The following is a 72,089-nucleotide window of genomic DNA, read 5'->3' as shown; positions in this document are numbered from 1 at the left end:
CACATAGATAAAATGAGTTCAAAATAACACTTTTTACATTAAAATTTATTAAAGCATACTAAAAACGTGCAAACCTTGTATACAGCAATATCAACTAGATGAATAAGGTGCTTCAGTATCACATATCATACATGTTACATGCCTGCAAACCAATACTAAATAATGCCTGCCATGTTGTATGTGGCATGCTGCCATGTACCTTTAATATCCTCCCAAAACATCTCCTGGCCTTGTTACCATAATGCCACAATTAGGTCATACAGAACACGTAAGTAACATTATCCTTACCCATTTCTATGTAGGATGTGTTGCTGCCGTACCCCTAGGTACGTTTCTTTTCCATTTTCTCAAGGGGCGGGACTAGCACTCCCCTGTGCTCATTTCTGTCCTATCAGATTGCAGCATGGAAACAGAGAGGAGGGGGTTACAGAGCAGACTGCATTGATAGGATGAAGAGACCCAGCACTGCACAGCAGACTCAGGGAGGAAGATGAGTCATGCGGAGTGAGGACACGCCTCTTCCAGAGCACAGGATGACAAACCAAGTGAGCAAAAGAAAGAAGGTATTTGTGAGAGAAATAAAGGTGCTAGACTTGTCCCAAAGGAACAATAATAACTACTGTCTCTACAGAGGAAGGTTAAGCTCCCTGGTGGGCTAAGTAATTACATACCGTAATACAGCCATATGTAAGAGGTCTAAATCTGCATTATTAAACTGATTTTTTCCATAAATATATTTAGTAGAACCTTTTTGGTTGTGAAATAACAAAACTGTCAGTTTGCATTTTTTTCCAACAAAAATAAGTTATTTATTTCACTGAATCCACCCACTGGAACAAGTGTCATCACCTATAGGCAAAAGAACAGAGCAGTGACATTTCATGAAGTCACATTCTCAGACATCCTGCCGTATGTTAATGACCCGCCACCAGGTTGTGGTTTATATGAACTTGTGTTCTAGAAAAATTGAAATAACAACAATGTCCCACTTTCACCCCACTTGACTTGGCATGTGACTCACTCTAGTTATTGTTCAATGTCTTTTGTGGCTGGTGTCCTCCATACATGGTGTCTGCTTGTGGTGGGTGCAGAAAAATCTGATTAATACTGCAGAATTGGCATACATCAAAGAGCACGCTGAGAAAGTAGGGCAGCACAGGCCTTCAGAGAACATGAATAAAATGATATGCAGAACCTGAAAAGAAATAAGAAATGTTCTATAGGAATTCCTAAGACATCTGTGGTGGCCCAGTACAGGAGTTGCACCCCTGTACCCTAGATGCCCTGTCCGGCAGACTCCATCCTGTGACCCCTGGGCCCCCCTTCACCTGTCTCCCATGTACATTCCCTTAAGTGCCTATGTTATATAATGTATTGTACATATAATGTGTTATGCCTTTAAGCATTGTTGTCATGTGATTGTGACCAGGGAAGGTACCAGTGACATGTGACCTACAAGGTGACCTATGGGACCCCTCCTAGTCTCCCCCATATAAGCCCTGGGTGCAGCTAGTTCAGTCTCTTGGAGCTCTTCTCTTGTTTGCTTTGCTGACTGCAGTAAGGTCAAGTCCTAGGTGAGTGTCTGAAGTCCAGAGGAGGCATAAAGTCTACCACGCAGCCACGGATCCACAAGTCCACTACCCCCCAGGTCCAAGTCAAAGCCTGGAAAGCTACAAATGGGGTAAAGTCTGTCATAGTCAAGTCAGTCCAAGTCAAGTCTATCTCAAGTCTGCATGGCCATGCTTCAAATTGTCCAAGTCCACTATAAGTATCAGCAAGCTCTGTGGTCTCTGAAGTCACTGGTCACCTCCTTGGGTTTAGCCAAGCTGTATAGGCTGTTACACCTGTCTGACTCAGTAAAGCTGCCGTTGTTCGGTAACTTGGCGTCGGAGTCCTTATTTGCCCCCGTGCCTAGCCCAGGATCCAGCGGCCTACCTTCGGGTGGTGAAGCGGCTAAACCCATAGCCCATTCTTTCCTTCTCATCAACCTATTTAATTGTCTAAATATCATTCATTAGTTATATAGAGCAGTTCCTCCTCTTTGATTGTCACTTACATGCATGAAGTGAGGGAATTACATCATTCAGCCATCCACTAAATCCCTCTCTGAAAGCAGCCCCCCCCCCTCCTGAGAGACACTGACCATGTGGTTTCTGCTTTGCACTGATAAGTCATGCTCTCTTTAGTGCTGAGAACTGGGAGGTGTGTGCAGGCTTAGCCAATCAGATACTGAACCCCTCTCTGCTGCTCAGAGCAGGAGGGTGGGGGGTGCTCTCAGAGAGTGAGCTGGCTGGTAGAGCTGCAATGATTGCTTGGAGATGTAGGCAAGGGGAGGGAGCATGGCAAAAAAAATGGTTTGGCCTAGGTCCCCTAGTTCCAGTGAAGAGAAATTTTAGTGCTTCAACATACCAAGACATTTTGTACAATTGCTACTTTCAGGTTTGTGGGAACAGTTTGGGTTTGACCCTTTTTAGTTCCAGCATGACTGTCCCCAAGTGCCCAAAGCAAGGTCCATAGACATTTAGGAGGATCTTGTGTGGAAGACCTTGACTGGCTGTGTAGAGTCCTAACCTCAACCCCATCCAAACCCTTTGGGATGAATTAGAAAGGAAATTGCGAGCCATGTCCTTTCATCCCACATCAGTGTCTGACAATTGCCTCACAAATGTTCTTCTGGATAATTTGGTCCAAGTTACCATGGACACCTCCAAAATCTTGTAGAAAGCCTTCCCAGAAGGGTGTAGGCTTTTATACCTGCAAATAGTGGAGCAACTCCATAATAATGGGGGAGATTTATCACATTAGAAACAAGAAAAATGTGTAGTTCAGCTCACCACCCAATACGAACAATGGATACCAGGACTGCGGCTATGGTGCGGCACCGCAGGAGTATTTGGAGCGCGGACAATGCGGGCCGTATCCTGTATAGACTGGATAGAACAAAAATGGTGGGGTCCAGCTCACAAAAATTAGAAATTAAGACATAGCTTTTACTGGGTGACATTAAAACATGAACAAAAGCAACAAAAACCTAAAAGTGCATTAAAAACAAAACTCTGACGCATTTCGAACTTCCAAAGAGTTCTTAATCATGGCCAACTCTTTGGAAGTTCGAAACACGTCAGAGTTCTTTTTTTTTTATGTACTTTTAGGTTTTTGTCGAGCTTTATCAAAATCTTCCAGAGGAAAAGTTGCTCATAGCAACCAATCAGATCGCTGCTTTCAATTTTTAAAGACTTTTGAAAAATGAAAGAAGCGATCTGATTGGTTGCTATGGGCAACTCAGCAACTTTTCCTCTGGACAGGTTTTGATAAATCTCCCCCAATGTCTATGGACTTATAACGCGATGTCTCTAAAAGCTCCAGTACAAGTAATGTGCAGGTTTCACCATGCTTTTGCCCATACATTGTAAGTGTGAACAGAACCTAAGGCTGGAAAAAACTTCTACTGCAATGGCAAATCAACAAGAACCCAGCCATGTCAGATTTGTGGCAACCATAGCAAGGCTGTAGACACTCTATTTTAGGGTGCGTTCCCACCTGGCGTATAGGCAGCGTATTTCACGCTGCGCAAAATTTGCGGCAGCAGTGGGAAATACGCTGCGTATTCCTTGCTCACTATATACACAGGGCTTTCCGGCAGCAGTCCTATGCGTGTAGTGAGTTTTGGAGGCGGGGCCGTGTGCCGACGTGACTGTGACGAGCGGCTCCGCCTCCAAAACTCGCTGCCCACATAGGGCTGCCGCGAGAAAACCCTGTGTGTATAGTGAGCAAGGGATATGCAGCGTATTTCCCACTGCTGCCGCAAATTTTGCGCTGTGTGAAATATTGCCTATACTATATACTACTATATAGTCCAACATGCTGGGAGTTGTAGTTTTTGTTTGGGGCAGCTGCTGAGCCACAGGCTGTATCAGGGCATGCTGGGAGGTGTAGTTAGTAACTAACTGCAATTCCCGAATTCAATAATAAAAAAAAAGCGATCAAAAAGTCACATCAAAACAAAAATGGTGCTGTTTAAAACTACAGATCGGGGCACAAAAAATGATCCCTCAAACAGGCCCATATAAGGAGAAATAAAAAAAGTTATAGGGGTCAGAATAGGACAACATTTCCCCCCGCATGTGTGTATCCTGTGATGATACGCATATATAATTAATTATGCAAATTAGCATGGCCGGTATTTTTTTGGCAAGAAAGGTGGCAACCCTAGTCGCACATCGGCCTGCCTACATAACTGGGCAGATTTGCCTGGAGCTGGGTGACAATACTTGTGGGAGTAGTAGTGGCGGCCATATTGGTTGTCACTCATGTTTCCTAAGAACAGATGTCAATAACAAATGGAAACCGTGACTCAGGGACTTATATTTTTGTTATATCTGTATTACTAATGTTAAAGTTTTCTGAGACCTCAGTATTAAAGGGGTAAAAAAAATATTTTTTATCAATTGGTGCCAGAAAGTTAAACAGATTTGTAAATTACCTCTATTAAAAAAATCTTAATCCTTCCAGTACTTTTTAGCAGCTGTATGCTACAGAGGAAATTCTTTTCTTTTTGAATTTATTTTTTTTGTCTTGTCCACAGTGCTTTCTTTAAAGGGGTACTCCACCCATAGACATCTTATCCCCTATGCAAAGGATAGGGGATAAGATGTCTGATTGCGGGGGATAAGATGTCTAGGGGTGGAGTACCCCTTTAATTGCATATCTGTCAAGGGTTCTGAGGATAGTACTATTTTTTTCACTTATTGTCGCCCAGAAAAAATGGACCTGCTCCTTGTCCGTCTTTCACGTCAAAACAGATTTTTACCTTTCACTGAAAAATCTTTCCTCCAGCATGTTTTGCGTTGCTGTACAGGGTGTCACCGCACCGGCGCGCACAGTAACAGCTCTTCTCCCCCTGGTGGACAAAATAATAAATATGAAACTGTGTTCCACAAAGTCACAGTTAGGCTCCAGACACAAATTTCGTTTGGTCTGAGAGAAAAAAAAAAAAAAAAAAAAAAAAAAAAACTGCCACTTTTCTACTCCTCCATGATGCAGTTTTTGTGGCATTTTTCCCCCAAAAAATTGTGCGCGATCTCTCTTTTTTTTTTTCTCATGACAAGTCACCTGATTCTTATATCATGTGACCCAAGGATTACCAATTGATGAATTGGGGGGAATAAACACCTGGAAAAAAAAAACTGACTGTCCGTAGTGTGGATGAGGCCTTAGGGCGCTATTCACACAATGTATTTTCAGAGCAGAATTCCTCTGCTGCGGAAAAATATGACACAGCAGCCTCCCATTTTTTTTTCAAGGGGATTCTACTGCACTATTCACACTACATGTGTATTCTTCTTTGGAGACAGGCCATTTCCAAGCGGTCCTAGTGCCGACTTGTTCTACCGGCGCCCACTACATCTCTGCCCAAGATGGAATACTCAGGCCTGCTGGAAGTTGTAGTTTTGCTACGGCTGAAGGGCCTCCGGCTGGGCACCTGAGGGGGATTTATCAAAACCTGCGCATGGGAAAAGTTGATCAGTTGCCCATAGCAACCAATCAGATCGCTTCTTTCATCTTTAAAAAGGCCTTTGAAAAATGAAAGTAGCAATCTGATTGGTTGCTATGGGCAACTGAACAACTTTTCCTCTGCGCAGGTTTTGATAAATTCGCCGCCCCCTTCCCCCCACAGACCCTAATCATTTCTAGCATTTTTTTGTTAAAAAAAAAAAACACACACACACACACACACAAAAAAAAAAAAAAACACAATGCAATTATTTTCTTGCCTTTTTTTTTTATTTTTTTTTTTTTTTAAAGCATAAATTATAAATGTCTGATAGATGCGGATCAGGGTCCCTCAACCACCTCGTCCGCTTGCATAGCAGTGAATATAGAGCGCCGCGCCCGAGTGCAGACTTTATTTCTTTTCTGGTCATGTGATTCTTTGATCATGTGATTCTTTGATCGTGTGATTCGAGGATTTCTACTGAGGAATGCGGAGAGTCACCAAATAGAAAAAAAATAAAAAATAAAAAAAATTAAATAAACGCCCTATAAACACCACAAAGAAAATGCAGAAAATGCAAAAATGCATTGTGGGTAAAGAGATTTATGTTTCCTTGTTGCCAAGGTGCCCAACCGACGACCCTTCAGCAGTTGCAAAACTACAACTCCCAGCAGGCCCGGACAGCCGTTGGCTGTCCGGGCCTGCTGGGAGTTGTAGTTTTGCAACAGCCAGAAGGCCGCAGGTTGGACACCTAGGCCCGTAGACTTGTACGGTGAGAGTGAAGACGTACAGTCCAGGACTGTATAAACAAGGATGTACAGTACACGGAAGGCACGCTGCCAGTGATGTTTCCAGTGTCTTGTAACACGTTGGCCCTGGGGGTACAGACTTATTATGTGTGTGTGTGTGTTGTTTTTGTTTTGTTTTATTCTTGAAGGAACAAACTATTTAGCAACTTGCCTCTTCCTTCCCTCACATGGCGGTTTTGTACTAGGAACTGAGTGTTCTAGGACTGAATCACTGCAGCTGGAACAGAGAAGTGTAAAAAGAGACAAATCTGCGAAGCGTGGAAAATCCCCGGGCCGCGTTCCATGAGGAGAAGTAGAGTGTCAGGGGTGACATTACAGACAATGGCGGGGCCATTATACAAGGTTACATAAGAAGGGCCCCCTTTTATCATTCGTGTGGGCAGCAAGGACACATTGCATACTGTCCGCTGATCGACAAGATGGCATTTTTTTTTTTTTTTTTTTTTTTAATATCAACTGGCTCCAGAAAGTTAAACAGATTTGTAAATTACTTCTCATTAAAAAAAATCTTAATCCTTCCAGTAGTTATCAGCTGCTGTAGTTGAGTTGTTGTTTTCTGTCTGACAACAGTGCTCTCTGCTGACACCTCTGCTTGTCTCGGGAACTGTCCAGAGTAGGAGCAAATCACCATAGCGAACCTTGTGCTTTCTGTTGTCAGAAAGTAGAGATGAGTGAAACAGTAAATTCGATTCGTCACGAACTTCTCGGCTCGGCAGTTGATGTCTTTTCCTGCATAAATTAGTTCAGCTTTCTGGTTCTCCGGTGGGCTGGAAAAGGTGAATACAGCCCTAGGAGACTCTTTGCTAGGACTGTATCCACCTTTTCCATCCCACCGGAACACCGGAAAGCTGAACTAATTTATGCAGGAAAAGTCAGCAACCGCCAAGCCGGGAAGTTCGTGACGAATCGAATTTACTGTAAGTTCGCTCATCTCTATCAGAAAGAAAAGAACAACTCAACGTCAGCAGCTGATAACTACTGGAAGGATAAAGATTTTTTAATAGAAGCCATTTATAAATCTGTTTAACGTTTTGGAGCCAGTTGATATAATTTATAGGGGTATTCCATGCTTTTCTTTCTTCAGCCTTTTGAGCCCATGATGCCAAGTTATCATTATTTATAATACGCTTCTATTACTACCGTGCGTCGCTTTATCCCGTTTTCATGCGCAGGCCTCAAACCAATAGGTGTTGTAGTGCAAGTCTTTTTATTTTACTGTTGTCTGACCTTTCCCAGCATTCCATGAGGCCAGATGTGTCATAAGTCACCAAGGGGGTGTGGCCAGGGGCGTAGCTATAGCGGTAACAGAGGTTGCCCCGGGGCCCTGGTGCCTAAGGGGCCCCCAAAGCACATCTGTTCCATTAGAGACCAGTAATACAATTGGCATATGGGGCCCTGTTGCAGATTTTGCATCGGGGCCCAGAAGTTACGGGCTGCGCCTCTGGGTGTGGCTATGCTGTAAGAGTGGATAGATAGTATTACTTCAGTAAATTCCTTCCACCCTGCTATCCACCCCCCCCCCCCCCCCTCAAGACCATGTGACTTATCATAACAGTTTCTGGCTGCATGGAATGCTGGGAAAGGTCAGAGACAACAGTAAAATAAAAAGTCTTGCACTATAGCACTTCTAGGTGTCGGTCCTGTGCATGAAAACGGGACAAATTGGCGCACGGAGGTATCACTTGAATTGAAGCGAGTGGGAGCTGAGCTGCAGTAACCTGGCCCGGCCACTGCTAGAGCGCCATGGCTTTGCCAAACAGCTGATTGGTGGAGATGCTAGTTGTTGGCACCCCACCAATCGGATATTGGTGGCATGTCCTGGTATTCCCCCCCCCAAAAAAAAAAAAACTATAAAGCTAGGTTTCCACACAGGTTTTTTTCTGGAATTTTTTGGAAAACCGTTTTTGAGCCAAAACCAGAATGATATTGAAAAGGAACGGTGAATATTATGAAAAGACTTACACTTCTCCGTCCAGCTGGATCCACTTCTGACTTTGGCTCAAAAACTGCAGTGGCAGTTTTAAAAAAAAAAAAACACCAAAAAAAAACCTGTGTGGAAACCTAGCCTAAACCCCTCACTGATCTTACCATTTTTATTTTTTATTTTTTGCTTTTGTTCCAGTGAATCTGTAATGAAAAACAAATTAACTTTTAAAAGTTTCAATAAAAAAAACAAAAACAAAAGACCTCTCCCATTTTGTGTATACAGCTCCAATGTGTCTCCATGGTAACAGACAGCAAACTCTCATCCTGTAGTCATAATGTCATCCACTGTTCCCTGTCTGTCTGTTTGTAACCGATACCTATAAGCCAGCGTTTTCCAACATTGGTGCCACCAAAAAAACTACAATTCCCAGCATGCCTGAACAGCCTTTGGCTTGATATCCTCTTTAGGGCAGTGTTTCCCAACCAGGGTGCCTCCAGCTGTTGTAAAACTACAACTCCCAGAATGCCCAAAAAGCCAAAAGCTTAGGCAACACTGCTATACGCTTTAGTCAAACGTCGACAACTTTGGCGACCCAGCCGACTGACTAATGTGTATGGTGGCATCCTGATCCCCCCCCCCCCCCCCAGACAGATGATGTAGATAAGGACGAGGATATGTCTTGTAGGATTAGGAACACTTTGTTCTACTCCTCTCTCATTGAGAAAAACCGAATGTTTAGCCAAGCTAAGTGTTCATATGTATGTAGGTAACCGGAGAGGCAGCAGTCGGCCAATACGTTGCGCATACGCTACCTCTACGCGACCCTTAGGCTAGGTTCAGACTAGGGAATCTCCGGGCAGAAAATTTCCGCCCGGAGAGTCGGAGTGCGGCCAGCGCTGAGTGAATAAGTCGGCGCTAGGACCGCGCGGACACAGCAGTCTCCAATAGACTGTAATGTGTTCCGCGAGTATTTCCGCCTGAAGAAAGAGCCACTCCTCAGGCGGAAATTTCCAAGCGGATTTTCCATTCACAAATTCCGAAGTGTGAACGGAAACCCTTTCACTACACTATACATTTTAGCAAGCGGAATTTTTGCCTGCAATTTCAAAGAGGAATTGCAGGCGGATATTCCGTAGTCTGAACCTAGCCTTAGAGGAAAGGACAGATGGAAAGAAATGTGACTGCACAGTTTGTTTGTAGTCTGTTACCATGGTAACACACAGGCCTGTAAAAGATCTGGAGGCACAAAACAATAGGACAATTTAAATCCAAACTATCTGCAACATTTATTCAAAAATTTTATTTTAGAGGCTTTTGAATAAATGAAAAAAAAAATGACCATTAGGATCGGGTTCACAGAAAATATTCAGAAATTTGGTGGTAAAGAAACTTGTGGTAAAATTAACAAAGATTTTTTTGACAACTGTACTAAAATTTACAGTACAAAACATGTAGATTTTTCCAGTAGATTTGCAATGTGTTGTGTATAACCTGTATCACAGTCACAAGCTTTTTATGGCATATTCTGGCCTTATCTTTTTTGAATCAATAGGATTTGTAATGTTTTTTTCCCCTTCACAGCAGAAAATCATTATCAGACATGACTGGCGCTGTCGTCTGCCTACGTGTCACTCGGCCTAACGTGTTTGGTTACAGTAAATAAACTTCTGTTGTTGGGCGGGAATCCAATGGTCAAAAGATTTAGACACCGCGCAGCATGAGGTTGTTTCCTAATATATCTACTATGGGGGAGATTTACCAAAACCTGTCCAAAGGCAAAGTTGCTGAGTTGCCCCTAGCAACCAATCAGATCGCGTCTTTCATTTTTGAAAAGGCCTCTGCAAAATGAAAGAAGCGATCTGATTGGTTGCTATGGGCAACCCAGCAACTTTTCCTCTGGACAGGTTTTGATAAATCTCCCCCTATGTGTTTTAAAGGAGATCTAGAGCCATAGACACTTATTCCCTATCCGTCCGAACACTGGGACCCCCCGTGATCTCCTGTAGAAGGGGCTCCAGCTCTCCCGTGTAGGAGGCGTGTCGGACGCAGCATGACGCCGCGGCCGACACCCCCCCTCTCCATGTATCTCTATGGGAGAGTCGAAGATGCAATATTCCTGCCTCCTCACCTGTCCCATAGAGCTGTATGACAGGGGGTGTGTTGTCAACCTCAGTGAGGTCAACGAGGAATTATGCCTCAGTAAGAAAAAAAAATTCCTCTTATTTTATTTCGTTATTTTTTTACCCCCGGGATCTCCCGTACGAGGACCCGGCATTACGGCGGCTCTGCGCAGCTAATGCGCGTGTCGCGCATTAGCTGCGCAGAGCCGCCGTAATGCCGGGTCCCCGTACGGGAGATCCCGGGGGTAAAAAAAAATAACTAAATAAAATAAGAGGAATTTTTTTTCTTGAGGTATAATTCCTCGTGCAATACCACTTTTCACCACCTAGTGAAAGGCCATTCACACCAATGCAACAGCGCCCCCCGGCCAAAAATCACACCCCATCAGAACACGAGAACGTTGGTGTTGAATAACACTAGAAATGGATTTATGCTGAAAATAAATATTACATATTTATTTTTTGTTATTTGCATCATAATTCTGGGGATTTTTTCATATTTCGCACAATTTCTCTTTTAAGGGCTCCCAGTTCTCCTTTTTCAGTTAACAGCGTTATACTTGTTCCTTCCTTTTTCACAAATACGAACATTATAGACAAATTAGGAAATATTTATTTATTTTTTTAATTTTTTTTGAGGGGAAGGAACCTATCTCGTCTCTACATGATAATAATACAAATATGTAGAAAAATATCATCTTCTCTAAGGCCGTGTTCACATCACAATACAGATACGATTTCTAAAGATCAATATCCAAGTCTATCCAGCCTAAAAATTGTGGCAGACATGGATCGTCCTGGTTCACAAAAATCCCACAATATTAGAAGACTAACTCCGAATGACGAGTTTTGGACCAGTAGTGATAAATTTCGGATTAGTGGGGTTCCGACCACTGGGACCCCCAAAGATAACAAATGTAGCGCCAGTAGGTCATATGCGCATTTATCTATTTTATGGGGCAGATGAAGATAGCCAGATGCTGTACTCCACTATTAAAGGGGTACTTTTATTTATTTTATTTTTTTTAAATCAAGTTGGTGCCAGAAAGTTAAACAGATTTGTAATCTTAATCCTTCCATTACTTATTAGCTGCTGGATACTACAGAGAAAATTATGTCCAGTGCTCTCTGCTGGTACCTCTGTCCATGTCAGGAACTGTCCAGAGCAGGAGTAAAATCCCCATAGCAAACCTATCCAGCTCTGGACAGTTCCTAAAATGGACAGTGGTGTCAGCAAAGAGCACCGTGAACAGACAGACAAAAAAATCCAAAAAGAAAAGAATTTCCTCTGTAGTATTCAGCAGCTAATAAGTAATGGAAGGATTAAGATTTTTTTTTTTTTTTTAAATAAGTCATTTACAAATCTGTTTAACTTTTTTGTACCAGTTGAAGGGACCGGAGTACCCCTTTAGGTGGCCCATATACTTGTACTGGGGGGGCACACAGTGCGCAGAACTCCGCCGATCACTAACAAGTGTTTTTGATGGAAAAACTCTATTACACTTTTTGGAGTCGTTTAGGAGATTCCCGAAGAGCAGGCATGGGTAGGTGTAGTGTTTTTGTGTCTTTTATATATTTCTATCATTTATTATAATCGCTTGCCACTTAGAGTGATCCGGCCCATACATGCATGACACTGGCTGCTGTCAGAAATAGGGTAAAATTGGACCGTCAGACGTGTCTTCCCTTGACAATAGTCTGGGTATTGGGGTGATTTGGGGAATTTATGGGATGACAGTGGGACATTTCTCAACTGTAAAACTGACATATGGACCAAATTATCTGCTTCGCAATTATCTAACCCAGTCTTTCCCAACCAGTGTGCCTCCAGCTGTTGCAAAACTACAATTCCCAGCATGCCCGGACAGCCAAAGGCTGTCCGGGCATGCTGGGAGTTGTAGTTTTGCAACAGCTGGAGGCACACTGGTTGGGAAAGACTGATCTAACCTATTACTCTGGATCAGCTTATCATGACTGCTCATGTCCCTGACTGGCTAGCTTCTCTTTACATATCCCAGGCTTTTGCAGTATGGTGTGGATTATAGCCTATGCTCTATGCATTTATTTTCAGGATTACTTGTGTGTTTTGTAGTGACTTGTTCTAGTCTAGTTTGCTCCTAGTTTTTTGGCAATTTCTCGTCTTTGTGTTTATATTTTAAAGTTGTTTAGTCCCTTGATTCAATTTCTATTCAGTCTTATCTCTTGGTCTTCGTGGTTACTTGTTTCTCTGTTAGGGCCAGTTTGCAGATCAGGAAGGCCATAGGGTCATTTGTAAGGACAGTGACGCTCGGTGGTGTTTGGAGTTAGATTTCATGTTCAGGGATAGATTAGGGATAGCAATTAATATCAGTTTTTCTAGTCACTCCCATTCATCATTTTCGGTTTCATTCCTGACATATCATTACTGTGTACCACCATCATCATCCTGTGGTCGACTAGCGAGTTGCTATTCTAGTCATTTGTACATGCCACCATTGACATGTTTTCATGCGATTCCTTAGTTTACTATCTGGCTCTCCTGTAAGTCCTGGGGACATCTGAGTAACATGATTCACAGTTAATAGAGATCTCTAGTCTTGAAAAAATTATCCCCTATACCGGGCATAGGCAACCTTCGGCACTGCAGATGTTTTGGACTACATCTCCCATGATTCTCTTACAGACAAAATGCTGACAAAGCATCATGGGAAATGTAGTCCAAAACATCTGCAGTGTTGCCTATGCCTGCCCTATACTAAGGATAGGGGATAAGTATCAGATGGCAGGGGGTTCCGACCACTGGGGCCCCCACGCAATCTCCCGTGCAGGGCCCCGGCAGCCCGCGGAAAGGGGGTGTGTCGACCACCGCACGAAGCAGTGGCTGTTATGCCCCCTCAATACAATTCTATGGCATAAATGGAGTGCTGCCTTCGGCAATCTCTGGCTCTACCATAGCGCTGTATTGGATGGGGTGTCGGCCACTGCTTCGCGCCATGGTCAACATGCGCTCTCAGGCCAGCAAGCCGGAGCCCTATACAGGACATCGCGGGGGGGGGGGGGGGGGGGGGGCAGCAGTCTGAAACTTAGGATAGGGGATACGTTTTTCAGGACTGGACTACTCCTTCAAGGCACAGGAAAGACCACTACTGTTGATAAAGTCTGGTTCTGCTGTTTTGTGAGCAGCCGGTGTAGCTACATTCCCCCACCCCCCTTCCCTATACATATTAGGAAGATCTCACCAAAATTGGCCAATTTTCATATAATGGAAGGAACAAGATCAGTAAGGAGAAAACATGTAATGGCAGCCCATTCAGCAGCTGAGGAGGAGGTTATGACCATTCACATTGAATCACTAAAAATATTAACATTTCACACAAAAAAGGGACTGGCCTATTTTAATGAAAACACTGATTTAATTTCATTGTCAGGGACCTGTTTCCAGCACAGAAGTGCAATACAACGTAACATTTCGCAAGAGCAAAAACAGAAAACTGAGCGGTGAAATCCCAGATTACAAAACTGTAACAAAATTTCATTTAACATAATTTATAATTTTCTATGACGCATCAGTGATACGGCATATGAGATACAGCGGCTCCAAGCCATTCATTTAGGTGGAAAAGATAACCCCCCCCCCCTATATGTATTCTCTACAACTGGACACATAGGTCCAACTGGAAGGCTGTGGGTCCTATGTGTTGACCCACTCGCTCTTACAAGGAGTTTGTATGTTCTCCCTGTTTGTGAGTTTAATTCGGTTTCCTCCCACATCCCAAAACATACTGATAGGTGAACATAGATTATGAGCCCCAATGGGGACGGGGACCAATTTGAGTGTACAATGCTGTAGAATGTGTGTATAAATAAGGAATTATTATTACAAATGCAGTCCCGGCCGAGCCGGCTGCCGGGTCCTGCCCCGAGTGCTTGTTTCGGAAGAAGAGAGAAGATCAGGTGACCAGGTGTAGGTAAAGCAGAGCTGCGGGGGGGACCTAGGCTAGGTAAGTACATATTTTTTATTTTTTTTTGTTTTTTAAGGGGTACAATTTTTTTTTCAAATCAACTGGTGCCAGAAAGTTAAAAAAAACATATTTGTAAATTACTTCTGTTTAAAAATCTTAATCCTTCCAGTACTTAGCTGCTGTACGCTCCACAGGAAGTTATTTTCTTGTTTAAAGGGGTATTCCAGGCAAAAACTGGCTCCGGAAAGTTGAACAGTTAAAGTTAAACAGATTTGTAAATTACTTCTATTAAAAAAATCTTAATCCTTCCAATAGTTATTAGCTTCTGAAGTTGAGTTGCTGTTTTCTGTCTAACTGCTTTCTGATGACTCACGTCCCGGGAGCTGTCCAGCTCCTATGGGGATATTCTCCCAGCATGCACAGCTCCCGGGACGTGACATCATCATTGAGCAATTAGACAGAAAACTTCAGAAGCTAATAACTATTGGAAGGATTAAGATTTTTTTTTTAAAGAAGTAATTTACAAATCTGTTTAACTTTCTGGAGCCAGTTGATATATAAGAAAAAGTTTTTGCTTGGAATACCCCTTTAAATGGGCACTGTCACCAACTTTATTTTTTGATATGTTGCAGTACTTATGTACTACAACATATCTCTAATATACTTTTATTATTATTTTTTTCATTAAAAAGGTTTAATTTACATTTAAAAACCGGCTACTGAAAAAGGACTGATTTTGGAGTGACAATCAGTCCTTTTTCAGTTAGGCTGCACTCGCTCCCTGCCTGTCAATCAGACAGGCGGGAGCGAGCGCATTGGCTCCCCCGCCACTGGCTGGGAGGCCACTCCTCCCGCACATCGCCGCCGCCGCTGTCCCTGCATGCCCGCTGCCGGACTCTGCAGTAACTGCAAGTGTAATGAGGAAACTGGGTATGCTGGGCGGGGTGGGGGTGGGTTTGGTAGGAGTAGGAGGGAACGGGCTAGTGCCGTAGCAGGGGGGGGGGGTGGAACGGGCTAGCAAAAAAAATAAAAATAAATAGGATGGTGGGAGCTACCCTTTAAATGTATTTTCTGCCTGACCACAATTCTCTCTGCTGACACCTCTGTCCATGTCAGGAACTGTCCAGAGAACAAGCAAACCTCTCCTGCTCCGGACAGTTCCTGACCTGGACAAAAGTGTCAGCAGAGAGCACTGTGGTCAGACAGAAAAGAAATTAAAAAAAAGAAAAGAACTTCCTCTGTAGTATATAGCAGCTAATAAGTACTGGAAGGATTAATATTTTTAAATAGATAAATTACTTCTAAGAGGTTTAACTTTCTGGCACCAGTTGATTTATAAAAAAAAAAAAAAAAAAAAAAAAAAAAAAATTCCCACCAGAGTACCCCTTTAAGAACACAGTACACAAACAGGTAAAGGTGCTTTATACATGTACCTACCTGCTGCCCAGGCCCTTCTGATGGGCTCTCCAATGTGGCATGGTGACCACTGCTGAAATACAGGCTTCTGTTAGGCCGTGTTCACACATGAACGTTACATAATGATATTCTGGCAACAAACCACGATGTGACTACAAGCTGGGAACACATCCTTATAGGCGTTCCAAGGAATTGTAATGCCCCGCAGCGCTGTACGGTTATTATTGGTCACTTCCCAAATGCACAAGGCAGCGATGCCAAGATCATTGGGGAACGCAGCTCCCAACTATAAATAGGAAGGAAACATAAATGAGATCCAAACGCTGAAGCGGACGGCATTTTTATTGCGGACCGTGAAGGGGTCGCCCACTTATAGACAGAAAGTTATAGTGACAACTGAGTTATCCAAACACCTTCCTACTAGGACTTTAATAAAGACCAAGTCATACGGCATTTAAATGTGAACACTAGTATCATGTTTAGGACTCAATTGCGTAGATGTAATGCAGTGTTTTCCAACCAGGGGGCCTCCAGCTGTTGCAAAACTACAACTCCCAGCATGCCCGGACAGCCGAAGGCTGTCCGGGCATGCTGGGAGTTGTAGTTTTGCAACAGATTGAGGCCCCCTGGTTGGAAGACACTGATGTAATGTATTTGTTGCCCATGTTCCTTCTCCCTGAAAATGGGAGTTTTTTTGAGACCAGAAAAACTTAAAGGGGTACTCTGCCCCTAGACATGTTATCCCCTATCCCCTATCCATAAGATGTCTGATCGCCAGGGGGGGGGGGGGGCCGCCGCTGGGGACCCCCGCATTCTCCCTGCTGCACTCAGCGTTTGTTCAGAGTGTCGGCTGCAGCGCCGGAGGCTCGTGACATCACGGCCACACCCCCTCAATGCAAGTCTCTGGGAGGGGGCATGATGGTCGAGACGCCCCCTCCCATAGACTTGCATTGAGGGGGTGTGGCTGTGACCTCACAAGCAGGGAGTGATCGTGAGATCACAAGCCTCCACCCTACATCGCCAGTCATCCGGCACAGAGCGAAGTTCGCTCCGTGCATCGGGTGTCTGGGGGTGCCGCAGCAGAGATCGCGGGGGCCCCAGCAGTGGGACCCCCCCTCTTGATCAGACATCTTATCCCCTATCCTTTGTATAGGGGATAAGCTGTCTAGGGGTGGAGTACCCCTTTAACGCATTTGCCCTGCAATACCAGATGCAGCCCATGGGCAAGGGTGGCGCCGTTTGCAAGAAAACAAAAATGCTACCAGTAATATTTGCTTATTTTATCTCCAGGTCTTGAAAAGAGTGCTTATCTGGAACACAAAAACTGGATTGACCAACTAATACCTAACCTCCTTGATTCACCATGAAGGTTAAAGGGGTACTCCGGTGGAAAACGATTTTTTTTTTTTTTAAATCAACTGGTGCCAGAAAGTTAAAACAGATTTGTAAATTACTTCTATTCAAAAATCTTAATCCTTCCAGTACTTATTAGGTGCTGAAGACTACAGAGGAAATTCTTTTCTTTTTGGAACACAGTGCTCTCTGCTGACACCTCTGTCCATTTTAAAGAACTTTCCAGAGTAGGAGAAAATCCCCATAGCAAACATATGCTGCTCTGGACAGTTCCTAAAATGGACAGAGATGTCAGCAGAGAGCACTGTGCTCGTGATGTCAGCAGAGAGCTCTGTGTTCCAAAAAGAAAATAATTTCCTCTGTAGTATTCAGCAGCTAATAAGTACAGGAAGGATTAAGATTTTTTTTTTTAATAGAAGTAATTTACAAATCTGTTTAACTTTCTGGCACCAGTTGATTTAAAAAAAAAAAAATTATAAAAAAATATGACAATTTGGGAGGGAAAAACCATCAACACAATCCCAGAAAATGTCCAAAAACAAACATTGCAAAAATCCTTTAAGGATCCAGTCTGCGCCTTCATCCACTACAGGTCATCTTCATGACGATATTCCACAATTCTGGCTCAAGGAGCTCGGGTGGTCGACCATTGGCCATGGTACAAAATGGGCAAAATTAAAGTGATATTCCAAATGAGGTAAATAAAGCTTTAGTATTGTGTAATTAAAGCAATGATTTTTCTAACCAGTGTGACTCCAGCTGTTGCAAAACCACAACTCCCAGCATGCGTGAACAGCCTTTGGCGGCATTTTTCTGCTGTACGGAGTTAGATTGAGAAAAGGATGGATTTGACTGACAGCCAAGGGGTGAGTGGCGCACTGTGACCATGCACCTTAGATATACGTTAGCCAAACCCACCAGATTTGTTGGAATGGTAAAGGGGTATTCTGGGATTTTCTTTCTTCAGCCTTTGAGCCCATGAAGCCAAGTTATAATACTGCGTAATCTGCTTCTATTACCTCTGTGCGACGCTCTGTCCTGTTTTCATGCACAGGACCCGGAAGAGCTGTAGTGCAGTCTTTTTATTTTACTGCTGTCTCTGACCTTTCCCAGCATTCCATGCGGTCAGAGACAATGGGGGAGATTTATCAAAACCTGTGGAGAGTCAACGTTGCCCATAGCAACCAATCAGATCGCTTCTTTCATTTTTCACAGGCCTTGTTGTTAGGAATGTAAGAAGCAATCTGATTGGTTGCTATGGGCAACTGGACAACTTTGACTCAGCACAGGTTTTGATAAATCTCTCCCAATATGTCTTAAGTCACATGGTCTTCAGGGGGCGTGGCTATGCTAATGTGGGCGGGTGGATAGCAGGGTGGAAGAGACTTACAGAAGTAATGTTATCCCCCCACCAAATACAGCATAGCCACGCCCCTGGAGCCCATGTGACTTGTGACAGTCTCTGGCTGCATGGAATGCTGGGAAACGGTAAAGTAAAGGCTTGCGGGTCAAACGGGACAAAGCGGCACATGGAGATAACAGAAGCGTAATCCACAGTATTATAACTTCATCATGGGCTCAAAGGCTGAAGAAAAAAAAATCCTGGAACACCCCTTTATAGTCTATTCACACGTACAGTATTCGGCGCAGATTTGAGGCGCAGGATTTTCTGCTGCAGATTTCAATGTAAACTGAACACCGCTTGAAATCCTGCGCAGAATACTGTAAGTGTGAATAGACCCTTCGGGTCTATTCACACGTACAGTATTCGGCGCAGATTTAATGCGCAGGATTTCAAGTCATTAAAGGGGTACTCTGGCCCTAAGACATCTTATCCCCTTTCCAAAGGATAGAGGATAAGATGTCTGACCGCGGAAGTCCCCCCGCAGTCTTGCATTCGGCACCCACCTCTGAGATTGCGGGGGTCCCCAGCGGCGGGACCCCTGGTGGTCAGACATCTTATCCCCTATCCTTTGGAAAGGGGATAAGATGTCTTAGGGCCGGAGTACCCCTTTAAGTTTACAAATCCTGCACATCAAATCTGCACAGAATACTGTACGTGTGAATAGACCCTTAAAGGGGTACTCCGGTGGAAAACATTTTATTTTAAGTCAACTGCTGCCAGAAAGTTAAACAGATTTGTAAATTACTTCTATTAAAAAAGCTTTACCCTTCCAGTACCTTTTAGCAGCTGTATGCCACAGAGAAAATTATTTTCAAATTTCTTTTTTGTCTTGTCCACAGTGCTCTCTGCTGACATCTGATGCCCGTATCAGGAACTGTCCAGAGCAGGAGAAAATCCCCATAGCAAACCTATGCTGCTCTGGACAGAGGTGTAAAAAAGAAAATAATTTCCTCTGTAGCATACAGCTGCTAAAAAGTACTGGAAGGGTAAAGATTTTTTAATAGAAGTAATTTACAAATCTGTTTAACTTTCTGGCGCCAGTTGATTTAAAAGGTTTTCCACCGGAGTACCCCTTTAACCATCTAATGTGTATGGGGGAGGCCTCATTACTTCTGCCGGCAGCTGCTTTCTCCATTTTGAAAATCATGCACAATTTTGGGCAAATTGAGTGTACATGTGCATCCGAAATATCATGAGCCATAACTGATGGCAAAAGGAGCTAAATTCTCAGCATCCAAATATTAGGGGGTCGTCCAGTATTAGAAAAACGCTGCTTATTTTGCAAAAGCAGCACCACTCCTGTCCACAGGTTGTGTGTAGTACTGCAGCTCAGCACCATTCACTTCAATAGGGCTGAACTGCAATACCAGACACAACCTGTGGACAGGAATAGCGACATTCATTCAAAGCAAGCAGAGATTGTGAAAGAATTGGGAAACTAAAAGGAGGTTAGAAATGGTTTGTGATTTGTTTGTTAAACCAAATGAAGATTCCCGCCAGTTCACCCGGCATAAGGTGGGGGTCTAAACTTATAAAGTAGAGTCCCTCCGAGAAGGTGGGCATCTTCCGTGGAGAGCGTGGTTATCACCATGTAGGTATTCTTAAGAAAAGGCCATTGGTAACGGGTAAAGAAAGCCACGTCTTGGCACCGGTGACGCCTTACAGTCTTTGTTGGTCGGGCACAGACGATCCCGGTGGTGCGTAGCTTAGTCCTGGGCGAGGGTCACAAGACGCCCTGTGTAGTTGGGGTCTTACCCATGATCTTTTTGGAACACTCCAGCAGAGCGTTATGTATGTCCTTGGCACATGATATCTGAGACTTGATCATGCTGAGATACTGGGAGTAGGGCAGGCTCTCCGTCTGCACGGCATCTGGTTTGGTGGCTGTGGGCACCAGGGTAGGCGAGTGCTTGGCGCTGTCGTAACTCTGCGAGAGGCACTCGTAGGCGAGGCGCTGAGGAAGGGTAAAAATACAGAAGTCAGTACACACAGCAAGAGCTCTCCCCCCCCCACCCCAAATTCCTGTAATCCTAATCTGCCGATCCTTTTCACACCCCCGACTTCCGGAGTTCGCAGCCCACACACACACATGACTCCACTACTGCGATGCCTCCCTTCCCCGCCGATGTGAGCAACAAGGAATCCTGAGCATGTCAGCAGGGTCCCGGCACCTAATATTAACTCCAGCTGTAAAGGACGGAGCGCCGGATGTGAGGGACATGGAGTCCTACGGCGGGATAATGTTTCATGCATTTACATTCCTGGGATTCCTGAATAATACGGCATCAGCTACGCGCTAACTATACAAAAGAAAAAGAAAAAAAAAAAAAGTACTATTAAAAAAAATAAAAAATAAAATGCGATTTTCTGGGTTTGTGTGACTGAGATCTTAAAATGTTGTCAATTCCAGTCACTGTTGTGTTTCCCAACCGGTGTGGCTCCGGCTGTTGCAAAACTACAACTCCCAGCATGCCGAGAGTTGTAGTTTTGCAACAGCTGGAGGTGCACCAGTTGGGAAACTGATCTAGAGGTTTAAAAAAAAAAAAAAAATAAACAGATTCAGATAGGCCTCCATTCATTTATTAGGATATGTAGACCTACCCACTTCTGCCATCAAGTGGAGGAGATCAGAATTGGGAATTTGGAACTTAAAGGGGTACTCCACTGGGACAAAAAAAAATAAATGTTTAAAGTTTCCAGCAGAGTGCCCCTTTAAGTTCCAAATGCCCTATTCTTACCTCCACTTGATGGCAAAAGTGGGTAGGCCTCAATTTATTAGGATATGTAGACATATCTGAATCTGGGTTTTGAACCTCTAGATCAGTTTCCCAACTGGTGCACCTCCAGCTGTTTCAAAACTACAACTCTCAACAAGGCTGTCCGGGCATGTTGAGAGTTGTAGTTTTGCAACAGCTGGAGCCACATCGGTTGGGAAACGCAACAGTGACTGGAATTGACAACATTTTGAGATCTCTGGTATTCACAAAAAATAAAAATGAAAATCTCTTTTTATAGTACTTTTTTTTTCCCCTTTAAAATCAACTGGTGCCATTAAAGTAGTAATTTGTAAATTACTTCTATTTAAAAATCTTAATCCTTCCTGTACTTCTCAGCTGCTGTATGCTCCACAGGAAGTCGTGTAGCTCTTTCCAGTCTGTCCACAGTGCTCTCTGCTGATACCTTAGCAACTATCCAGAGTAGAAACAAATCCTCATAGCAAACCTATCCTGACATGGACAGAGGTGTCAGCAGAGAGCACTGTGGACAGACAGAAGAAATTCAAAAAGAAAAGAACTTCTTTTGTAGCATACAGCAGCTGATAAGTACAGGAAGGATTAAGATTTTTTAGATAGAAGTCATTTACAAATCTGTTTAACTTACTGGCACCAGTTGATTTAAAAGAAGAAAAAAATAAAAGTTTTCCAGTGGAGAACCCCTTTAAAATGTCTGATCCTTAAAAAGGAGTAGTATGGAAGAAAAAAAAAAAAAAAGTTTTCAGATCAACTGGTGCCAGCAAGTTAAACAGATTTCTAAATTACTTCTATATAAAAAATCTTAATCCTTCCAGTACTTATCAGCTGCTGTATGCGCCACAGGAAGTTGTGTAGTTCTTTCCAATCTGAACACAGTGCTCTCTGCTGCCATCTCTGTCCATGTCAGGAACTGTCCAGAGCAGCATATGTTTGCTATGGGGATTTTCTCCTGCTCTGGACAGTTCCTGACACGGACAGATGTGTCAGCAGAGAGCACTGTGGTCAGACTGGAAAGAACTTTACAACTTCTGTAGTATACAGCAGCTGATAAGTACTGAAAGGATTAAGATTTTTTAAATAGGAGTAATTTACAAATCTGTATGACTTTCTGAATGGCGTTTCTGGAGTCCGCGGAAAGAATAGAAACGTCTATTCTTTCTGCGGATACCGCAAGAAAATTGCATTTCTGAGCGGTTCTAGATACTGCCGGATCAGGCAAATATCCACACGCGTTTTCAGTGCAGACATTCTGCACAAGCTCCGCAGTGTGAACATACCCTTAAAGGCATTATCCTAGAATAGAAAAACAGAACCTATATCTTCTAAAAAAAAATAGCGTTACACCTGCCTTTAGGTTGTGTGTGGTATTACAACGCGACTATTCACTTCAAAAAGGAGCTGAGCTGTAATACCACACACGACCCTAGGACAAGGGTGGCGTTGTTTTTGGAAGAAATTAGCTTTTTTGTTTCTTATCCTGGATAAACCCTTTAACTCTCTAAGTGCAGCGTTTGTTAAAGTATATCAAAGTCAAACAAATTACATTCCTGACAGCAAGCAGAGATTTTGGGTGTAAGTTTTCAAGGTGCTCTGCCAATTGGCTGCAGCATTCTACAGGAGTAGAGACTAAAGCCCCACCCAGTTCTCTGATGTCACTTTCTGCTCTGCAGCTATTGGTTGACACAGCACCTCAAACATCCTGTTCTTCCTGCCCATTGTACAGAATACAGGGTGGAGCAAAATTATAGCCTTGTTATTCATAACCGAGAGAACATAAATGGAAATTAAAAGTCTACTCCGGGTCATTAAAAAAAAAAAAAAGAAGGATCCCCTATCCACAGGGTAGAGAACAACTGTCTGATCGCTGGGGGTTAGACCGCTGGGAACCCCCAATCTCCAACAGAGGGCCCATCCCTTTCCTATAAATGCTCCGACCCCACCTTCAGAGATGTGCTGGTCTCCAGATTGATGGCCCGCTCCACCAATCACCCGTTGTGTCGGTGTCCTGCCTCAGCTGTTGGCAATCGGACCCCCGAGATCAGACAATTATCCCCTATGCTGTGGATAGGGCATAGGTTTTTAACAACCTAATAGCACCTTTGACATGAAAAAGGATGCCCAATTCATGCATGTTTTATCTACATATTATTTATCTACATATTTTTTGCTCACAAAAGATACGCTAGGTCTTATTCCCCCCCCCCCCCTCCCCTCCTGGCGTGGGCTCTGTAATGAAGAGTGAGGTCCCCCTGCGCAACGTCAGGGGCGTCACTCGTCATCCAGAGAGCCGGCCGCCGCAGCTCACTGATTTAAAGTGACCGCGCGCTGCCTGAGTAGCTCGGGTTGCGCTGCGGCCACACAGGTGGGCTGCGCGGTGGAGTTCGCCGCTACCGAGAGGTCCGACGCTTATTCTGGAGGGGGGTATTGTTGAGGCCTTATTTTCGTGGGAGGCCTTATATTTTTCCCGCAGACAAAGTGTAAAGTAGGCCTTATTTTCAGGGGATGTCCTACTTTCGGGGAAAGACGGTACGACAAATATTCAAAAGTGATTTCCACGGGTTACACAGCAGATGTCCAGGTGCTAGTCCAATATGGAGTTAAATATGTTGTGGCGGGGGGGGGTGGGGGGGGGGGCAGAAAGAAGTCACAGGATGTCAGATCTGACAATCATGGAGGACAGCACAACATCGGAGAATCGTTCGCTAATGTTGTGCTGTTCGCCACAATTGCCAGATCCGACACCCTGTTTCTTCCGTGTATTTGTCCAGAGCCACAGGTTCTGACTGACCTGGGACAACGTAATATTAAAAAGGTGTTATCCAGTAAGAGAAAAAAAACAGAACTAATTTCTTCCCAAAACAGCACCACTCCTGCAGGTTGGGTGCGGTATTACAACTTGGCTCCATTCACTTTAATAGAACAAAGCTGCAAAACCAAACCCAACCTGCCGACAAATGGGGTGCAGTTTTTTGAAGAAAGAGCTGTTTTTCTAATGCTGGATAACTCCCTTAAAAGGGGTACTCCGCCCCTAGACATCTTATCCCCTATCCAAGGGATAGGGAATAAGATGTCTTACCACGGGGGTCCTACTCCTGGGACCCCTGCAATCTCTGCTGTGGTACCCCCAGACATGCGGTAAACAGAGCGAACTTCGCTCCATGACGGATGACTGGCGTTGAGGGGGCGTGGCTGTGACTTCACTAGCATGGCATGACCGTAACATCATGAGCCTCCGGCGCTGCACCCGACACTCTAAACGAACGCCGGGTGCAGCAGGGAGATCGGACATCTTATTACTTATACTTTGGATAGGGGATAAGATGTCTTACCACGGGGGTCCTACTGCTGGGACCCCTGCAATCTCTGCTGTGGTACCCCCAGACATCCGGTAAACAGAGCGAACTTCGCTCCATGACGGATGACTGGCGATGCGGGGTGGAGGCTCGTGAGGTCACGGTCACGCCCCGCTCGTGAGGTCACGGCCACGCCCCCTCAATGCAAGTCTATGGGAAGGGGGCATGACGGCAGTCACGCCCCCTTCCCATAGACTTGCATTGAGGGGGCGTGGCTGTGACTTCACTAGCATGGCATGACCGTAACATCATGAGCCTCCGGCGCTGCACCCGACACTCTAACCGAACGCCGGGTGCAGCAGGGAGATCGGACATCTTATTACTTATACTTTGGATAGGGGACAAGATGTCTAGGGACGGAGTACCCATTTAAGTCCATATCTGAGGATATGCTAATCGCGTTGGGACAGAACTGGACATCTGTCCTGTCACCAGTGGAAATCACTTTGAACATTGGCAGGGTACAGATTAAACTTGGATAGATTGAGCGTCTTCTCATCTTAATAAATGTTGGGTTCCGTTGTCTGGGTTACGACTACTGAAGCCATAGTTTTCGCGCCATCCTTTTTGAATCACCCTGTACTAGTAATACTGAGAGGTTTCAGCTCCTTTTAGCTGAATCCATTAGGGGAAATTATCTGGAATGAAGTTGACTCAGTATTACCAGTACATGCGTAGGTTTAAAGGAACAGTCCGCGTCAAACCGAGTGTCACGCCTAGGATGCATCAGATGCATGACAAACATGGTATCTGCATCCAATCGAAGTGACTGGAAAACTCCTTTAAAATAAAAAAAATAAAAATAAAAAAAGTAGCAGTTGTTTCGAGTTTATTCCTGGTGTTGCTTCAATCATACACTAGACCCTTCTCGTTCACTGAGCAGGCGGAAGACAGCCCGGTGGGTCCTGTTCAGTGACTCATGAAATTTAGTCCGGAAGCTTGTCCAGAGGTTATCAAGACTACGGGAGCAACTACCGGATTTTTCGTCCTATAGGACGCACTGGCGTATAAGTCGCACCCAATTTTTAGGGGCAAAATCTAAAAAAAATAAAGATTTTGAACCCAATAGTGGTCTTCAACCTGCGGACCTCCAGATGTTGCAAAACTACAACTCCCAGCATGCCCGGACAGCCGTTGGCTGTCCGGGCATGCTGGGAGTTGTAGTTTTGCAACATCTGGAGGTCCACAGATTGAAGACCACTGCATAGGAGGTAATACTCACATGTCCCCGCCGCTCCGGACCCGTCACCGCTGCCCTGGATGTCGCTCCATCGCTGTCGCCATGTCCCCGTCGCTCTGGAATGTCTCTGCTGCCGGCCGGGTATCCTCGCTCTCCGTCGCCGCCATCACGTCGTTACGCACGTACGCGACGACGTGATGACGAGGAAGGAGAGCGCCGGCCATACAGGGGATCCCTGAACGGAGAAGACACCGAGGAGGCAGGTAAGGTCCCTCCCGGTGTCCTGTAAGCACTAACCCGGCTATTCAGTCAGGCTGTTCGGGACCGCCGCGGTGAAATCGCGGCGGTCCCGAACAGCCGGGTTAGTGTCACTTTCCCTTCAGACGCGGCGGTCAGCTTTGATCGCCGCGTCTGAAGGGTTAATACAGGGCATCACCGCGATCGGTGATGTCCTGTATTAGCCGCGGGTCCCGGCCGTTGATGGCCGCAGGGACCGCCGCGATAGGGGTGTATTCGCCGTATAAGACGCACCGACTTTTCCCCCCCCAGTTTTGGGGAAGAAAAAGTGCGTCTTAAACGGCGAAAAATACGGTAAACCTTTTTGGTGGACACGAATGCGCCTGGAAGATGGGGATTTGTGTGTAAAAAGTTGCGATCTAAAAAAAGGGGCCTGCTTTGGCAAGAGGACGTAAAAAACAACATACATGTACCACAAGCAGGTTACATACCAAGCACAGCTCCAGTTGGTCGCACAGGGCATAGAATTCCTCCAGACTCTTATCAAACCGCTGAACGCTGCCATCGCCAATCTTCCTATAAAAAAGGGACAAGAGGTCAGAAGTGTGAACTGTGCAGGCAACGTATGGACCACTACAGAACATGTACGGTGGTCCCTCAAGTTACAATATTAATTGGTTCCGGGACGACCATTGTATGTTGAAACCATTGTATGTTGAGACCAGGACCCTATGGAAACCTGGTAATTGGTTCTGAAGACACCAAAATGTCATCCAAAAATAGGAAAAAAAGGAGAATTAAAGAAAAATAAGTAGATAACTAATATAGATAAAGCAAATCCTTATATATAAAAGTAAGAAAGATCTGCTGGGAGCTGTAAATCACTCTGGGGGAGATTTATCAAGACCTGTGCAGAGGGGAAAAAATCACCTAGTTACCCATAGCAACCAATCAGATCGCCTCTTTCATTTTTCACAGGCCTCTTGTAAAATGAAAGCAGCGATCTGATTGGTTGCTATGGGCAACTGGGCAACTTTTCTTTGCACAGGTTTTGATAAATCTCCCCCTCTATGTCTATGTAAGTCTATGTCAGTGGTTCCCCAAGCAGGGAGCCTCCAGCTGTTGCAAAACTACAAGTCCCAGCATGCCTGGACAGCCTTTGGCTGTCCGGGCATGCTGGGAGTTGTAGTTTTGCAACAGCTGGGGGCACCCTGCTTGGGAAACAATGGTCTATGTAAAGGACAGGAGCTTCTTCAGGGTCCTGTACAGTACACACAATGTCCTAAAAAAGTAACATGGAGCCGTCCTCACCTGGTGTCCAAAGGAGCAGCTAACCCTGGTACAGATAATGTGTACAGAACATGTAATACCTCCCTGTACTGTAGGGAGCGCTACCAGACACCAGTCAGTGCATACACTTCAGTAATACAGGTAAAGAGTACAGAACATGTAATACCTCCCTGTACTGTAGGGGGCGCTACCAGACACCAGTCAGTGCATACACTTCAGTAATACAGGTAAAGAGTACAGAACATGTAATACCTCCCTGTACTGTAGGGGGCGCTACCAGACACCAGTCAGTGCATACGCTTCAGTAATACAGGGGTTTTACCAGTGAATGCCCATTCTGATTGATCTTCCAGCCACTGACCTGTTTCACAGATCTGGACTGTCCGTACATTGTATGTTGAGTCTGGTTTCAACTTACAATGGTCCAGAAAAGACCATTGTATGTTGAAACTATTGTATGTTGAGGCCATTGTAAGTTGAGGGATGACTGTATAAGGCAAACAAGCTCTGATCCTTAGAAAAACTCCCTGTGAGGCTGGGTTCACATCACGTTTTCTCCCATACGGGGGCGCATACAGCAGGGAGGAGCTGTACCTCGCGCTCCTGTATGCTTTTCTATGCGCGTACCGTATGTAATTCATTTCAATGATCCGGCCGGAGTGAAACGTTCGGTTCGGTCGCCTCATTTTTGCGCCGTATGTGCTTTTTCCCCGGACCTAAAACTGTGGTCGACCACGGTTTTAGGTCCGGTTGTAAAAGCGCATACGGCGCAAAAATGAGCCGACCGGACTGAACGTTTCTCCCGTATGGGAGAAAACATGATGTGAACACAGCCACACAGGTTTAAAAAAAAAAAAAAAATGTTTTATTTATTTATACATTTTTTTTGATCGCCCTTAAAGGGGTACTCCGCTGCTCAGCATTTGGAACAAACTGTTTTGAATGCTGGAGCGTGTGACGTCATAGCCCCGCCCCCTCATGATGTCATGCCCCCAACCCCTCAATGCAAGTCTATGGGAGGGGGCGTGACGGCATCGTGAAGGGGCGGGGCTATGATGTCATGAGCTCCCGGGACCAGCTCTAGCGTTCGGAACTGAGCATCATAGTACCCAGTTATTGTAACGGAGCCTAACGGGAGTCATAACGGGCAAAGAGGACCCAATTCACTTAAATGGGATTCCTCTAACGTCTGTTATAACCCCCGTTTTGGCGGCCGAAGATAGCGGGAGAAAAAGACGGCGCATGCACAATATTTCTCCCACTATCTTCCTAATGGAAGTCATTACCAGGCAAAAACGGCAGTGTGAAAGAAGCCTTAAAGAAGCGCTCCGGGAATTTTCTTTTTTTGCTTATATAGTACGGAATAGGCTAATATTAGAGAATAATGTAGAGGTTCTTGTGTATTCCTTGTGCTTACCTGTTATTAGCTGATGTGGCAGGTATGAATTTGGCTCTATACTAAATACAATTTCATCACTTAAAGGGGTACTCCGGTGAAAAATATATATATATATATATTTTTTAAATCAACTGGTGCCAGAAAGTTAAAACAGATTTGTAAATTACTTCTATTAAAAAATCTTAATCCTTCCAGTACTTATTAGCTGCTTAATACTACAGTGGAAATTTTTTTCCGTTTGAAACGGAAAGAAGTTTTTCACCGGAGTACCCCTTTAAATATGAGTGGGTTGAGGTTAAGGTTGTGTCACTTTATGTGCAGTTTTAAACACGTTTACAGTAAAATGCATTTTTTTTAGAGAATTTTTGACATGAGACAAAGGGGATTTGACCGATTATCACAATTGAGGTGTTTTATGAAGAACTGAAGTCTTTAGGCTGCGTTCACATGTTTAATTTTTACCATATAGTTTTACTGCATTTTGGCCACAGCAAAAACATTTATACTGTGATTAGAACAGTTGAAGTAAAATAGCACCTTTTTTTACTGCCATTTAGAGAAAATTACATAAAAATATATTAATATTTTTTTTATTAATAAATAATAATAATATTGTTTATTAATAAAAAAAATTATAATAATATTTTTTATTAATATATGTTTTTATTAATAAAAAATGTTTTTATTAAGAAAAAAATTTAAGAATACTACTATTTTTTATTAATAAAAATAATAATTATTATTATTAATAAAAAAATATTAATACAAAATAATAATTTGTAATTACTATTATTTTTTATTAATAATTTTTTTTTTTTATTATTATTAATAATAACAATATTATTATTATTATTATTATTATTATTATTATTATTATTATTATTATTATTATTATTAATATAGCAGCAGTATACAGATAGGGCTGGAGGGGAGGTGTATAACTACTATATAGCCAGATCCCAAAGTGCAGTGGTCTTCAACCTGCGGATCTCCAGATGTTGCAAAACTACAACTCCCAGCATGCCCGGACAGCCAACGGCTGTCCGGGCATGCTGGGAGTTGTAGTTTTGCAACATCTGGAGGTCTGCAGGTTATAGACCACTCCCATAGAGATAGCAGCAGCAGTATACAGATGGAGCTGGGAGGGGACTCTGAGCTAACAGGCACAATCTAATAGGTGATGATGTCATCCTGTAGTTTACAGGAAGTCAGCTGACCCAGGACTGGTATCCTTTTGACACATTAACCCCTTAACGACCCTTAAGCAGGTATGGCTCAAATGGGCAAAAAGAATAAAAATTTTATTAAAATAAAAGCTGTGGCAAGCAGACTTTGTGAAGTGAAGCACTGGCTATGCAGAAGCCTTATAGACTATATTGGGGAATTGCTTTTACAACCATTTCATAATGCAGTGTTCCCCAACCAGTGTTTGCGTCTCCAGGTGATAAGTTTTAAATATAGGATAACCCCTTTATCACCTATCCACGTTAGGAGATATGTATCCTACAAATGGTGAGGCTCCATTCACTCAGGGGACAAGAGATCCCCCCCCCCCCATTCTGGTGATTGGTGGGGGTCCGAACAGTTGGACCCGCACCGATCAGATACTTATGACCCAATGTTGATAGGTGACGAGTTTAAGGCTGCATTCACACCACGTTTTTGCAATACAGTTACCGTATCAGGTTTTTGGAGGAAAAACGGATTCCTCAAAACCGGACTAAACTGAATCAAAACGTGTGTACAAATTTCAACCCGTATACAGTTAAGAACCATATAAGGTTTGAAAAATGAGGTCCGGTTGCATTCGTTTTTTTAATAAAAAATAAAAAATAAATAAAAAAAATTAAAAAAAACTTATACGTTTTTAACATTCCACTCCATTTTGAATAAAGTTTCACTTGTTTGATTGAAATTCCAAGTAAAAAAACTGTGCAAAGTAAAAAAAACCTATGGTGAAAACCGGATAGAACCGCACGTACATACGATTCTGTACGGTTCCCATTGACTCCCATGTTAAAAAAAAAACAAAAAAAATTAAAATTAAAAACGTATACAGTTTAATATACAGTTTTTCACCCGGACCAAAAACCGTTGACGACTACAGTTTTGGGTACGGGAAAAAAAAAAAAAAAAAAATACATAAACTGACAAAACTGTACAGGATGCAAAACGGACACAACCTGATGCCTCTTTTGGCATATGGTCTTCAATGAAGAGTCAATGCGTACGGTTTTCAATACAGTTCCGTACGGTTTTCACATTAAAAACATATACGGGAACTGTATTACAAAAACGTGGTGTGAATGCCGCCTTAATCTTAAAATACTGCGCATGATCTACCAGGTTGTGTTGATCCAGCCCGATCCTTGACCCGGCCAGGGTTTATTTAGGTCCGGCACATGTGTCAACAATGGCCTTTATAATACAGCACAAAAACTGACCCCCCCCCCCCTTTCATCAGTATTTGTGCACCCTTTCCCCACAATTCAAATAATTCTCATAGCTTTAGTCAGACCTCCACCGCTGATATGAACACCGCGTCTCCAGACGTGATCTGTAATAACCTTTTCATGTCACCTTAAGCCGATTCTGTATAATTTCCAAATATCTGCATACTGATGACTAGGAGGAAACTCTGCGCGTGCAAGAAGTAGAGAGTGTCGCGAGTGTCAGCTCTGCAGCCCAGCCGACCTACCGCCGGGCCCCCACGTCTGCTTGATAACACAAGTGGGGGACAAAGTCCTTTCTCAGGCTGTGTAGTAAAGTCGCGGAATGAGTCAAGAGATGGTAAAACATATCAAGTGTCAGACACGATATCTGCGTACTGACGAATACTGAAACTGTGGCTGATTCACCGACTAGTCATCGCGGCTGTGAACTCTAAAATTCTACGGTATTTCACTCATAATATCAGATCTTACTGATCTGGCAAATATCTACTGTTTTTAGCCCTTTCTGGGAAAGCTGGGTGACAACCCGTAAGGCGTGCTACCTCATGGCGTTGTCACCCGGACTGACTGGTTATGCATCAATATGGGGGCAGGGGAAGCTATGCTGCATAACTAGTCCCGTCAGCCCTAGATATCTAATTGGGGGGGGGGGGGGGGGCGCTACCGGTTGTCATCCAGCTTTATCAGAAACCAAGCTAAGAAGCCGAATAGAAAGTCTCAATGATCTACTGGTGACTTTCCAATTTTAGATGATGCACATAAATTTATTGTAAGATTCTAGTAACTCCTGTGTTTCCCTGGGGGAAGGAATTAAGAAAAAAAAACTAAAATTTGTATTTTTTTTTTTTTTTGGTGCAATACCAGAAAAGGGCGAGGTGCGCAGCAGCATGACTTATCTCTCTAAGACTTAGGCCCAATTTACATGGGGGAATTTTGGAGTGGATTTTGGCGGAAAAATGCTGCTCGGAAATTCTGTAGCAGCAGACTGTCATTGTTTTCAATGGTATTCTGCTGAACCATGCAGACAGCGAAATTTCCATGGCAGAAAACATCTGCCCTCGAAATCCTGATGCTAAACTCTCCTTAAAAAAAAAACAAAAAAAAAAAAAAAACATCTATTCTTACTGCGGAATCCGCTCGGAAATGCATTACCATCTATGAAGACAAGGATTTCCAAGCGGTCCTAGCACCGGCACCTGCGGAATGTCCACCCGAAGAATTGGAAGTGCAGCAGACTCCGCTTTTGAAGTCTCACTAAATAAAAGTGCACTGCTCAAAAAAAATAAAGGGAACAGTAATGTAACACATCCTAGATCTGAATGAATGAACTAATCGTATGAAATACTTCCGTCTTTACATAGTTGAATGCACTGACAACAAAATCTTACAGAAATTATCAATGGAAATCAAATTTATCAACCCATGGAGGTCTGGATATGGAGTCACACTCAAAATCACAGTGGAAAACCACAATACAGGCTGATCCAACTTTATGTAATGTCCTTCAAACAAGTCACAATGAGGCTCAGTAGTGTGTGTGTGGCCTCCACGTACCCGTATGACCTCCCTACAACGCCTGGGCATGCTCCTGATGAGGTGGAGGATGATCTCCTGAGGGATGTCCTCCCAGACCTGGACTAAAGCATTCACCAACTCCTGGACAGTCTGTGGTGGATGGAGGGAGACATGATGTCCCAGATGTGCTCAATCGGATTCAGGTTTTGGGGAACGGGCCAGTCCATAGCATCAATGCCTTCCTCTTGCAGGAACTACTGACACACTCCAGCCACATGAGGTCTAGCATTGTCTTGCATTAGGAGGAACCCAGGGCCAACTGCACCAGCATATGGTCTCACAAGGTGTCTGAGGATCTCATCTCGGTACCTAATGGCAATCAGGCTACCTCTGGCAAACACATGGAGGGCTGTGCGGCCCCCCAAAGAAATGCCACCACACCAAATCGGTCATGCTGGAGGGTATTGCAGGCAGCAGAACATTCTCCACAGCGTCTCCAGACTCTATCACATCTGCTCAGTGTGAACCTGCTTTCAGGGCGCCAGTGGTGAATTTGCCAATCTTGGTGTTCTCAGGCAAATGCCAAACGTCCTGCACGGTGTTGGGCTGTAATCACAACCCCCACCTGTGGATGTCGGGCCCTCATACCACCCTCATGGAGTCTGTTTCTGACCGTTTGAGTGGACCCATGCACATTTGTGGCCTGCTGGAGGTCATTTTGCAGGGCTCTGGCAGTGCTCCTCCTTGCACAAAGGCAGAGGTAGCGGTCCTGCTGCTGGGTTGTTGGCCTCCTCCACATCTCCTGATGTACTGGCCTGTCTCCTGGTAGCGCCTCCATGATCTAGACACTACGCTGACAGACACAGCAAACCTTCTTGCCACAGCTGGCATTGATGTGCCATCCTGGATGAGCTGCACTACCTGAGCCACTTGTGTGGGTTGTAGACTCCATCTCATGCTACCACTAGAGGGAAAGCACCGCCAGCATTCAAAAGTGACCAAAACGTCAGCCAGGAAGCATAGGAAATGAGAAGTGGTCTGTAGTCACCACCTGCAGAACCACTCCTTTATTGGGGAGGTGTCTTGCTAATTGCCTATAATTTCCACCTGTTGTCTGTTCCATTTGCACAACAGCATGTGAAATTGATTGTCAATCAGTGTCCTTCCTGAGTGGACAGTGTGATTTCACAGAAGTGTCATTGACTTGGAGTTACATTGTGTTGTTTAAATGTTCCCTTTATTTTTTTGAGCAGTGTATATAGTCGGGAAATGGACGAAACATAGGGGAAGATTTATCAAAACCTGTGCAGACGAAGAGTGGTGCAGTTGCTCATAGCAACAAAATTACATTGCTTTTATTTTTCACAGGCCTCTTTAAAAAGTAAAGAAGCAATGTAATTGGTTGCTATGAGCAACTGCCCCACTCTTCGTCTGCACAGGTTTTGATTAATCTCCCCCATAATCCAGTGGATTATGTTTGGTTAATTAAAGTGATGGGACTCCTCGTGGTATATGTCTGCATACTGGTATACCAACACTTCAAACAAATCAGTTTTTCATGTTTTTTGTGCTAAAAATCAGGAGTGGATTCAAGCGTAAGTTGCTCATTAATATTTCCCCTTTTACTCATTTGACTTTTATACACTTCTGACTTTGGCTCAAAAAGTAGAAAATAAAAAACAACATACATGTGACCTGTTATTGTCGCACATTTTGATGCAAAATTCTAAAAAATAAAAATTAAAGTTTGACGGCCGTCCTTGACGGGGCACAACGGAAGTGTGAAAGTAGCCTTACATGTATAGTGAATATAGAAGTAATGCCATTCAAAATACTCCATATACCCGTATTTTTCGCCGTATAAGACGCACTTTTTCTTCCCCAAAACTGGGGGGGAAAAAGTCGGTGCGTCTTATACGGCGAATACACCCCTATCGCGGCGGTCCGTGCGGCCATCAACGGCCGGGACCCGCGGCTAATACAGGACATCACCGATCGCGGTGATGCCCTGTATTAACCCTTCAGACGCGGCGATCAAAGCTGACCGCCGTGTCTGAAGGGAAAGTGACACTAACCCGGCTGTTCAGTCGGGCTGTTCGGGACCGCCGCGATTTCACCGCAGCGGTCCTGAACAGCCCGACTGAAGAGTCGGGTTAGTGCTTACAGGACACCGGGAGGGACCTTACCTGCCTCCTCGGTGTCTTCTCCGTTCAGGGATCCCCTGTATGCCGGCGCTCTCCTTCCTCGTCATCACGTCGTCGCGTACGTGCGTCGGCGTGCGTAACGACGTGATGACGGCGACGGAAAGCGAGGATACCCGGCCGGCAGCAGAGACGTTCCGGAGCGACGGGGACACGGCGACAGCGATGGAGCGACATCCAGGGCAGCGGTGACTGGTCCGGAGCGGCGGGACACGTGAGTATTACCTCCTATGCAGTGGTCTTCAATCTGCAGACCTCCAGATGTTGCAAAACTACAACTCCCAGCATGCCCGGACAGCCAACGGCTGTCCGGGCATGCTGGGAGTTGTAGTTTTGCAACATCTGGAGGTCTGCAGGTTGAAGACCACTATTGGGTTCAAAATCTTTATTTTTTTAGATTTTGCACCTATAAATTGGGTGCGTCTTATACGCCGGTGCGTCCTATAGGACGAAAAATATGGCACAGAGTTTACATATCTTAGCGCAGCGTCTGCCAATAACTAAGGTGCCTGCAGCTGTTGCAAAACTACAACTTGCAGCATGGCTGTCCGGGCACATTGGGAGTTGTAGTTTTGCAGCAGCTGAAGGGACCCTGGTTGAAAAAAAGCAAACTAACACTGCCTAAGCCTTTGCAGAGTGTTGTTGCAACTTTGTGTGTGTTTTGCACATGTAGTAACTTATCTTCTGATGTCAACATTGCACGACCGACCGCCACATTTACACCAGCCTCACCACATACACACAGGTCACCAAGTACTCACTGCTTTTTGGTTTTATTTAATATTAAATATAATATATAATATAATATTAAATATCATATAATATAATATTAAATATCATATAATAATAATATATAATATAATATTAAATATAATATAATATATAATATAATATTAAATATAAAATATAATATATATTATAATATTAAATATAATATATATTATAAAATATATAATATATAATATAATATAATATATATTATAATATATAATATATAAATAATTTTTCCCCCCCTTTTTTTTCTTTAAAGAGACTTATTTTTTTTTTTAAGATGGCTTTAGATAACTTTAAATCTTAAAATTTTTTTTATATAATTATATATATATATTTTTTTTTTCTTATTTTTATTTTTTTTTAATTTTATTTATTTATTTATTTTTTTTCTTGGCAGGGAGCTGATCCAGTCACTGCGCCAATGAGATCCAGTTACTGCACCACCAATGACGTGAAAAAAAAAAAAAAAAAAATAATAGGCATAAAACAAAAATGAAAATAAGCCTTGTTAAAAAACAAAAACAGCCCTCATATGGCTCTGTAGATGGAATAAGAGGGGAGGAGGAGGGGGAAGAAAAAGTGATAAATGCAAAAATTTTAAATAATTGTCCGTGTCCCTAAATGGGCAGTGTCACTTTTGTTGTAGGGACATCTCAAAAGTTTTGATCTTTCGAGGTCTGAGTGTTCAGACCGTGACCGATAACTAGAACTAGTTGGGAGGAGAGCGCGCAAAGCGAGAGACGCTAAGGCCATGTTCTCGTGGCGAAAAAAAAAAAAAACGTGCAGAATGTCCTCATGGAAACACCTGCAGATATTCTGCACATTTGAATTTTCCAGCAATGTATATTTCAGCAAAATCCACAAACAGAACAGACAAGTCTATTTTTTTTTTTTTAATTGGACCTGCTGGAATTGGGATTTCCGCACGACAGATGTTTCCACTGTGTGAACAGTGCAGCAGAATAATCCTATTTAAATCAATGGGACTCTGCTGCAGTGGAATGTCCGTGCAGAATATTCCGGCGGACGTGCCCTAGGGGGTAGGTTTACACACAAGAAACCACTGAGGTCAATAGGTCAGCAAAAAAAAATCATCTGCAGACCCATTTAAGTCACAAGTATCGAAAGCCGCAGCAGCCAAGGTTACGTGTGAACCTGTGTACGTTTATGGGATTGTCTCGCTCAGCTGCATTTTTCTGTTCGCTGGTTCTGATAATTGGTCGGTGTCTGAACACTCAGACCCCGACCGACTAAAACTGTCTATAGGCCATGTCAAGTTATTTTTAAAGTGACAGGTACACTTTAAGGGGTTAATGTTGGGACAAATACATATTAAGAGGAGTTCATATGTATTTAGCAGAGTTGAAGGGTCACAGTATTCCTGCTCCAGAGATACAAATGCGTCATCACTTTGACCAGACGCCAGAAACCGCTAACTGCATCAGAATTTTATTTTATTTTTTAAATAAAACTAAACCGAATTGCACAATAAACTGGGGTACAAAGGTCGCACCTCCTGTGAAGAGGAGTCATCAGTGCCCCCCTCCTACTTATAGAGGAAATGCATATAAGTCAGGGGCTGACGGACCCTCAAGAGATGTGGTAGATAATGAACCGCCGAGAAATTAACTGGAATTTCTACTTAATAACAGCAAAAACTAGAAAAATTACTCTAACTCCTTTGTTGCCCGGTCTAAAGGGGCCTCTACGTTCACAACTTTTTTTTTATTTTTATTCTTTTAACTTAGCTCAGTGGTCTCCAAATTGCGGCCCTCCAGCTGTTGCTAAACTACTACTACTACTACAAAAGATCCCTTGCCCCAGCAGTCTGGATCATAAAAAAATAAAATAAAATAAAATGGTACCAGCACGGTCCAGAGGTGTAGATATAGGTCAGCATTTCCCAACAAGTGTGCCTCCAGCTGTTGCAAAACTACAAATCCCAGCATGCCCGGACAGCCGTTGGCTGTCCGGGCATGCTGGGAATTGTAGTTTTGCCAAAGCTGGAAAGCAGCAGTTTAGAAAACACTTACATAGCTCTATGAGGGCTCTTTTTACGCAGCAGAATTTTTTTTTATTTTTATTTTTTTAGGGTTCCTATATATTAGTGCATAGTTATATATACACTTTCACGAACATAGAAAAAAAAATACATTTCGGTTTTAGTTTTTTATATTAATAATAAAATTATATTATTATTATTACTCTATTCACATGATACCAGAACTGTGTAATCTCAGGGGTCCAACTTTTAGGACCCCCCACCCCCCCCACACTTTAGTCTTCTGTCAAAATGGACACTCGCTCAATTCATTCTCTATGACAGCCGCTGAAGCTAGCCGATACATTGCTATAGACAATGTACGGGGTGTGCGTGGAGGGTGGACAGTTAGGGGGTCCCAGAGGTCAGAGCCTTCACGACTGAACAGTTTATTATACACACACACACACACACACACACATATACATATACATTTTTTTTTTTTTTTTTTATCTCTATATCTATATATTTTTTTTATAAACAAATATATTATTTTTTTTTAAATAAAAAATTAAAACAATATATTATTTTTATTATTATTAATAAAAAAAATATATTTTATTATTTTTATAAATAAAAATATATTTAATTAATAATAAAAAGAAAAATAATAAAATAGTTTATTATTATATAAATTACCTTATAATATATATATATATATATATATATATATATATATATATATATATATATATTTTATACGGTAATTTATATCATAATAAACTATATTTTCTTTTTATTATTAATTAAATATATTTTATTTTTATTTATAAAAATAAATATATTTTATTATTTTTATTAATAAAAAATTTAAATAATAAAATATATTATTGTTTTAATTTTTTATTAATAATAAGAAACAAAAATAATAAAATATATTTGATTATAAAAAAAATAAAAAGAAAAATAATAAAACATTTTTTTTATAATAATTACAACAACAACATTAAATAATAAGAACAACAATGTTGCCAAAAACGTGTCAGTTTGGAAAGGGTTAATTTGGCATCCAAGAATCTAGAAATGTTTATTTTTACCACAAAACAGTGAAATATGTTCAGGAGAAGTTCTATTGTACTGGGGCCTGGTGTGACCCACATTTCCTCTGGTCATACTTAAGCTTCTCGTTTTCGTGCAAAACGGAATTTTCCTTTCGTTGCCGATCACAAGTTCGTTCACCTGCAGATGGCGGCACGTGACGGCCGGCCTGAGTAAAACCTTCCATTAGCCAGACTCTGATGTACTTGTCTATTTTAAAACAGCGTTTCCCAACCAGGGTGCCTCTAGCTGTTGCAAAACTACAACTCCCAGCATGCCCGGACAGCCTTTGGCTGTCCGGGCATGCTGGGAGTTGTAGTTTTGCAACAGCTAGAGGCACCCTGGTTGGGAAATGCTGCTTTAGAAGCTGATGGTGTTTACAAAGTGTCTGCTCACGAGGAATACAGATCGGGTTACTACCGCTGTTCACAGACTTCTCTAGCCTGCAGCGCCATCTTATGGTAGAGATTATAGCCTATGCACGAAAACTTAAAGGGGTATTCCAGGCAAAAACTTTTTTTTATATATATCAACTGGCTCCGGAAAGTTAAACAGATTTGTAAATTACTTCTATTAAAAAATCTTAATCCTTCCAATAGTTATTAGCTTCTGAAGTTGAGTTGTTGTTTTCTGTCTAACTGCTTTCTGATGACTCACGTCCCGGGAGCTGTGCAGTTCCTATGGGGATATTCTCCCATCATGCACAGCTCCTGGGATGTGACATCATCATTGAGCAGTTAGACAGAAAACGTCAGAAGCTAATAACTATTGGAAGGATTAAGATTTTTTAATAGAAGTAATTTACAAATCTGTTTAACTTTCCGGAGCCAGTTGATATATATAAAAAAAAGTTTTGGCCTGGAATACCCCTTTAATTGGCTGAATGGAAACTACACACAGTAAAGGCACTACAGACATTATTGCACTATTTTTACGTTCTCGGCGCTGGCCATGTTATTTTTCGTGTTGCACAAGATGCACTGACTATCGCTTGCACAAAAATCTTTTTTTTCGCAAGAAACACGATCCATAGCACAACACTAGGCCCTCAATGATAAATAAAAAAAAAAAAAAAAAACAGCAACTTTTAGTCCCTTAAAGGGGAAATTTTTTATTTATTTATATCACCTGGTGCCAGAAAGTTAAACAGATTTGTAAATTACTTCTATTAAAAAAATCTTAATCCTTCCAGTATTTATTAGCTGCTGAATACTACAGAGGAAATTCTTTTCTTTTTGGATTTACTTTCTGCCTGACCACAGTGCTCTCTGCTGACCTCCTTAGGAACTGCCCAGAGTAGGAGCAAATCCCCATAGAAAACCTATCCTGCTCTGGACAGTTCCTAAAATGGACAGAGGAGTCAGCAGAGAGCACGGTGGTCAGACAGGAAATAAATTCAAAAAGAAAAGGACTTCTTGTGGAGCATAACAGCAGCTGATAAGTACTGGAAGGATTAAGATTTTTTAATAGAAGTAATTTACAAATCTATAGAATATGGAATGTGTGTAGCTCACCTAGGATGGAGATAGTACTTGAGGTTAACGGTGTTGCCTTCACCCAAAAGGCCTATAACTATGTGATGTGTGTGTTATAAATATAGAATATATTTATAGATACCAGTCCTCAAAAGTACTGCAGGTACAGAGTGAAATAGAGGGATAATAGCGAAGAATAAACAGATAAAGAGAGAGAACAATAGTAAAATGAATGCAAAATTTATTTATATCAAATGATGTACCGTATATACTCGAGTATAAGCCGAGTTTTTCAGCACGATTTTTCGTGCTGAAAACACCCCCCTCGGCTTATACTCGAGTGAACTCCCCCACCCGCAGTGGTCTTCAACCTGCGGACCTCCAGAGGTTTCAAAACTACAACTCCCAGCAAGCCCGGGCAGCCATCGGCTGTCCGGGCTTGCTGGGAGTTGTAGTTTTGAAACCTCCGGAGGTCCGCAGGTTGAAGACCACTGCGGCCTTCAACATCATCCAGCCCCCTCTCACCCCCTTTAGTTCTGAGTACTCACCTCCGCTCGGCGCTGGTCCGGTCCTGCAGGACTGTCCGGTGAGGAGGTGGTCCGGTGGGATAGTGGTTCCGGGCTGCTATCTTCACCGGGGAGGCCTCTTCTAAGCGCTTCGGGCCCGGCCTCAGAATAGTCACGTTGCCGTGACAACGACGCAGAGGTGCGTCATTTGCGTCATTGTCAAGGCAACGCATCTATTCCGGGCCGGAAGCGCGGAGAAGAGGCGCCCCCGGTGAAGATAGCAGCCCGGACCACCTCCTCACCGGACCACCTCCTCTCCGGACAGCCCTGCAGGACCGGACCAGCGCCGAGCGGAGGTGAGTACTCAGAACTAAAGGGGGTGAGAGGGGGGCTGGATGATGTTGAAGGCCGCAGTGGTCTTCAACCTGCGGACCTCCGGAGGTTTCAAAACTACAACTCCCAGCAAGCCCGGACAGCCGATGGCTGCCCGGGCTTGCTGGGAGTTGTAGTTTTGAAACCTCTGGAGGTCCGCAGGTTGAAGACCACTGAGGGCGAATGATGAGAAGAGGATGATGAAGGGGGGGTGTGGGGATGATGAAGGGGGGTGGGGATGATTACAAGGGGATGATGAAGGGGGGATGTGTGGGATGATAAGGGGATGATGAAGGGGGGATGTGCGGGATGATAAGGGGATGATGAAGGGGGGATGTGTGGGATGATAAGGGGATGATGAAGGGGGGATGTGCGGGATGATAAGGGGATGATGAAGGGGGGGATGTGTGGGATGATGACAAGGGGATGATGAAGGGGGAGGTGTGGGATGATAAGGGGATGATGAAGGGGGGATGTGTGGGATGATGACAAGGGGATGATGATGAGGATGTTAATGACGGGTCTGGATGATGACAGGGGGGGATGAGGTATTTCCCACCCTAGGCTTATACTCGAGTCAATAACTTTTCCTGGGATTTTGGGTTGAAATTAGGGGTCTCGGCTTATACTCGGGTCGGCTTATACTCGAGTATATACGGTATGTCGTCACCTTTAGCAGGGCCCTTGCGTGGGGTGAACGGCAATACTAATTAATAACAAAAATATATGGATAGTATATATTAATAATAATGAATAAAAAATATAATAAGAAATATAATAAAATGTATAAAATAGCGCTTGAATGGATATGCTATATGTGGAAATATTCACAGTCGCTATTGCACTTAGTCCATTTGAATAGAATCCGTATGATACAGTTCGTAGAATTATATTGAGTGGATGCAGTTCATAGGTACAGTCCGTTGGTGATATAGTGCCGATTAGAAGGGTACTGTTTGTGTATCGCTAGTAATGATTTACGGTGCACAGCACCACTCACCCACTGCTTCGGCTGGCACGATTGTCACGGCTGTCACGACTGCGTCCTGTGCTGGGGACGGCTCCGTCTTGTGTGAGCCTGTCTGTGTGATGGGTGAGTGGTTCTCCGGTGGTTCGTGGGTCCCGGGCTGGCACGGCAGGCGTCCGGCCTGTGGATAAGATGTCCGGGACTCACGTAGGTAAACCGGGGCTGTGAGGATGGATTTGCAGAGAGCGTTCCACGTGTGTGAACGCGGCACTATGTGCGCGCGGGCTGCAGTGGTCTCCAATTAAAGGGCATCCAGCAGTTCAAAATTATAGTATGTCAAATTAATCAAATGATGGCAATAGTAATAGTCTTTGTGCAATAGCGTTTAAGCTGTGGCAAGCTAGACGCGTTTCAATGTCACGGACATTTTCTTCAGTAGCTATATAGTCGACATACATCATTTGATATAAATAAATTTTGCATTCATTTTACTATTGTTCTCTCTCTCTTTATCTGTTTATTCTTCACTATTATCCCTCTATTTCACTCTGTACCTGCAGTACTTTTGAGGACTGGTATCTATAAATATATTCTATATTTATAACACACACATCACATAATTTACAAATCTGTTTAACTTTCTGGCACCAGTTGATTTAAAAAAATAAAAAAAAATAATCATTTTACACTGGAGTATCCCTTTAAGGCAGGTGTCAGCAGAGAGTACTGTGGCCAGACTGAAAAGCACTTCACTACTTCTCTTTGAGCATACAGCAGCTGATAAGTACTGGGAGGATGAAGATTTTTATATAGAAGTTTTTTTTTTTTTTTATCCCAGTGCACTCCTTTAAGAAGGAATTGTCGAGAAAGTGGGACAACTCCTTAACCCCTTAAGGACTCAGGGTTTTTCCGTTTTTTTTTTGCACTTTCGTTTTTTCCTCCTTACCTTTTAAAAATCATAACCCTTTCAATTTTCCACCTAAAAATCCATATTATGGCTTATTTTTGGTGTCACCAATTCTACTTTGCAGTGACATCAGTCATTTTACCCAAAAATGCACATCGAAACGGAAAAAAAAAAATCTTTGTGCGACAAAATCGAAGAAAAAACGCCATTTTGTAACTTTTGGGGGCTTCCGTTTCTACGCAGTGCATATTTTGGTAAAAAAATACACCTTATTATTCTGTAGGTCCATACGGTTAAAATGATACCCTACTTCTATAGGTTTGATTTTGTCGCACTTCTGGAAAAAATCATAACTACATGCAGGAAAATTAATACGTTTAAAAATGTCATCTTCTGACCCCTATAACTTTTTTATTTTTCCACGTATGGGGTGGTATGAGGGCTCATTTTTTGCGCCGTAATCTGAAGTTTTTATCGGTATGATTTTTGTTTTGATCGGACTTATTGATCACTTTTTATTCATTTTTTAATGGTATAAAAAGTGACTCAAAAATGCGCTCTTTTGGACTTTGGAATCTTTTTTTGCGCGTACGCCATTGACCGTGCGGTTTAATTAACGATATATTTTTATAGTTCAGACATTTACGCACGCGGCGATACCACATATGTTTATTTTTTTACACTGTTTTATTTTTTTTATGGGAAAAGGGGGGTGATTCAAACTTTTATTAGGGAAGGGGTTAAATGACCTTTATTAACACTTTTTTTTAAACTTTTTTTTTTGCAGTGTTATAGGTCCCATAGGGACCTATAACACTGCACACACTGATCTTTTACACAGATCACAGGCGTGTATTAACAATTATCAGCATTATCGGCGCTTGACTGCTCCTGCCTGTATCTCAGGCACGGAGCAGTCATTCGCCGATCGGACACCGAGGAGGCAGGTAAGAGCCCTCCCGGTGTCCTGCAAGCTGTTCGGTTTCACCGCGGCGGTCCCGAACAGCCGGGTCACTTTCTAAAGGGTTAATACCGCACATCGCCGCGATCGGCGATGTGTGGTATTAGCCGCAGGTCCCGGCTGTTGATGAGCGCCGGGACCGCGCGATATGATGCGAGATCGCGGCGCGATCCCGCTTCATATCGCGGGAGCCGGCGCAGGACGTAAATATACTTCCTGCGTCGTTAAGGGGTTAAAGTAAGGCTGCTTTCACACTATAAAGTTCTTCCGTTTAAACTTCCGTTAATAAATCCCATTAAAGTCTATGGGATTTTTTAATCTTCCGTTTGTACCTTTTTTTTTGCTCCGTTAAACTAACGTCCATTAGTTATAACGGAAGAATAGAACGGACATGCAGTATTTTTTTTCCGTTTATAATTAACGGATCATTGAACGTCCGTTAATTATTAACATTGAAGCCTATGTTACAAACTACACCCGTTATTGTCTGTTAATTTAACGTCCGTTAGTGCTACCGAGCATGCTCAGTAGAGACTTCACACTCCTGAAGTCACATGGGAAAGTTGAGTAGTGCTTACACCCGCTGTCACACCCCCTCTACTTCCTGATCAGACCGCAGGAGGCAGCAGTAGGAGTCTGTTCTGGGTATCTGTATTCATCCGCCTGATAGCACTTCAACAGCGCTCTATTAACAGCCCAAGAACCAGAGCAGTGCACCCTCCTGCACCACCCTCCCCCCATCCAGGAGGCAGAGCAGTGCACCCTCCTGCACCACCCTCCCCCCATCCAGGAGGCAGAGCAGTGCACCCTCCTGCACCACCCTCCCCCCATCCAGGAGGCAGAGCAGTGCACCCTCCTGCACCACCCTCCCCCCATCCAGGAGGCAGAGCAGTGCACCCTCCTGAACCACCCTCCCCCCATCCAGGAGGCAGAGCAGTGCACCCTCCTGAACCACCCTCCCCCCATCCAGGAGGCAGAGCAGTGCACCCTCCTGCACGCCCACCCCATCCAGGAGGCAGAGCAGTGCACCCTCCTGAACCACCCTCCCCCCATCCAGGAGGCAGAGCAGTGCACCCTCCTGAACCACCCTCCCCCCATCCAGGAGGCAGAGCAGTGCACCCTCCCCCCATCCAGGAGGCAGAGCAGTGCACCCTCCTGAACCACCCTCCCCCCATCCAGGAGGCAGAGCAGTGCACCCTCCTGCACGCCCCCCCCATCCAGGAGGCAGAGCAGTGCACCCTCCTGCACACCCCCCCCCCCCTCCAGGAGGCAGAGTAGTGCACCCTCCTGCACCCCCCCCCCCTCCTCCTGGAGGCAGAGCAGTGCACCCTCCTGCACACCCCCCCCCCCTCCAGGAGGCAGAGTAGTGCACCCTCCTGCACCCCCCCCCATCCTCCTTGAGGCAGAGCAGTGCACCCTCCTGCACGCCCCCCCCCCCCTCCAGGAGGCAGAGTAGTGCACCCTCCTGCACCCCCCCCCCCTCCTCCTGGAGGCAGAGCAGTGCACCCTCCTGCACACCCCCCCCCCCCTCCAGGAGGCAGAGTAGTGCACCCTCCTGCACCCCCCCCATCCTCCAGGAGGCAGAGCAGTGCACCCTCCTGCACCCCCCCCCCCCCTCCTCCTGGAGGCAGAGCAGTGCACCCTCCTGCACACCCCCCCCCCCCCCATCCAGGAGGCAGAGCAGTGCACCCTCCTGCACCCCCCCCCCCCCCATCCAGGAGGCAGAGCAGTGCACCCTCCTGCACCCCCCCCCCCCCATAGTGCCATCCTTTTATACCCTCCCCTTCAGGTAGGAGGAGGAGCTTCAGCTGTTGCAAGGTGTGCAGGTAGGGAGAGGTCAAACAAAGGTGAATCTAACGGATGTTATTAATAAGGTATTAACGGATAATAACGGATAAACATTTATCCGTTTAATTAACGGAAGTTAGAAATCTATTCATCCGTTATATCAGTATAGAATTGAATATAACGGATGTTTTATAACGGATTTATGAACCACAGTGTGAAAGAAACCTAACTGTATAAATCTATCAAGCAAGGTGTGCCAAGAAAAAAATAAAAAAGAAGAAGAAGAAGAAGAGGTGGCACTTTTTTTTTTTTTTTTTTCCCCCCCCACATAGATTTTTCTTTTGTGGATTCTTCCATTTCAGAGTCCGAACTTTCAGTCAATCCTACAAATATATATATTTGGCTAAAATGTGGGTTAAAATAATCTGTCAAAAGGGCGGAGCAAAAACTAATTTTGTCAAACAAACAATGGACTAGATGTGCCCAGCTGGTTAGGAGTGCTGCCCAGCAGAGCCTGCGGCACATCGTATGTCGTCACTGTATGGTATTGTTCTCTGATCAATACTTACTGTCCATTATCAATATTCGTGTTTTGGGCCAGATTCAGAGCTGCAATTTTCATGAGATTCTGGAGAGAAAAAAAATAAATTAAAAAAAAATTATAAAAAAATTAAAGAATATAGAGCCAGGTAATTAAATTTACCAGGCGTCAGACCCCCTCAACACCCCCCCCCCCCCCAACTGATATCGATGACCTATGTCTGATCCGCGAGGGTCCACAGAGCCCACATACATCATTTCATCCATACAAACAGCTGTTCCCAGTTATGCAGCCAATTAAATGACAACAGGGGACTCCATAACATAAAGTCCTCACACCAGTGGTCTCCAAACTGTGCAGCTCCAGATGTTGCAAAACTACAATTCCCAGCATGCCCGGACAGCCAACGGCTGTCCGGGCATGTTGGGATTTGTAGTTTTGCAAAAGCTGGAGACCTACTGGTATAATGAGATCACATGGGGTGCCAGCCCCAGCAGTGTAATTAGATGACCAGGTGCAGTGATCAAATGCTACACCCTCAGCCAAAAGATGAATGGAAAATGTAGGCAGCATCACAAAAAGGATGGGTTTACATTAGAGATGAGCGAACTTACAGTAAATTCGATTCGTCACAAACTTCTCGGCTCGGCAGTTGATGACTTATCCTGCATAAATTAGTTCAGCTTTCCGGTGCTCCGGTGGGCTGGAAAAGGTGGATACAGTCCTAGGAAAGAGTCTCCGAGGACTGTATCCACCTTTTCCATCCCACCGGAGCACCTGAAAGCTGAACTCATTTATGCAGGAAAAGTCATCAACTGCCGAGCCGAGAAGTTCGTGACGAATCGAGTTTACTGTAAGTTCGCTCATCTCTAGCTTACATCCAAAGCGGAGCCTATCCCATGCCTGCCACAACAGGTAAGGTGAAGGCATACACAAGAATGTCTACATTTTTTTTCCCACCTAATAGACACCGCTCACAAAGTTATCCCCTATTCACAGGATAGGACAGCCTTTTTTTTTTCAAGCAGTGTGCCTCCAGCTGTTGCAAACCTACAGCTAAAAAGGATGTATTAAAAAAATAAATAAATAAAATAAAAAAACTCAGGATAGGCTGGGTTCACACCACATTTTTGCAAAGCAGTTCCTGTATGAGGTTTTTGATAAAAAAAATAAAAACGGATTCCTCAATACCGGACAAAACTGTATCAAAACGTGTGTACAAATTTTTATCTGTATACGGTTCAAAACCTGTATACGTTTTTAACTTTTCACTCCATTATGAATAAAGTTTCACTTGTTTGAATGAAATTCCAAGAAAAAAATAAATAAATAAAAAACTGTGCAAAGTAAAAAAAAACTATGGTGAAAACTGGATGGAACCGTACGCGCACACACAGTTTTGTACGGTTCCCATTGACTCCAATGTTAAAAAAAATTTAAAATTTAAATAAATAAATAAAAAACGTATACGGTTTAATACGGTTTTTGAACAGAACCAAAAACCGTGGCAGGCCTTGGTTTTCTTTCCGAGGGAAAAAAAAAACAAAAAAAAACGTATGGTTTGAAAAATGGAGACAACCATATACATTATGATGCATACAGTTTTGAATGGGAAATCTATGTGCACAGTTTTCTGTGTGGTTGCATATGTGGTGGTGTAGGAGAGGATACTGTCTTGTGGGGGTGTAGGGTAGTTAGGGTGTTGCTGTTCAGGATAGTTAAGGGCACTGTTAACCCTTGTCACTCGTGACGCCAGGGTGGGGGTTAAATGCTGTGTTTCTTGATAGGCCTATTGCCACCCTTCCCAAGAGCAATAGGTGATGCAGAAATAAAGGATTGTCCACAACCGCTGTTAACTGAAAACTTGCAGGAACTTTTACTGAAGAATTTCTGTACATGCAGCAATAGTAACAGTCCAGATAACAGAGTCTCTTACATATAGCTTGAACAGCGATTGACAGTCGGTTGGGATCAGATAAGCCCAATTTAGCTTCTGAAGGATTGTATAGCAGAGATCCGCTGGATTTAGGGGAGTAATTAGGTCCAGTGATCTTGCAATGAATAGCGGGGAATTGCTTAGTCTATCCGCTATGCTATAGGCCTAGGCCGCAAGGCTTTGGCCTAGTAAATTGTCTTGTAAGCTGCGGAGGTCCTACCTCTTCCAGAATCAGCAACCCAAGAGAGGGATCAAGATGGCGCGGGTCCCTTATATGGGCAGGGCCGGCCGTTTTGGATTGGTCCGTAATGACTGTCACTCACCGTTACAGTGCATTGTGGGTGAACACGTCACGGGAACCTCCAAAGGTCCTAAAGCAAAACCAGAGAGTTTCTACCTGACCACGTGACTCGCAGGTCCTGCTACGCTCCGGACAGGTAGATAACTAAATATATATATACACTTATATTAAATACAACTGCTATATAGTCATTGACTAAGTGTGAGGTGACAAGGGGAAAGCTACAAAAGAGGGACCCCGACGTCCTAGGGACTCTGACTATGGGGACCTCTATACAGGTAACGTATACAATATGGTACCGGGACACCACATTTTTTTTTTTTTTTTTTTTTTTTTTTTATGAAACCGTACAGCAAAATCGTGGTGTGAACCCACCCTTATAAAGAGAAACTGTTGCCCATAGCAACAGTTTCTCCACTTTCGATATCCACTCATCCAATCAGAACACTGCTTAACTTTTCATATCGCCTTAGGAAAAGAAGAGCTGTGACCTGATTGGTTGCTATGGACAACGCCCCCATTTGTCTTTCCCTGTGCTGTTTCTACAACAGCCAATCAGGTCACTTGTTTTCCAGATCCACTCATCCAATCAGAATGTTGCTTTCTTTTTCAAGCCACTTTAAGAAAAAAAGAAGTTGTAACCCAATTGGTTGCTGGGTTACTCATAGCAACTAGATTACAGCTGATTGGCTGCTCAGGCCGGCTCGTGCCTCTACAATACCTGCAGGCTTTCTTTAAGCTGCGGGATCAGCATCCTGTATCTCTGGACCGGATCGAAGTCTTGTTGTTGCTGGGCGAGTCCGAGCTGTTGCTGTTGGTTTCCTCCTGGTCCAAGTTGGGGTCCTGGGGCGCCGCCGGCCCCGGGATTTTGAGGTCCTAGTGGCTGATTTAAGGGCGCCGCCATTATTAAACCACTAGTTCCGTACGCTCACAGCGCCTGCTACTGATAGGCTGTTGTCACTGTCAATCAAAAAAACTGAACACGTCACAGTTTAATCTGCATAGCCCCGCCTTTTCACTACTGTGGGCCATTTTTTCTCAATCAGGGTGCCTCCAGCTGTTGTAAAACTACAACTCCCAGCATGCTCGGACAGCCTTCGGCTGTCCGAGCATGCTGGGAGTTGTAGTTTTGCAACAGCTGGCGGCACCCTGTTTGGGAATCACTGGCCTGGGCTATTATGTTTACTAAACTAAGCGCCTCCCCCGTAACTACATATCCCGTCATGCCCCTGTAGGTAAGGGGGCCTTCAGGGCTGTCCTTAGTGATTGCCTGTTTTTTTTAGATTAGAAAGGGGGCGGGGCTAATAAGGACCCAAATCCGGGAGTAACGCTCGGTTGGTGACTCCGTGCGGTAACACATCATGGCACCGACTATACAGACGCAGGCCCAGCGGGAGGAGGGGCACCGGTGAGTAGTGACGTCATCATTTGACATCATGACCGTACACTGGCGTATGTGAGGAGTCCGTTCATACGACATCTGGTAGTCGGGACATTGTGATAATCTGAGATGAATTCTCTGCTGGATTATTGGATTTGTCAGTGTTGATGCCTCCAGGAAGGTTGTCTGGGCATGCTGGGAGTTGTAGTTTCCCCAGCGGTCATAAGTCTCATGCTGTCATCTTCTCTCTTCCAGGTCGAATGCCCATCGTACGGTTCCCGAGCGGTGAGTTGTATTGTACATTATAATATATAAGGATATTTACTAACACTTCTTAACCAGTTGTGCTACTGTTGCATTCGGTAGGGGCCCCGGGAACATGTGACTCTAGGGCCCCAGAAACCCTGTAGCCTTTGTTTAATTTGTCACCTAGTGGCCCCATGAACAGTGCCTGTTTGTGTCACCTGAGCTTTTGGCTTTTCAGGCATGCTGGGAGTTGTAGTTTTGCAACAGCTGGAAGCATCCTTGTTGGTAAACACTAACCTTAGAGCAGTGTTTCTCGACTAGGGGGGCCTCCAGCTGTTGCAAAACTACAACTCCCAGCATGCCCGGACAGCCTATGGCTGTCCGGGCCTGCTGGGAGTTGTAGTTTTGCAACAGCTGGAAGCACCCTTGTTGGTAAACCCTGACCTTAGGGCCTTGTGACGCCCCCCTTTTCTCTTGTATGCCCAGGAGGCCCGAGCATTGACACCCCACTTTGTGACCCTTTAAAGGGGTAAAAAAAAAACGTATCCCCTTATCCTAAGGATAGGGGATAAGTTTCAGATCGCGGGGGGTCCGACCACTGGGGCCCCCCGCGATCTCCTGTATGGGGCCCCAGCTCGCTGGCCAGATAGCGCGTCTTGACCACCACACGAAGCGGCGGCCGACACACCCCCTCAATATATCGCTATGGCAGAGCCGGAGATTGCCGAAGGCAGCGCTGCGGCTCTGCCATAGAGTTGTATTGAGGGGGTGTGTCAGCCGGCGCTTCATGCGGTGGTCAACACTCCCCCTTCCCGCGGGCTGTCGGGGCCCCGTACAGGAGATCGCGGGGGGCCCCAGCGATCTGAAACTTATCCCCTATCCTTAGGATAGGGGGAGAAGTTTTTCACCACTGGACTACTCCTTTAAGGGCCCTACCATTGTGACCGCCTTACCTCAAGCAACCTCTGGGCCCCGGCCCGACTGCAGACCCCAACCCACCTATTGTGTAATCTAAGGACCATACCCCTTGTTGCCCCCAAAACCCCTCCTCTGCCATTCCTCCATTTGACAAAAGTGCCCCAACACTGCTGCCCCCTGTTATGTCACCATTTCTCATGGGACCCTTAGGCCCCTGCCCCACTGACTTCTATGGGTGACCTCTGCAGTGATCTAAGGGCTTCGCCCAACACACTCCCACCCTCATGGGACCTAAACGCACCCAGTGCCCCCTGAGCTCCCACAATGCTGAAAACCATAAACCTGAATGTAGTAAAAGATGTCAGTGAAGAGGTAACTAAAAATAAGTGTATGATAAATGTGATTCTGTACCTATGTGATTACAGCGATACCAAATTGATACCAAACTTTTTGTCTTGCCATGTCCTCACTGTCCTCCCTTGGTCCTGCAGGTCCGGAGTGGTTTGTAGAGTGAAGTATTGTAACAGTCTTCCAGATATTCCCTTTGATCCAAAGTTTATTACTTACCCCTTTGACCAGAACAGGTAAGTGTCGGTGTTGGGTTTTGTACACTCTGAGTAGGCGTCGTCTTCTCTATATTCCCTGTGGTCCTCGTCTTCTCTATATTCCCTGTGGTCCTCGTCTTCTCTATATTCCCTGTGGTCCTAGTCTTCTCTATATTCACTGTGGTCCTCGTCTTCTCTCCTCTCACCGCGGTCCTCGTCTTCTCTATATTCCCTGTGGTCCTCGTCTTCTCTATATTCCCTGTGGTCCTCGTCTTCTCTATATTCACCGCGGTCCTCGTCTTCTCTATATTCCCTGTGGTCCTCGTCTTCTCTCCTCTCACTGCGGTCCTCGTCTTCTCTCCTCTCACCGCGGTCCTCGTCTTCTCTATATTCCCTGTGGTCCTCGTCTTCTCTATATTCACCGCGGTCCTCGTCTTCTCTATATTCACCGCGGTCCTCGTCTTCTCTATATTCCCTGTGGTCCTCGTCTTCTCTCCTCTCACTGCGGTCCTCGTCTTCTCTCCTCTCACTGCGGTCCTCGTCTTCTCTATATTCACTGTGGTCCTCGTCTTCTCTATATTCCCTGTGGTCCTCGTCTTCTCTATATTCACCGCGGTCCTCGTCTTCTCTCCTCTCACTGCGGTCCTCGTCTTCTCTATATTCACTGTGGTCCTCGTCTTCTCTATATTCCCTGTGGTCCTCGTCTTCTCTCATCTCACCGCGGTCCTCGTCTTCTCTATATTCCCTGTGGTCCTCGTCTTCTCTCCTCTCACCGCGGTCCTCGTCTTCTCTATATTCCCTGTGGTCCATGTCTTCTCTATATTCCCTGTGGTCCTCGTCTTCTCTCCTCTCACCGCGGTCCTCGTCTTCTCTATATTCCCTGTGGTCCTCGTCTTCTCTCATCTCACCGCGGTCCTCGTCTTCTCTATATTCCCTGTGGTCCTCGTCTTCTCTCATCTCACCGCGGTCCTCGTCTTCTCTATATTCCCTGTGGTCCTCGTCTTCTCTCCTCTCACCGCGGTCCTCGTCTTCTCTATATTCCCTGTGGTCCTCGTCTTCTCTCCTCTCACCGCGGTCCTCGTCTTCTCTATATTCCCTGTGGTCCTCGTCTTCTCTCATCTCACCGCGGTCCTCGTCTTCTCTATATTCCCTGTGGTCCTCGTCTTCTCTCCTCTCACTGTGGTCCTCGTCTTCTCTCCTCTCACTGTGGTCCTCGTCTTCTCTCCTCTCACTGTGGTCCTCGTCTTCTCTCCTCTCACTGTGGTCCTCGTCTTCTCTCCTCTCACTGTGGTCCTCGTCTTCTCTTAGGTTTGTACAGTATAAAGCCACTTCCTTGGAGAAGCAGCATAAACACGACCTCCTGACGGAGCCAGACTTGGGGGTCACCATCGACCTCATCAACCCTGATACTTACCGTATAGACACAAATGGTGAGACGCGGTGCTGTGGTGAGATTGTGGGAGCGCTTGTGGGATGGACTTATACATTGTCTTCTCTTTTTATGATTTTTAGTTCTTTTGGATATTGCCGATGAGAAACTCCTTGAGGAGGAAATTCAGGCCCCCAGCAGCTCTAAGAGGTATTAACTGCATCGGAGATGGAATGAATGTTGGAGACAAGCGCTATGTACAGGGGAAACTCCAAAAATGTCAATATTGGGCAAAAGTCCATTGTAGTTCATTAATGTAAATTTAAAAGGAAAGGAAGTGCTCCAAAATCTCCTGGTAGATGGATGCATTGACCCTGGACTTAAAGGGGTACTCTGCTGCTCAGTGTTAGGAGCAAACTGTTCTGCACGCTGGAACCGGGCGCTAGTGACATCATAGCCCCGCTCCTTCATGACATCACGCCCCGCACCCTCAATGCAAGTCATAGACTTGCATTGAGGGGCGGGGTTTGATGTCATGAGGGCGGGGCTATGATGTCACGAGCTCCCGACTCCAGCGTTCGGAACAGTTTGTTCCCAACGTTGAGCAGTGGAGTACCCCTTTAAGGAAGCACAGTGGCCCAACACCAGCATATGACAGGGCTCCCCAAATCATAGTAATTGGGGGGGGGATTTGGGGTTTTCATGAGCTGTAACCATAATCATCACAATTATGACATCACAGCTTGGACTATCTTGCTTTGCATGTAATGAGTCTCTCTCATATATTTCACCTTTTAAGTTGCATAACTGAAATAAATGAACTTTTGCACAATATTCTAATTTTTCAAGTTTCGCCTGTATGTGCGCATAGATGTTCTGCAGTAATGATGCCAAGAGGAGGGGCCCATCTTTTCCTACTGCTAGATCTCTTTACATTTAGAAGATTTTCCAGTTGTTTCCAGATTTTTTTTGTGCTTTTAAGGCATGTGCCAAGTTATGTATGTGTTACCTGGTAGATGTAGTACCTATCAGGGGTGGATTGTGCCCTTTTTGGGATTTTCATGTCCAGGGAGTTTCAGCATTCTTGTGCCCTATGGTTTTGAGCCTTTCCCGGGATCCTATTGAGGTCAGGACAACAGCTGACCACGAGAGGCTTGGCTTCTTCTCCTCTTACCTGACAAGCCAACCCCCCCAATGACGTGTGTGGCCCATCTTTACGTTCCGTTGTGCCTGCGTTGGACGCATCCCCCACTTCATGAGATCTCAGAACAGTCTGCAGATAGCGCAGGCGCATTTAACAAGGGCACAACAGGATGTAAAGATGGGCCGCACACGTCATCAGGGGGCAAGACGAGAAGAAGCCAATCCTCTCGTGATCAGCTGTTGTCTCAGGCCTGTAGGATTCCGGGAAAGGGGGCCATGAAAATCCAAAAAGCAGATAATGCACCCCTGACAGGTACTACATGTACATATATTTTGCGATCAATCAATAGTCTGCATGGGATTGTGACCAATGAGATGTCATGATAATACAGGAAGTGACATGTTTCAATTACGTCAGAGACAGGAGGTTATTTAAACCCCTGCAAGGCTTGTTTGCACGCCATTTGCCTCTTAGCCCTTGATAAAGCCACAGCCTGTGGCGAAACGTCGGGCGGGCGGGCAATGTGTTAGATTTTTAATTGTCTCACACCATAGATTGTGGACTGCAGCCACAATCTATCTTTTCAATTCACCTAATATAGCATGCAGTGTCATGCCAATCAATGCATTATGGATCAATATGTGTGAGGTTATTTTAATCTTGGCTCATTAAACGTTAAGTTTTATATTGGGTGGGAAATTTAGGGTCTTAGTGACCGCTTAGCGGTCAAATGTGAATAATACTACATGTACATATAACACATACATACCTTAAAAGTAAAGAGAAGCTGGAATACCCCCTTAAAGGGGTACTCTGATGGAAAACTTTTTTTTTAAATCAACTGGTGCCAGAAAGTTAAACAGATTTGTAAATGACTTCTATTAAATCTTCATCCTTCCAGTACTTATTAGCTTCTGTATGCTACAGAGGAAATTCTATTCTTTTTGAATTAATTTTTTGTCTTGTCCACAGTGCTCTCTGTTGACACCTGATGTCCGTGTCAGGAACTGTCCAGAGCAGCATGGGTTTGCTATGGGGATTTTCTCCTGCTCTGGACAGTTCCTGATACGGGCATCAGGTGTCAGCAGAGAGCACTGTGGACAAGACAAAAAAGAAAAGAATTTCCTCTGTAGCATACAGCTGCTAATAAGTACTGGAAGGATAAAGATTTTATAATAGAAGTAATTTACAAATCTGTTTAACTTTCTGGCACCAGTTGATTTAAAAAAAAAAAAAAAAAAAAAGTTTTTTCCACCAGAGTACCCCTTTAAGGACATACATAACATAGAGGCTGCTATTGGGCTTTTGGAGAGAGGGGGCCCCATCCTGGTTGGTTCCATTTCTTTACCCATTGGTAAGAAACTATGCAGAGCTCCTGTCTCCAGGGAACTGCATTGTCAGCAAATTCATACTGGGGAGGGGAATAACCAATGGGTCATGAAAAGCAAATGGGAAATAAACACCAGACCCTTCTGTCCTGGGGGGCAAATAAGACCCATTAATCCGTTCCCCATATGGGTGTTTGCTATGGGGCCCCTTGCTTCTATTTAAAGGGGTACTCCACTGGAAAACTTTTATTTTTTATTTATTTTTTTAATCAACTGTTGTCAGAAAGTTAAACAGGTTTGTAAATTACCTCTATGAAAAAATCTTAATCCTTTCAGTACTTATCAGCTACTATATGATCCACAGGAAGTTCTTTTCTTTTTTAATTTCCTTTCTGTTTGACCACAGTGCTCTCTGCAGACACCCCTGTCCATGCCAGGAACTGTCTAGAGTAGGACCAAATCCCCATAGAAAACCTATCCTACTCTGGACAGTTCCTAAAATGGACAGAGGTGTCAGCAGAGAGCACTCTGGTCAGCTAGAAAGGAAATTTAAAAAAGAAAAGAACTTCCTCTGTAGTATACAGCAGCTGATAACTACTGGAAGGATTAAGATTTATTAATAGAAGTCATTTACAAATCTGTTTAACTTTCTGGCACCAGTTGATTTAAAAAAAAAAATATATATATATATATATATATATATATATGTATGTTTTTCAGTGGAGTCCCCCTTTAATCCACTGATGTTAACCCTTTTGTCGTTCTTGCAGATCTCAGCAGCATGCTAAAGTCGTCCCCTGGATGAGGAAGACCGAATATATTTCCACAGAGTTTAACAGATACGGTATCTCCAATGAGAAGCCTGAAGTCAAGTAAGTGACGCGGCCTATGTTGGGTGTAGGCCTGATGTCTATACATCTACTATTGCACAATAAACTTCCAGCAGGTTGTGTCTCTCCGTTTATTGCGAAACTACAACTCCCAGCATGCCCGGACAGCCAACGGCTGTCCGGGCATGCTGGGAGTTGTAGTTTTGCAACAGCTGGCATGTGGGCGACTACTGTATTATTGTGTGGACATGCACAGTCTGGCAGTAAAATGTGTAACCGCTTTAGAGGCATCTGTGGCTTTCGGTGCAGTTTTGGGCTGCAACATAACATGAAGTGTGAACTTGGTCTTAGACATTTATTTCCTTTTAAAAGGGTAGACTAGAGATGAGTGAACTTACAGTAAATTCGATTCGTCACAAACTTCTCGGCTCGGCAGTTGATGACTTTTTCTGCATAAATTAGTTCAGCTTTCAGGTTCTCCCGTGGGCTGGAAAAGGTGGATACAGTCTTTGGAGAATCTTTCCTAGGACTGTATCCCCCTTTTCCAGCCCACCGGAGCACCTGAAGGCTGAACTAATTTACGCAGGAAAAGTCATCAACTGGCGAGCCGAGAAGTTCGTGACGAATCGAATTTACTGTAAGTTCACTCATCTCTAGGGTAGACCATAACTGGCTGACCTCTGGCACCCCAGGGATTGAAATCAGAAGCCACATTCCCAAACCATGCCTATTCACAGTGACATGTGCCGCATTTGAATCACCAAAGCCCACACGGGGAGAGAATCCAGGTGGGGGTGCAAGACCCCCTCGAAAAGTGCTCCCTCCCTTACTAATAAAACTTAAAGGGGTACTCCAGTACTTATTAGCTGCTGAATACTACAGTGGAAATTCTTTTCCGTTTGAAACACAGAGCTCTCTGCTGACATCATGAGCACAGTGCTCTCTGCTGACATCTCTGTCCATTTTAGGAACTGTCCAGAGTAAAAGGAAATCCCCATAGCAAACATATGCTGTTCTGGACAGTTCCTCACATGGACAGAGATGTCGGCAGAGAGCACTGTGCTCGTGATGTCAGCAGACAGCTGTGTGTTTCAGACGGAAAAGAATTTCCACTGTAGTATTCAGCAGCTAATAAGTACAGGAAGTATTAAGATTTTTTAATAGATGTCATTTACAAATCTGTTTAACTTTCTGGCACCAGTTGATTTAAAAAAAAAAAAAAAAAGTTTTTCACTGGAGTACCCCTTTAACTTTTTTTATGGTGCTTAAAATATAAAAATTAGAGAACCAAAGATGTTTGTTTAAAAACCACAGCAGGATCACCACTATATATGTATATTCCCACCAGCTCTCATCTGAGAGTCTGTATTTGCCCTGTACCTGCAGTGCTACAGGGATTTGGGGTGATAGCAATGCTGATGTTAAAATTTAAATGCACAGCCTCCCCTACGTGTTTCGTGACAACAGTCACGTCATCAGGGGTATCTGAAATATAATATAAATATAATTTAAATCCCAGCATTCCTCCTGGGCATTAGATGCTATCTATATGGGCAGCATTTGGACACATAAGCCCTGATTTACTAAGTGTAGTTTTCTTTGTGGGTTTTAACACAGTATTTTCTAATGTTTCCCTACATTTTCCACTTTCCCTACAATTTGCTATTTTTTTTTTTAAATATTTTTTTTATTATTATTATTATTATTATTATTATTACACATGTTCTGATCTGTAGGGTTTTCCTCAGCTGAAATCCACCACATTTTTCTGAGGAAACCTTAGTAAATGTGTTGGGTTTTTGTGATGTCAGGGACACGCTCCCTATCTGTTACCACGCCTCCTTTCCCCGATGGCAACTCCCCCTTTTCAGGTTTTCTTAGTCAGTTTTATTTTATTTATTTTTTTTCAATTCTGGCGCAAATTCTGAAGCAGACAGAATTTCTGGCACAATGCACCAGAATCTGGCGCACAACCCGACAAAACATGTCGGGTTTGCAATAGTAAATGAGGGCCATAGTCTGGATTTGCTACATGTGAACCGAGCCTCAGTGTTTGGATCAGTGGGGTCCCAGATTAGACATCTGTAATCATTGTGCAGCAAATGTCCCCTTCTAATGCAGTTCATGAAATATCGTAAGAGACTGATAAAAGGGGTTATCCAGGAATAGAAAAACAGCACCACACCTGTGCTCAGGTTGTGCGTGGTATTACAACTTGGCTCCATTAAATTCAGTGGAACTGAGCTAAAAATACCACACACAACCTGAGGGCAGTTTTTTTATTTTTTATTTTTCTTAAACCCTGGATAACCCCTTTAACCTAAATTCATCAGAATTCAGTCTTTGCTTGCACCAGAAAACTACATGTACATGCACCCTTGTAATAAAGTATTTTCACAACAACTGTAGGGAAAACCCCCAAAGGGGTACCCTAAACTAGGACCCTCCCAATAAAATATAACTTCTAATTGGTGCAAATTAAAATATGCGTTGATACATATATGAACACTTTGTAGTTAATAAATTGTCCACTAGGTGTCAGGACCACACTAGAATTTAAAACCACAGCTCCAGTCTATCTCCTATAGATCCTGTATAACTCCCATTTGGCTTATGAAGAAGATGCACTAATATACTAAGGACCTCTAGATCAGCACAATTAAAGAGGTACTCTGAATACTACAGAGGAAATTCTTTTCTTTTTGGAACACAGAGCTCTCTGCTGAATCACGAGCACAGTGCTCTCTGCTGACATCTCTGTCCATTTTAGGAACTGTTCAGAGTAGGAGAAAATCCTCATAGCAAACATATGCTGCTCCGGACAGTTCCTAAAATGGACAGAGATGTCAGCAGAGAGCACTGTACTCGTGATGTCAGCAGAAAGCATTGTGTTCCAAAAAGAAAATAATTTTCTCTAGTATTCAGCAGCTAATAAGTGCTGGAAGGATTAAGATTTTTCAATAGAAGTAATTTACAAATCTGTTTAACTTTCTGGCACCAGTTGATTTAAAAAAAATAAAAATAAATAAATAAAGTTTTCCACCAGAGTACCCCTTTAATGCTTGTATGGAGTATGACTGAAAGGCTGCTGATTAAAGCTATGTTAGCCAGTTCCTTTGTTTCGCTGGTTCCCCAGCTTCATCAGAAAGGACTGGTGGCTAATGTAATTAAGAAGACACGTCTACTGTCTAGTTCAGGCGTAGGTAACCTTCGTCGGTACTGCAGATGTCCTGAACTACAACTCTCATGATACTCTTACATCCAAAATGCTTACAGAGCATCATGGGAGATATAGTCCAAATATCTGCAGTGCTAAAGGTTGCCTATACCTGGGCCAGGTTGTCCTACTAACGCCATTTAATCACATATCTACTGGATAGGTATCAAATGTATAATCACTGGAGGTCTGACTGGTGAGAGTTCTGACCCGCAAATGAGATTCGGATAAAGGTACAGAGAGGACACATTTCGTCACAATGGTCTGAGAAAGGCCTCTTTTGCTGACACTCGTCTTGTTCGTATCTTTATCCTAAGTATTCACAGAAGCAGAATTATTATCTCATTAAAACTTAAAGGGGTATTCAAGGCAAAAAATGTTTATATATCAACTGGCTCCAGAAAGTGAAACAGATTTGTAAATTACTTCTGCTAAAAAATCTTAATCCTTTCAGTACTTATGAGCTTCTGAAGTTAAGGTTGTTCTTTTCTGTCTAAGTCCTCTCTGACACGTGTCTCGGGAAGTACCCAGTTTAGAAGCAAATCCCCATATCAAACCTCTTCTAAACTGGGCGTTTCCCGAGACAGGTGGCATCAGAGAGCACTTAGACAGAAAAGAACAACCTTAACTTCAGAAGCTCCTATATAAAAGTTTTTGCCTGGAATACCCCTTTAACCTTTAATAGGATTTCAGATAAGTTGTCCTCAAATTATAAACCTACAACGCCCAGTGTAGGTAAGACGAGAAATGGAGCCCAGACCGATGATATTGGGCTCCAAACCATCACCTATCACAGCAAACTATATCCTACAAAACACAATTTGTGCCAGTAGACACAATGTAAAGCGTTGTTAATCCCGACGCCTTTCCCCCTCCTCCAATTGGGATAAAGTGGAGCAATGCGGGGTTCATCAGGGGATATAAGATGTAGGAAGAACAAAATATAAACAAAAGATAAATATGAAAAAGATAAAGCTGGTAAATATTAGCTGCCAGCAATAAATTGATGTTCACTAGAGATGACTTACAGTAAATTCGATTCGTCACAAACTTCTCGGCTCGGCAGTTGATGACTTATCCTGCATAAATTAGTTTAGCTTTCAGGTGCTCTCGTGGGCTGGAAAAGGTGGATACAGTCCTAGGAGACTCTCCAGCCCACCGGAGCACCTGAAAGCTGAACTAATTTATGCAGGAAAAGTCATCAACTGCCGAGCCGAGAAGTTCGTGACGAATCAAATTTACTGTAAATTTGCTCATCTCTAATGTTCATCACTCAGGATGGATGATAACGGCTGGTCCCTTCCTTACTGCAGCCAATCTGCTGCTATCTTTATCCTAACCCAGTGTTTTCCAACCAGGGTGCCTCCAGCTGTTGCAAAACTACAACTCCCAGCATGCCCGGACAGCCGTTGGCTGTCCGGGCATGCTGGGAGTTGTAGTTTTGCAACAGCTGGAGGCACCCTGGTTGGAAAACACTGGGTTAACCTGATTTTGGGGTGGGGGGGGGGGAGTTATAGCATCCTACGTTGTGAGTACTTTATTATTAGTGGGATTTTATTATTGTCTTTTTGAGGGGTGGCGGGGATTTATTTACTTATTTTTTATTTTTTTTAACACTTTATGTTCTTGTGCTCAGGATCGGAGTGTCTGTCAAGCAGCAGTTCACAGAGGAGGACATCTACAAGGACAGGGACAGCCAGATCTCTGCTATTGAGAAAACCTTTGAAGATGCCCAAAAGGATGTAAGTGCAAAGAATAATGGAACAGAAGATGAGCCCAAAAGACAAAGCTGCGCGCCCCCCACTAACCCATGTTCATATTACCTCCTGTATACCTTCAGATTAGTCAACATTACAGCAAGCCACGCGTCACCCCTGTGGAGGTCATGCCGGTCTTCCCTGATTTCAAGGTACGGAGATGTTTGCTTTTTGTATTTGCGGAGTTTCTCTGATTTGGTGTAACCCATCCCCCCCCCCCACCCCCCCCCCCCCCTTCTGTTTCCAGATGTGGATCAATCCCTGCGCTCAGGTCATCTTTGACTCAGATCCTGCTCCGAAGGAGACGCCCAGCACCGCAGCACTGGACATGATGTCACAAGCCATGATCAGGTACAGACAACGTCACCCTGTATAAGGACCAGGTATGTGGCTGATGGGGAGAAAAACGGATCATTCATGTGTTTGTGATCCGTAGGGGGATGATGGATGAAGAAGGAAACCAGTTTGTGGCCTACTTTCTACCTGGAGAGGACACGATGCGGAAGAGGAAGAGAGACCAGGACGAGGGAATGGACTACATGGCGGATGATATGTAAGTGAGGAGACGTGATCTCTAGAGATGAGCGAACTTACAGTAAATTCGATTCGTCACGAACTTCTCGGCTCGGCAGTTGATGCCTTATCCTGCATAAATTAGTTCAGCTTTCAGGTGCTCCCATGGGCTGGAAAAGGTGGATACAGTCCTAGGAGACTCTTTCCTAGGAATGTATCCACCTTTTCCAGCCCACCGGAGCACCGGAAAGCTGAACTAATTTACGCAGGAAAAGTCATCAACTGCCAAGCCGAGAAGTTCGTGACGAATCGAATTTACTGTAAGTTCGCTCATCTCTAGTGATCTCTGACAGCTTCCTTGTTTTAAACTAGGATTTTGTTCCCTGTCCATATTGGGAGTGATTGTCTTTCTGCCCTTATTTTTGTGGTTCCATCTCCTTTGCCACCAATTAAGTAGATAACCTTTTTTTTTTTTCCTACAGATATGATTACAAGATCGCCAGAGAGTACAATTGGAATGTCAAGAACAAGGCCAGCAAGGGATACGAGGAGAACTACTTCTTCATCTTCCGTGAAAACGACGGAGTCTACTACAACGAGCTGGAGACCAGGTAAGAGACATTTGTGTTTTTTGTTTTGTTTTTTCTTTCACCTCGCTTAACCGATTGCCGTCTAAGGAGGAGACGGCTACCGTTGTATGGCGCGGGCTCCTGACTCGAGCTCGTGTCATACCGGCCGGCCCCCAGCTGATTCCTGTAGCTGGGGGCCGGCGTTTATAGCAGACATGCGGAAATTGCCGCGGCCGGCTATTAACCCCTTTTTAGATCACCACTGTCAAAGTTGACAGCGGCGTCTAAAGGGACATTTAAACCATCCCTGGTGGTCCAGTGGGGTGGATCCCCATCCCCCCAAACCCCCCCCCCCCCCCCCTCTTGCGTCCTACTGCACCCTTCTCCTCACTTTTTTTCTCCTGATCTCCTTTTTAATTGTTGTGACTTTACAGACACTGGTATTAAAGGGGTACTTTGATGGGAAAACTTATTAAAAAAAAATCAACTGGTGCCAAAAAGTTACAGATTTGTAAATGACTTCTATAAAAAAAAAATATATATATATCTTTACCCTTCCAGTACTTATTCGCAGCTGTATGCTACAGAGGAAATTCTTTTCTTTTTGAATTTCTTTTTTTGTCTTGTCCACAGTGCTCTCTGCTGCCCGGTATCAGGAACTGTCCAGAGCAGCATAGGTTTGCAATGAGGATTTTCTCCTGCTCTGGACAGTTCCTGACACAGACAGAGGTGTCAGCAGAGAGCACTGTGGACAAGACAAAAAAGAAATTCAAAAAGAAAATAGCATACAGCTGCTAAAAAGTACTGGAAGGATAAAGATTTTTTAATAGAAGTCATTTAAATCTGTATAACTTTCTGGCACCAGTTGTTTTAAAAATAAATAAATAACATTTTTCCAGTGGAGTACCCATTTTAAGAAGTGTGGATTTTGGGGTAAATTATTCTGATTGTGGAATGTAACGATAATCACAATGTGGTGTAACCTGGAGGTGTCTTCCATTTTTTTTTTGCAGAGTGCGTCTCAGTAAGAGGAGGGTGAAGGCCGGAGTCCAGTCTGGAACAAATGCTGTGCTGGTGGTGAAACACAGAGACATGAATGAGAAGGAGCTGGAGGCTCAGGTACGATAGTGGGTGCGAAGGGAAAGCTACTGTGGAGAAATAGTCTGTAATGGAACAACATTACCCCAAAGCCCCCCCCCCCCGCCCCCGCCAAAATTTGCAGACCGAAGTTGTAGAGCAGTGGTCTTCAACCTGCGGACCTCCAGATGTTGCAAAACTACAACTCCCAGCATGCCCGGACAGCCGTTGGCTGTCCGGGCATGCTGGGAGTTGTAGTTTTGCAACATCTGGAGATCCGCAGGTTGAAGACCACTGCACTTTGGGATCTGGCTATATAGTAGTTATACACCTCCCCTCCAGCCCGATCTGTATACTGCTGCTATATTAATAATAATAATAATAATATTGTTAATAATAAAAATAAAAAAAATTGCAATAATACAAAATATTAATAATATTTTGTAATAATAATACAAAATATTATTATTTTGTATTATTGCTATTTTTTTTATAAAAATTATTATTAATAAAAAAATATTATTATTTAATTTTTTATTAATAATAAAAACAATATTTTTGTATTATTTATTTTAAAAATATTAATAAAAAAATATGTATTAATTTTTTATTAATAATAAACAATATTATTAATTTTATTTATTAATAAAAATAATAAATTTATTTTTTTTTATGTAATTTTCTCTAAATGGCAGTAAAAAAAAGGTGCTATTTTACTTCAACTGTTCTAATCACAGTATAAATGTTTTTGCTGTGGCCAAAATGCAGTAAAACTATATGGAAAAACTCTGTAAAGCATGCTGGGAGTTGTAGTTTTGCAACGTCTGGAGGTCCGCAGGTTGGAGACCACTGTTGTAGAGTATTGGAAAGAATCCCTGATATAAGAATAAGTGTGGCTCGGGGGGTTCTGATTGTCTACTCTGGACTTGCAGGAAGCCCGCAGAGCTCAGCTGGAGAACCACGAGCCCGAGGAGGAGGAAGAGGAGATCGAGGTGGATCATGAGACTCAGGGATCAGGTAAGTGATTATTGAACACATCCCTCGTGTTCCTTTCTCCAGTTTTGCATTTGCACTGATTTATCTGTTCCTTATCTTGACTTTCTAGACTTCCGTTCCCTTTTTTTTTTATCCAAATCTACACGTTTCTGCATTAGAATGGAACTCCAGCATTGGTCTGCAAAAAAATTGGTGCAGAGACACACACACAGCTTGCTCTCTGCGGTACAGTTGCCAAGGCAACCATACAATGCTCAGCGAGTCCCGTGCACAAGTCCTGTTGATGAAAAAAGGGCTTGTGCACGGAGATCACCGGGTGTGGTATGTTGCCTCGGCAACTGTACAGCTCGGCGCGAGTTACGTGTCTCCGCACTGATAATTACAGAACGAGCAGGAGACAAATGCTGAAGTTACACTTTAAAGGGGTACTCCGGTGGAAAACTGGTGCCAGAAAGTTAAACAGATCTGTAAATTACTTCTATTAAAAAATCTTAATCCTTCCAGTACTTATTAGAAAATCCCCATAGCAAACATATGCTGCTCTGGACGGTTCCTAATATGGACAGAGGTATCAGCAGAGAGCACTGTGGTCGTGACAGAAGAGAAATCCAAAAAGAAAAGAATTTCCTCTGTAGCATACAGCCGCTAACAAATACTGGAAGGATTAAACAAAATTTAATAGAAGTAATTCTCAAATCTGTTCAACTTCCTGGCACCAGTTGATTTAAAAAAAAAAAAAAAATGCAACAGCTGGAGGCACACTGATTATGAAAAAGGGGTACTCCAGTGTAAAAAATTTTCTTTAAATCAACTGGTGCCAGAAAGTTAAACATATTTGTAAATTACTTCTATTAAAAAATCTTAATCCTTCCAGTAATTATTAGCTGCTAAATACTACAGTGCTCTCTGCTGACATCTCTGTCCATTTTAGGAACTGTCCAGAACAGCATATGTTTTCTATGGGGATTTTCTCCTACTCTGGATAGTTCCTAAAATGGACAGAGATGTCAGCAGAGAGCACTGTGGTCATGATGTCAGCAGAGAGCTCTGTGTTCCAAAAAGAAAATAATTTCCTTTGTAGTATACAGTTGTTAATAAGTACTGGAAGGATTGAGATTTTCTAATATAAGTAATTTACAAATCTGTTTAACTTTCTGTCACCAGTTGATTTAAAAAAAAAAAAAAGTTTTCCACCGGAGTACCCCTTTAAAGGGGTACTCCGGTGCAAAACATCTTATCCCCTATCAAAAGAATAGGGGATAAGATGTTAGATCGCGGGGATCCTGTCGCTGGGGACCCCGTGATTTTTCCTGTAGCAGCATCCAGAACACGAGGGCGTGGAGCTCCCGTGTTCGTGACGCCACGCCATGCCCCCTCCATTCAGGTCTATGTCAGGGGGCGCGACGGCTGCAGTCACCAGTCATCCGGAGCGAAGTTTGCTCTGTGCACAGATGACTTTTTTTTTCTTTAAATCAACTGGCTCCAGAAAGTTAAACAGATTTGTAAATTACTTCTATTAAAAAATCTTAATCCTTCCAGTAATTATTAGCTGCTAAATACTACAGTGCTCTCTGCTGACATCTGTCCATTTTAGGAACTGTCCAGAGCTGCGCCAGCAATTGGGGGGGTCCAGCGGGGGGTCCCCAACAACAGGATCCCCGCGATCTAACATCTTATCCCCTATCCTTTAGATAGGGAATAAGATGTTTTGTGCCGGAGTACCCCTTTAAGCATTCTAATGAGATGTGATAACTGATGTAAGCTTCCAAATAGGATGGGGAGATGTTCAGCGGTCAGACATCTTGGATTCCGCTTATCTCAAGGAAAAAGCTTGTTGGATTTTGTTTTCTGAACATGCCCTACAGTTCTGACTTGTTACCACTAGAGGGCGATAAGTCAGCATTCTGCCACAGGGAGATCTTCATCTGCTCCGAAACATTACTTGACCTGATTTCTTTTTTCTTTTTTTTTTTTTCTTTTTCGCAGATGCAGAAGACGGAGACAAGGGCAGCGAGAGTGAGAAGGAGGGGAGTGCCGGCGAGGCGTCAGGCAGCGAAAGTGAACGAGAAGACACACAGGAGGAGAAAGAAGAGGAAGAGGATAAAGAGAGCAGTGAGGAGGACAGAGCTGCTCGAGACAAGGAGGAGATCTTTGGTAGTGACGACGATGATGATAGTAGTAGTGGGGGTGATGATGATGATGACGATGATGACAGGCCCAATAAGAGCGGTGGTGAGGACAGCGGCAGCGAGGAGGAGGAGGAAGAGGAGAAACCCAGAAGGAGCCGGAGCCGCAGCGCCAGCAGTAGTCCTTTCGGGAGTGACCGTTCCCAGCAGGATTATGAAGAGCAGAGCGGCAGTGAGCAGGGCTCCGCAGCTAGTGATGGTAGCGACAGTGACTGAGCCCCCACGAGTCCAGTATCTACCATGTTGTACATATTTGTTTGTATTATACTTTTAGTTGAATAAACCTTTTCCATGAGTTGGTGTTGAGCGCAGTGGTGAATGTGTACAGGTATAGCCGCCGCTGCGAGGAGTTCATGTCCAACCAGTGAACACCTTCTACAACAGTGGTCTTCAACCTGCGGACCTCCAGATGTTGCAAAACTACAACTCCCAGCATGCTGGGAGTTGTAGTTTTGCAACATCTGGAGGTCTGCAGCTTGAAGACCACTGTTCTATAATCTGTAGGGTTAGTGACTTGGTGTAAATGGAACGATCTTTCAGATACGTTGATATACTCTCACTGGCCATTTTATTAGGTACACCTTGCTAGTTCCAGGTCAGAGCTCCTTTTTCCTTCATTCTTTGTGGCTACAAGGTGCTGGACACGTTCCTCAGAGATTTTGGTCCATAAGGACATGATGACATCACACAGTTCCTCCATAAGGACATGATGACATCACACAGTTCCTCCATATGGACATGATGACATCACACAGTTCCTCCATATGGACATGATGACATCACACAGTTCCTCCATATAGATATGATGACATCACACAGTTCCCCCATATGGACATGATGACATCACACAGTTCTTCCATATGGACATGATGACATCACACAGTTCTTCCATATGGACATGATGACATCACACAGTTCCTCCATATGGACATGATGACATCACACAGTTCCCCCATATGGACATGATGACATCACACAGTTCCTCCATATAGACATGATGACATCACACAGTTCCTCCATTTGGACATGATGACATCACACAGTTCCTCCATATGGACATGATAACATCACACAGTTCCTCCATATGGACATGATGACATCACACAGTTCCTCCATATGGACATGATGACATCACACAGTTATGGACATGATGACATCACACAGTTCCCCCATATGGACATGATGACATCACACAGTTCCTCCATATAGACATGACATCACACAGTTCCTTCATATGGACATGATGACCACACAGTTCATCCATATGGACATGATGACATCACACAGTTCCTCCATATAGACATGATGACATCACACAGTTCCCCCATATGGACATGACATCACACAGTTCCTCCATATGGACATGATGACCTCATACAGTTCCCCCATATAGACATGATGACATCACACAGTTCCCCCATATGGACATGATGACATCACACAGTTCCTCCATATGGACATGATGACCTCATACAGTTCCCCCATATGGACATGATGACATCACACAATTCCTCCATATGGACATGATGACATCACACAGTTCCTCCATATGGACATGATGACATCACACAGTTCCCCCATATGGACATGATGACATCACACAGTTCCTCCATATGGACATGATGACCTCATACAGTTCCCCCATATGGACATGATGACATCACACAATTCCTCCATATGGACATGATGACATCACACAGTTCCCCCATATGGACATGATGACATCACACAGTTCCTCCATATGGACATGATGACATCACACAGTTGCTGTAGATTTGTCGGATCCATGATAGAATCTCCGGTTCCCCCACATCCCAGCGGTGATCTATAGAATGAGATCTGGTGACTGTGGAGACCATTGACCAAAATAACAGGAGTTTAATGTTGTGTGGTGAATTGGTGCATGTGAAGGGGGAGGGGGGGGGGGGAACCAAAATGAGTGGACTTATAAGGTGAACATATTTAATATCTACCTTGTGTTGCTCTCGGGGTCACTCATTACATGTAGTTATTGGTATCGCTGGCAGCTGACTGCATCCCAGACCGATGTTCTAGAGTATAGATGATCACAAACTGGAAGCTCTCGATTAAAGGAAAACTGTCACTTGTTTTCTCCCGCACTATACACAGGTACTGGTGGATAGTGCGGGAGACGCTGAGTAAAATGAGCCCTACCTTGTCCGGATCTGCGCCGCCGTTCTCCCGCAGTTGTAGTTTTATTATCTGTTGAAATCTTCCTGTAACTGGCACAGGCGGGGCTTTGGTGCTTAACTGGCATGGACGTCGGCGCCGCTTATGAATATTCATCCCCCCCTCCCCCAGTTCTCCCTCTCTTTGCCGCTCCTAACTGGGGGGAGGGGGGATGAATACTCATTAGCGGCGCTGACGTCAGTGCCAGTTAAGCGCCGAAGCCCCGCCCATGCCAGTTACAGGAAGATTTCAACAGATAATAAAACTACAATTGTGGGAGAACGGCGGCGCAGATCCGGGTAAGGTAGGGCTCATTTTACTCAGCGTCTCCCGCACTATCCATCAGTACCTGTGTATAGTGCGGGAGAAAACAAGTGACAGTTCTCCTTTAAGATCCGACCAGAGCCCAAGAATAACAGGAGCTAAATGTCGCGTGGCGATTAACCGTAATATGGACCAGCAAGGAAAATATTATAAGGTTTATTTAAACTTAGGACAATACATTTTTGAAGATATAATTATTTCTTCATCAGGTCCATTTATATTAACACATTCCACACAGGTTTAAATAGTTGTGGGACCGGGAAGGAAGCGTCGGGGAATGTCTGACCCTGAGGTTATGATGACATCAGGAATAACGTGACCGGACTTTGTTAGGGTTTTTACAATAAAAAATGAATACATACATATACTCAGTAGTCATAAGAAGGAGAACAATAAAATCGTGCTGTGCATGTGTATTCTAGAACCACGTGCATCCTGATCTTTAGGGCTTAAAGGGGTACTCCACTGGAAAACTTTATTTATTTATTTATTTTTTACTGATGCCAGAAAGTTAAACAGATTTGTAAATTACTTCTATTTATAAATCTTAACCCTTCCAGTACTTATCAGCTGCTGTATGGTCCAGAAGAAATTCTTTTCTTTTTGAATTTCCTTTCTGTGTGACCACAGTGCTCTCTGCTGACACTTATGTCCATGTCAGGAACTGTCCAGAGCAGCAGCAAATCCTCATAGCAAATCTATACTGCTCTGGACAGTTCCTAAAATGGACAGAGGATTCAGCAGAGAGCACTGTGGTCAGACAGAAAGGAAATTCAAAAAGAAAAGAACTTCCCAGGGAGCATATAGCAGTTGATAAGTACTGGAAGGATAAAGATTTTTTAATAGAAGTAATTTACAAATCTGTTTAACTTTCTGGCACCAGTTGATTTAAAAAAAAAGTGTTTTCCAGGGAAGTACCCCTTTAAAGGAAAACGGTCACCTGTTCACCCGCACTATAACACGATACACCGGGTTATAGTGGGGGTGAACAGGAGACCGATGCGGGGTCCCGCACTGCTATACCTACCTGCAGTCCGGAGCCCCGATCCTCCAAAGGTCCCCCTCTTCCAGCGCTGATTTGCGCTTTGAGGCAGGCCAGCTGTCTGGATTTAAATATTCATAAGCGCCGGTCACGTGAGCGCTCAGTAGGCATGAGCACTCACCTGACCACTGCTTATGAATATTGCCTCAAAGTGCAACTCAGCGCTGTAAGAGGGGGACCTTTGGAGGATCGGGTCACCGGACTGCAGGTAGGTATAGCAGTCCAAGACCCCGCATCAGTCTCCTGTTCACCCGCACTATAACCTGGTGTATCGTTTTATAGTGCAGGTGAACAGGTGACCGTTTTCCTATAAACACACCGTATACATTAACCCCTTAAGGACGGACCCATTTTTTTCCTTTATGACCAGGCTCTTTTTTATTTTATTATTTTTATTTGACATGTGTCTCTTTAAATGGTAAGAACTTTACGCTTTTTCAGAGATTTTTTTTTTCCCATGAAATATTGTACTTGTATATAAGTGGTGCATTTTCGTTGACACATGCAGCATTTTTTTGTGAAAAACTCCAAAATATTGTGGAAAAACTGGAAAATTTCTTGCGTTTTTTTTTATGGTGCAAACTGCGGTAAAAGTGATTGTCTGACACCACTGAGTAAGGGCTTATTTTCTGCGGGATGAGCTGTACTTTTTATTGGTATCATTCTTGCGATACGTGCTACCTTTTGATCTTTTTTTTATTTGTACCAAAATTGGCAAATTTAGCACTTTATTTTTTATTTTTTTCGCGTTCACCGTGCGGGATAATTTACATTTATAGTACATGTCATTACGGACGTGGCAATACCTATTATGTATATGATTTGTGTTTATGATCTTTTTTTGGTGGTAATACAGGGCTTTTATTGGGGAAGGGGCATTTTAAATTTTTTTTTTTTTTTACACTTCATACTTTTATTGAAGAACTTTTTATCAAATTTTTTACACTTTGTTTTTGCAGGTTATTCTATGCTACAATACATTTGTTCTGCAGCACAGTATGACCCGATCAGCTGCACACCCCACAGCCTCTGGCAGACAGGAGGTCATGATCTGACCTCCTGCTGCCATAGCAACCAATGGCTTCCCCCCTGTCAACACCATAGATGCCGTGATCAGGATTGATCACGGCATCTATGGGGTTAATGTTGCCGGGACTGGCGCGATCATGGCTCTGGCAGCTGCGGCGGGACTCCGGCTGTGATTGAAAGCCGGGTCCCGCCGCCGATTTCCTGCGCTGCCTGAGATCACTAGGACGTAGGCATACATCCCAGTGCGCAAACGTGTCGGATGCTGGGACGTATGCTGTACGTCCTATAGCAGGAAGGGGTTAAAAAGCCAGCCTGTCTGGCACCAACAACTGTGCCACGTTTAAATGCCCTTTCCGATGCTCGGTTTGAACGTCAGCAAGTTGTCTTGACCACATCTACATGCCTAAATGCACAGAGTTGCCATGTGATTGGCTGATGTATAGACATGGAAGGGGCTTGAGGAGATTCGGTGACGCCGGCAGAACATACAGGACGATGACCCGGCTACATTCTGATATTTATTCATTATACCCAAGAGGCGTCGTGATTACAGACCGTACGCGGGAAATTATGGTCTTCACCGGAGTTCTCCTTTAATTGTCCTATAAAGAGACTTATAAAATAGCCATTAACATTCCTAGCAAAGCCTGGTCCTTGATGCCATATGATGATCGGGTGCGGACATTTATTTGGAGCAGTAGGAAGATACATGACAGGTTGTAGCACTTCTATAAGTCACGTGTTTAGGTACTGAACATGGGTTTTATCCATAGCAACCAGTGTCAGGCAGCTGCTGCCAAGGCAAATAAGATGGTGACATATACGTAGTGTTCTACTATAGACCTGCACATGAAATTCTGTGTTCAATTTCATGGTCAAAACGGCGGTCTTCAAACTGTAGACCTCCAGATGTGGCAAAACTACAACTCCCAGCATGCCCGGACAGCCGTTGGCTGTCCGGGCATGCTGGGAGTT

At 43.9% G+C, this 72,089-nt stretch overlaps 2 protein-coding genes across 2 annotated transcripts; one reads left to right on the top strand and one right to left on the bottom strand.

The window, feature by feature from the left end:
• Window positions 1-19,496: 19,496 nt before the first annotated feature.
• Window positions 19,497-49,496, bottom strand: MED29 (mediator complex subunit 29). The gene is made up of 4 exons (XM_056541314.1): window positions 49,175-49,496; window positions 46,245-46,303; window positions 26,480-26,564; window positions 19,497-20,419 (listed from the first exon to the last, which is right to left on the bottom strand). Exons 1-4 carry the CDS (start codon window positions 49,355-49,357, stop codon window positions 20,189-20,191), a joined length of 558 nt encoding a protein of 185 aa, XP_056397289.1. The 5' UTR covers window positions 49,358-49,496; the 3' UTR covers window positions 19,497-20,188.
• An 88-nt stretch (window positions 49,497-49,584) lies between these two features.
• Window positions 49,585-66,827, top strand: PAF1 (PAF1 homolog, Paf1/RNA polymerase II complex component). Its single transcript, XM_056541313.1, has 14 exons — window positions 49,585-49,861; window positions 50,090-50,119; window positions 51,490-51,582; window positions 52,852-52,973; window positions 53,056-53,122; window positions 56,155-56,256; window positions 61,068-61,173; window positions 61,272-61,340; window positions 61,436-61,539; window positions 61,625-61,741; window positions 62,184-62,312; window positions 63,284-63,389; window positions 64,280-64,364; window positions 66,330-66,827. Exons 1-14 carry the CDS (start codon window positions 49,815-49,817, stop codon window positions 66,743-66,745), a joined length of 1,593 nt encoding a protein of 530 aa, XP_056397288.1. The 5' UTR covers window positions 49,585-49,814; the 3' UTR covers window positions 66,746-66,827.
• The last annotated feature ends 5,262 nt before the right edge of the window (window positions 66,828-72,089 follow it).

The sequence above is a fragment of the Hyla sarda genome, chromosome 9 (genome assembly GCF_029499605.1).
Source record: "Hyla sarda isolate aHylSar1 chromosome 9, aHylSar1.hap1, whole genome shotgun sequence".
NCBI lineage: Eukaryota > Metazoa > Chordata > Amphibia > Anura > Hylidae > Hyla > Hyla sarda.
This window is presented reverse-complemented; position numbering and strand designations above follow the sequence as displayed.

Excerpts from the sequence above, each read along its gene's own strand:
- PAF1 (XM_056541313.1), top strand. The coding sequence starts at position 49,815 with ATGGCACCGACTATACAGACGCAGGCCCAGCGGGAGGAGGGGCACCG. Across the intron at positions 51,583-52,851 it reads TACCCCTTTGACCAGAACAG|GTTTGTACAGTATAAAGCCA; the intron begins GTAAGTGTCGGT and ends GTCTTCTCTTAG. Across the intron at positions 62,313-63,283 it reads TACAACGAGCTGGAGACCAG|AGTGCGTCTCAGTAAGAGGA; the intron begins GTAAGAGACATT and ends TTTTTTTTGCAG.
- MED29 (XM_056541314.1), bottom strand. The coding sequence starts at position 49,357 with ATGGCGGCGCCCTTAAATCAGCCACTAGGACCTCAAAATCCCGGGGCC. Across the intron at positions 26,565-46,244 it reads ACGAATATTGATAATGGACA|GAAGATTGGCGATGGCAGCG; the intron begins GTAAGTATTGAT and ends CCTTTTTTATAG. Across the intron at positions 20,420-26,479 it reads ACCAACTGGAGCTGTGCTTG|CGCCTCGCCTACGAGTGCCT; the intron begins GTATGTAACCTG and ends ACCCTTCCTCAG.